Below are 72,089 nucleotides of genomic sequence, written 5' to 3'. Positions count from 1 at the left end.
CTGAGGATATAATATGTAACTGTCACTACTGGGGACATGATATGTAACTGGTACTACTGAGGATAAGATATGTAACTGGCACTACTGGGGACATGATATGTAACTGGCACTACTGAGGATATGATATCTAATTGGCACTACTGGGGACATGATATGTAACTGGCACTACTGGGGACATCTGTAACTGGCACTACTTGGGACATCTCTAACTGGCACTACTGGGGACATCTGTAGCTGAAACTACTGGGACATGATATACAACTGACACTACTGGGAACACGATATGTAACTGGCACTACTGGGGACATCTGTAGCTTGCACTACTGAGGACATCTGTAGCTGGCAATACTGGGGACATCTGTAACTGGCACTACTGGGAACACAATATGTAACTGGCACTACTTGGGACACGATATGTAACTGACACTACTGGGGACATGATATGTTACTGGCACTACTGGAGACATCTGTAACTGCCCACTACTGGGGACATGATACAGTATGTATCTGACACTACTGGGGATATCTGTAGCTGGCACTACTGGGGACAACTGCAACTGGCACTACTGGGGGCATGATATGTATCTGACACTACTGTGGACATCTGTATCTGGCACTACTGGGGAAATCTGCAACTGGCACTACTGGGGGCATAATATGTAACTGGCTCTACTGGGGACATCTGCAACTGGCACTACTGGGGACATGATATGTAACTGGCACTACTGGGGACATCTGCAACTGGCACTACCGGGGACATCTGCAACTGGCACTACCGGGGACATCTGTAACTGGCGCTACTGGGGACATGATATGTAACTTGCACTACTGGGGACATCGGTAACTGGCACTACTGGGGACATGATATGTAACTGGCACTACTGGGGACATGATATGTAACTGGCTCTACTGGGGACATCTGCAACTGGCACTACTGGGGACATGATATGTAACTGGCTCTACTGGGGACATCTGCAACTGGCACTACTGGGGACATGATATGTAACTTGCACTACTGGGGACATCGGTAACTGGCACTACTGGGGACATGATATGTAACTGGCACTACTGGGGACATGATATGTAACTGGCTCTACTGGGGACATGATATGTAACTGGCACTACTGGGGACATGATATGTAACTGGCTCTACTGGGGACATCTGCAACTGGCACTACTGGGGACATGATATGTAACTGGCTCTACTGGGGACATCTGCAACTGGCACTACTGGGGACATGATATGTAACTGGCTCTACTGGGGACATCTGCAACTGGCAATACTGGGGACATGATATGTAACTGGCATTACTGGGGACATCTGCAACTGGCAATACTGGGGACATGATATGTAACTGGCACTACTGGGGACATCTGTATCTGGCACTACTGGGGACATGATATGTAACTTGCACTACTGGGGACATCGGTAACTGGCACTACTGGGGACATGATATGTAACTTGCACTACTGGGGACATCGGTAACTGGCACGACTGGTGACATTATATGTAACTGGAACTACTGGGGCGATGCCGTTGTCTACCCCGGGAATGTGCCGCACCATGAAATGTATGTTGTTCTGCAAACAAAGTAAGACTAGGTGCCTATGCAAATGCAAAGCCTGAGTGGATGAGGTGCGCTGGTTGTTAATGGCGTGCACCACGCCCAGGTTATCGCACCAGAACACTATTGTCTGATTTGCTAGCCTATGGGACCATAATTCCACTGCCAAAATAATGTGAAAAAGCTCCAACAACAGCAGGTTAGCCATGAAACCCCAGTCAACCCAAGACTGAGGCCATGGGGCCGCACACCATTCGCCCTGAAAGAATGCCCCAAAACCGTGGATCCCGCGGCATCCGTAAACAGCTGAAGCCTAGCATTAGAAGATGGCTCTGAGGGCCACAGCAGCTCATGGTTAAAGTGCACCAAAAAGGTGGACCAGACGACCAGGTCGTCACAGATCTCATGGGATAGTCTAACGGTGTGATGGGGGTCCCTGACGCCAGCGGTAGCTCGCTCTAATTTGCGACAAAAGACCCTGCCCATGGGGATGACTCCTGAATGAGGCCCAACAGCTTATCGACCTTGTCCGCCGGCAGGCGACAGCAGCCGACGGCCGTGTTGATTTCTATGCCAAGGTAGGAGATGACGCACGTGGAGCCCTCGGTCTTGTCAGCGGCAACTGGTACCCCCAGGGCTTAAAATATCCTGATGGCAGAGGACAATATTAGGGAGCAGGTGCCGTTGTCTCCTAATCCCTACAAAGAGGAAGTCGTCCAGGTAGCGCCCTACACCGCGGCACCCCGTATCATCCTGGACGCACCAATGCAAGAAGGTGCTAAACTTCTCAAAGTAGGAACAAGAGACAGAGCAGCCCATAGGCAGACATTTATCTAAGAAAACGCCCCCGTCTAAATGAAAACCCATAAAACGGAATGAGTTGGGGTGTAACGGGAGGAGGCGGAAAGCGGACTCAATGTCCAGCTTAGCCATGAGCGCGCCTTGCCCAAAACTGTGGACTAAACAGAGTACCTCATCAAACAGCTGATAACGCACGCTGCAAACTTTGTACCCGGAGCTTTCTTGGGAACTACTCCCAAAGGTGAAAAACACATATTGGGCAAAGACTCGGACAAAAAGGGGCCGACCATTCTGCCCAGTGCCACTTCGGCCTGCACCTTCTGTCTTACCACTTCGGGGAAATCCACTGCTGACTTCAAATTCCTGCGGGAAACCAGCCTGACCGCCTGGGGAATGGGCAAACTAAAACCTTGTAACAAAAAACTGGCAGCCTCCCTGTTCAGGTAAAAGTGCAAACGGCGCTCTAACTCGGAAACCACTAAGGGAGAGGAGGGCCTTACTTAGAGCTAGTGCTGGTGTCGCCGGGGGCAACAGACTTGCAGGTTTTGGCAGGGTAGGTTGGACCTACACAGTATCACTCTGACAGGCCCCTGGCTAGGGTATGTGGTTATCTTTTCTTTTGGACCCCTTTTTACCATAGGACCCTCACCAGGGACCTATGTCCCTGCCAAATGACTTAGGTGGTCTCAGGGGCGTAGATAGGGTGGAGCCGGTGGAGCACTAGCTCCAGGCACCGACATATCACCTGGCGCCGGAGCTGTGCTCTCTGCCGCCGGCTCCCCCGCTCTCCGCTTTGCCCGGCGTCAGAGACAGAGCCTCCTGCTTTTCTGAAATGCTCCCCCTATGGCTGACACTTGCCGCGGATCGGATCTCTATAACTGATCCGATCCGCAGCGCTGCCCTCCCTACTGTGCAGTGCACACCGACAGCTCACGCCAGGTGCCTGCTGCAGAGCTGCCCAGGACAGCTGAGCGATGGCTCAGCTGTCCACTTATAATTGAATCTGCAGCCTGCCGGACCCTAATTGGTTGGGGGCAGGCTGCCCGGAGGAAGGAGGCGGGATCCCTGGAGCACAGGACCCAGGCTGGGACCAGCAGCACAAGTAAGACTCGCTGACAAGATTTTATTAGATCATGCATAAATATATATATAAATATATATGTGTGTGTCTGTGTGTATATATATATATGTATGTATGTATGTATGTATATGTGTGTGTGTGTGTATATATATATATACACAGTATATATACACACTGTATATACATATATACTGCTGCAAGAGCCCCCCCTTATACAAATCGGGAAGGGGGGGGGGCGCAAAACATGCCCTTGCTCCGGGCACCGTGGCACCTAGCTACACCACTGGGTGGTCGTCCAGAGATGTGGGGATTGCAAATGGTATAAAGTTCAGGGTAGTCTCTGCTAAACCAGCATAAATGCTGCCGGAGTGTCTAAACTGAAAGTCAATTCGTAGTAAAGTAGGGAAGAAATCAGGAAAGTGTCAGAAGGGAGCAGCGCCCCGCTAGCCTGCTGCTTACCATTTCCATTGTAGAGTGAGTCTTGTGGCGTCTGGTGTGCCATATAGTGTCACTGAGGTGCGCCGAAGTGTGCCTGGATCCACTGGCACTGATGCCGGGACGTGACTTCCGGGTTGCCGGTCTCGCGAGATCGCGGCTTTCCCAGAGTGACATCACCGGGTGCCGTGAGTGAGTCCTGGAGCTTGCACAAAGCACAAAATCGGCCCACATGGCCATCGGCCCTTCTGGCATTTGCTCGATTAAACGAGCAGCAGAAGGAACTGTGGCCAATCTCTCACTTCTATTTTTCATTTGCGGAGGCTCTCCCCAATTTCCTTAACCACCATCCTCTAAATGTATGATGGTGAAATATAGAAATCTGGGTGAGATATAGACACCAGCAAACTAATTCTTCGTTCACTTTATCTCTCTCCAAGAGCAACAGCACACACTAAGTCTTATTAGCTGACACAATAAAGGTTAAGTAACACAACCTATCCAGGCTTCAAGCTTGTAAAATTGTTATTATCTGAATGGTCTACACTAGGTAATATGTGATTATACGCAGTAGATTGTACCTGCTACATTTTCTTCAAATTTCTAAACTCAGTCCAGCGGTTGATATGTCTACGAGCTCTCAGTCTTAAAATTTCACAAATATTTTGTGTTAAATGAAGAGCTCTAGACAAGACTACGGAGTTGCAGTGCATCTTTTAAACTTTATTTTGTGTGCATTACCACTTATATTAAACATACTGTAGTAAGAATATTAAAAGTTAAGTTTTAAAAATAAATAATACTACATACATTAACACTAGGTGATTCATCGCGCCCTACGGGCGCTCTTCACACCGTCGTAAGGGGCTGCGCCCCCTTAATTTGTGAACATTTGTATATGAGAAAGATGGTTAGAATTGTATGAAAGATGCCTGTATTGCAACTTGAGTTATAGGTGAAATGTGTTAAATAGAGAGCATATGATGTGGAAGGGGGTGTGTATTGTTTTGTTTAATTAAAAAGCGGTTACAGAGTAAGATGTACATTGATAGTGTGGATGGTACAGTGACAATTGTGGGTGTTGGGTGGGGGGCTGTGTGTGCATGTTGTTTAGGTGTGTGTGTGTGCAATAGTATAGTAGGGTGTTTTTGAGTCAGCGGCTCCCCACTGGCGGAGGTCACGACACAGGAAAACAGGAGGCTGGGTAGTGATAGGGGTGTGTGGGCATAAGGGGGACTAAAGAGGAGGGTGGGAGATACTGTGCAGCTTCTGCCAGTGGGTGAGGGTCCAGTGTGGCAGTACAGGAGTACAGGACGGTGGCCCTGAGTCAGTGTCTCCTCCTACTGGGTGGGAGTTAGGGTAGATGAGAGCAGGAGGCTGGCTATGAGGCATGATAGGGGCATGTGGGCAAAACAAAGTCAGCGACTCCCCAGTGGTGGAAGTTACGGTTCAGGAGAGCAGGAAGCTGGGTAGTGATAGGGGTGTGTGAGTATACGGGGGACTAAAGAGGGGCTTAGGGGTGCCGTGAATTGTGGGAGGGGCGTGGTGGGTGCCGCGGATCGCAGGAGAGGGCGGGGGTCCGCAAAGCGTGGGAGGGGGCGTGAATTGCGGGAGGGGGGGTTGCGAATTGCGGGAGGGGGGGTTGCGAATGGCGGGAGGGGGGTGTGTGCGGGGGGTGACGTGAATTGTGGGAGGGGGCGTGAATCGTGGGGGGGGGTGCGCGGGGGGTCCGTGAATTGCGGGAGGGGGGGGCACGGGGCGCGATAAATCACCTAGTTGGTTATATATTCTTGTAGAAGGATGGTAGGATGTTGCTGTCATTCAGAATGCATTTACATAAACAGTAATATTAGCAGTAAAAGATCTGACTTAAAACATCTACAGTAAAACAGAACAGGTGTTATATATTATACAAAGAATTGGTTGATGATGTGTAGGTTGACGTGCACATAATTGTCACTGTGAAAAAATTGCTACAAGAAAAAATCAACACAGAAAGGTCAACACATGTAAATGTTGACATAAGTGTGGCACTTCATTGGTGTCCATGTCGACACATGAGAATGAATATGAAAACATTAAAAAAAGAAAAATAAATCTTCAAAAACTCATGTCAACCTTTTTCATTGTCGACCATAGCCGTGTCAGTGTTTTGCATGTGCCATTTAATCCTGGGGTTGCCGTGAATCGCGAGCGGGGGTGGGGGGGGGAGGAGGTGAGGTGTGTCCGCGAATCGTGGGAGGGGGGGACGCGGGGGTTGCAGTGAATCGTGGGAGGGTGGGTCGCAGGGGCGGGGGGTTGCCGCAATGACAGGGGGGGAATCGCGGTAGGGGGGGTCGCGGGGGTGGGGGGTACCGCGAGGAAGGGGGGGCCTAGGGGGTTGGCACAAATCGTGGGAGGGGGGGTCGCGGGGTGCCACGAATCGCAGGAGGGGGTGTGTCACGGGGTGGGGCCGCAAATCGCGGGAGTCGCCGCGAATTGGGGGTGTGTGCTGTGAATCGCAGGAGGGGGGTCGCCGGGGGGTGCCGCGAATCGCCACAAGAAAAAATCAACACAGAAAGGTCAACACATGTAAATGTTGACATAAGTGTGGCACTTCATTGGTGTCCATGTCGACACATGAGAATGAATATGAAAACATTGAAAAAGTGAAAAATAAATCTTCAAAAACTCATGTCAACCTTTTTCATTGTCGACCATAGCCATGTCAGTGTTTTGCATGTGCCATTTAATCGTGGGGTTGCCGTGAATGGGGTGGGGGGGGGAGGGACACATTGCTCTGTTTCTGTACTTTCTTCTTAATTTATGAAATACCATCACCTGTGCTTAAACACCTTTCTTATCAATTACCCTGTTTAAAACAGGTGATGACAATCATAAATTAAGATGGAAGTCCACAAACAGAGCATTCTGTCCCTCCTGGAGAGGGTCATGTTGGGAGGTATGGAGGTGTGGGGCGCTCACCTGGTGTGTCTGGTGAGTAGCTGTGTATTTGCTGTGTAACATGATGGAGAGGCAGACCCTGGCAGTCTGGCACTGTGGGCTCTCTGGGCTGGTTCTCTGTCGTGTGAGTCAGTCATGTGAGTCAGAGGCTCCACCCAGCGTTACAGCTTCAGGCACACTTTGAGTGACAGATGTAGCCAAATATATAAGAGATTCAAAAAAGAAAAATAAATCTTCAAAAACTCATGTCAACCTTTTTAATTGTCGACCATAGCCGTGTCAGTGTTTTGCATGTGCCATTTAATCCTGGGGTTGCCGTGAATCGCGAGCGGGGGTGGGGGGGGGAGGTGAGGTGTGTCCGCGAATCACGGGAGGAGGGGTCGTGGGTGGATGCCGTGAATTGTGGGAGGGGGGGTCGCGGGGGGGTGTGGGTGCCGCGAATCGTGGGAGGGGGGACGCGGGGGGTTGCAGTGAATCGTGGGAGGGTGGGTCGCAGGGGCGGGAGGTTGCCGCAATGACAGGGGGGGAATCGCGGTAGGGGGGGTCGCGGGGGGTGGGGGGTACCGCGAGGAAGGGGGGCCTAGGGGGTTGGCACAAATCATGGGGGGGGGGTCGCGGGGTGCCACGAATCGCAGGAGGGGGTGTGTCACGGGGTGGGGCCGCAAATCGCGGGAGTCGCCGCGAATTGGGGGGGTGTGCTGTGCATCGTGGGAGGGGGGTCGCCGGGGGGTGCCGCGAATCGCCACAAGAAAAAATCAACACAGAAAGGTCAACACATGTAAATGTTGACATAAGTGTGGCACTTCATTGGTGTCCATGTCGACACATGAGAATGAATATGAAAACATTGAAAAAGTTAAAAATAAATCTTCAAAAACTCATGTCAACCTTTTTCATTGTCGACCATAGCCGTGTCAGTGTTTTGCATGTGCCATTGAATCGTGGGGATGCCGTGAATGGGGGGGGGGGGGGGGGGGGGAGGGAGGTGCATACCCAACATGACCCTCTCCAGGAGGGACACATTGCTCTGTTTCTGGACTTTCTTCTTAATTTATGGATTACCATCACCTGTGCTTAAACACCTTTCTTATCAATTACCCTGTTTAAAACAGATGATGACAATCATAAATTAGGATGGAAGTCCACAAACAGAGCATTCTGTCCCTCCTGGAGAGGGTCATGTTGGGAGGTATGGAGGTGTGGGGCGCTCACCTGGTGTGTCTGGTGAGTAGCTGTGTCTTTGCTGTGTAACATGGAGAGGCAGACCCTGGCAGTCTGGCACTGTGGGCTCACTGGGCTGGTTCTCTGTCATGTGAGTCAGTCATGTGAGTCAGAGGCTCCACCCAGCGTTACAGCTTCAGGCACACTTTGAGTGACAGATGTAGCCAAATATATAAGAGATTTTCTTTCCACATACTTTGGTAGTTTACAGGTATTTGTATTTGCCTATATGTATATGCAAATAACTATTTAAGAGTGCCCCCAAAAAAGAGTCTTCTTTTTCTCCATGTTACTAAACATTTGCCAGAAGTGCCAGATGGCCAGTCCGGCCCTGCTGACTGGGATTAGAAAGTCATCAGCCTGATGGTCAGCAACATGGAGTCGCAACCCCATGCTGAGAAGGTTGGGACCCCATGCTGAGAAGGTTGGGACCCCATGCTGAGAAGGTTGGGACCCACAGTTTGAGAACCGCTGCACTAGCTGAATGAACCAGAACAAGCACATATTGTACTGACTCTGGGCATTGAGACAATAATTATGTTGGAGTTCTCTGTATGAATACAATGTATCATCCCGATAACTAAAGAGATACAATATATGGGTTGGGATCGTTTGGTCTACAGCAAGTTAGTCGATAAGCATTATGTCAACACCGTTAGGTCGACATGGGTAGAGGTCGACATGGGTCAAGCGCCCACACTTAATCAGTGCCTCCCCGCGACTGCAAGGTCTGTGGGGCTGTCTGTGGCTGCACCCCCTCCCCAAAAGCATTATCTGTCGCTCATTATACTGACAGAGGGGCCTTCTCCTATAGAATATTATGAAGAACATTAGTCCTAGTTAGTTCCCCTTCCCAGTCTCCCATAGCAACCAATCAGAAGATTATATTAGCTTCCAAAGGGACTGAACAAATCAGAAGTAGAATCTGCTTGGTTGCTATGGGAAACATCTCATCTGCAATAGAACTCACATGTTAGTAATTTTCACCCCCTGTTTCCTCTACAACAAGCATTATATGTAGTCATGTTATTTCATATTCATAGTTGTGTCCAAATAAAACCCTGAAACAGCCTAACCCAGGGATACTTACTATTGTGCTGCCCTCTCCGGCACAGGGCAGACACCTCTATGACAGAGATGGGTAACCCAGGGATACTTACTATTGTGCTGCCCTCTCCGGCACAGGGCAGACACCTCTATGACAGAGATGGGTAACCCAGGGATACTTACTATTGTGCTGCCCTCTCCGGCACAGGGCAGACACCTCTATGACAGAGATGGGTAACCCAGGGTTACTTACTATTGTGCTGCCCTCTCCGGCAGAGGGCAGACACCTCTATGACAGAGATGGGTAACCCAGGGTTACTTACTATTGTGCTGCCCTCTCCGGTAGAGGGCAGACACCTCTATGACAGAGATGGGTAACCCAGGGTTACTTACTATTGTGCTGCCCTCTCCGGCACAGGGCAGTCACCTCTATGACAGAGATGGGTAACCCAGGGATACTTACTATTGTGCTGCCCTCTCCGGCACAGGGCAGACACCTCTATGACAGAGATGGGTAACCCAGGGATACTTACTATTGTGCTGCCCTCTCCGGCACAGGGCAGACACCTCTATGACACAGATGGGTAACCCAGGGATACTTACTATTGTGCTGCCCTCTCCGGCACAGGGCAGCACCTCTATGACAGAGATGGGTAACCCAGGGATACTTACTATTGTGCTGCCCTCTCCGGCACAGGGCAGACACCTCTATGACACAGATGGGTAACCCAGGGATACTTACTATTGTGCTGCCCTCTCCGGCAGAGGGCAGACACCTCTATGACAGAGATGGGTAACCCAGGGATACTTACTATTGTGCTGCCCTCTCCGGCACAGGGCAGCACCTCTATGACAGAGATGGGTAACCCAGGGATACTTACTATTGTGCTGCCCTCTCCGGCACAGGGTAGACACCTCTATGACAGAGATGGGTAACCCAGGGATACTTACTATTGTGCTGCCCTCTCCGGCACAGGGCAGACACCTCTATGACAGAGATGGGTAACCCAGGGTTACTTACTATTGTGCTGCCCTCTCCGGGAGAGAGCAGCCACCTCTATGACAGAGATGGGTAACCCAGGGATACTTACTATTGTGCTGCCCTCTCCGGCACAGGGCAGACACCTCTATGACACAGATGGGTAACCCAGGGATACTTACTATTGTGCTGCCCTCTCCGGCACAGGGCAGACACCTCTATGACACAGATGGGTAACCCAGGGATACTTACTATTGTGCTGCCCTCTCCGGAAGAGGGCAGCCACCTCTATGACAGAGATGGGTAACCCAGGGATACTTACTATTGTGCTGCCCTCTCCGGCACAGGGTAGACACCTCTATGACAGAGATGGGTAACCCAGGGATACTTACTATTGTGCTGCCCTCTCCGGCACAGGGCAGACACCTCTATGACACAGATGGGTAACCCAGGGATACTTACTATTGTGCTGCCCTCTCCGGGAGAGGGCAGACACCTCTATGACAGAGATGGGTAACCCAGGGATACTTACTATTGTGCTGCCCTCTCCGGCACAGGGCAGACACCTCTATGACACAGATGGGTAACCCAGGGATACTTACTATTGTGCTGCCCTCTCCGGCACAGGGAAGACACCTCTATGACAGAGATGGGTAACCCAGGGTTACTTACTATTGTGCTGCCCTCTCCGGGAGAGAGCAGACACCTCTATGACAGAGATGGGTAACCCAGGGATACTTACTATTGTGCTGCCCTCTCCGGCACAGGGCAGACACCTCTATGACAGAGATGGGTAACCCAGGGATACTTACTATTGTGCTGCCCTCTCCGGCACAGGGCAGACACCTCTATGACAGAGATGGGTAACCCAGGGATACTTACTATTGCGCTGCCCTCTCCGGCAGAGGGCAGACACCTCTATGACAGAGATGGGTAACCCAGGGATACTTACTATTGTGCTGCCCTCTCCGGCACAGGGCAGACACCTCTATGACAGAGATGGGTAACCCAGGGATACTTACTATTGTGCTGCCCTCTCCGTCACAGGGCAGACACCTCTATGACAGAGATGGGTAACCCAGGGTCACTTACTATTGTGCTGCCCTCTCCGGCACAGGGAAGACACCTCTATGACAGAGATGGGTAACCCAGGGATACTTACTATTGTGCTGCCCTCTCCGGCACAGGGCAGACACCTCTATGACAGAGATGGGTAACCCAGGGATACTTACTATTGTGCTGCCCTCTCCGGCACAGGGCAGACACCTCTATGACAGAGATGGGTAACCCAGGGATACTTACTATTGTGCTGCCCTCTCCGGGAGAGAGCAGCCACCTCTTTGACAGAGATGGATGGGGCGACGGACGGGGAGGGGAAGGGGCAAAGCCACAGTGTTATGTCATCTTTTGGGGGCATGGCCAGTGTAAATGCATCCTCGTGGCCACGCCCCCCACTATGCAATGCTAGTATTGCGGGACTCCAATGACGCGACCATGTAATTTGATCCCACAGACCCCTGCTGATGGGAGGGGTGCGGGACACAGCCAGAAACCTGGAAGGCTTGCCCCCCTGTCTGGGGGGCCGGGATGGGGTCCCGATTTCCAGGACCCTCCCGGCCGTACCGGGCAACCCTGGTCTAACCTGCTGTTCTGTATATATAACACTGATGTGTGTGTCACATTACTAACACACCAGCTCACATGGGGGAGAGAGAATTACACAAGGGGCCTGATTCAGAACTGGTTGTTAGGCTGCGTATACTCACATCCTAGCAAACAGCTCAGATCTGCCCGACCAAACACCCCCCCCCCCCCACCCCAGGCCACAGAATCCCCTCTCTAACATGCGGGGGAAAGTGTACGGGAACACATCCCCTCTGTTAGGGACACGGGAGACCTCGCCGACCCTAACTCCGTTGTCACCTAGTGGAGTTGGCGGATGCGTGCAGAGCTAACCTTCACCACTAATAGCCGCGTTCGTGGGAGCCCGTTAGTCAGGCTCCCACCCTGATGGGAAAGTCTTAAAAAACTCTGCTTTGAGCCTGGGTGCATGTAAAAATCGCTCGGGTACCCAGGACCTCTCCTCCTCTCCGAACCCCTTCCAATGGACCAAAAATTTGAGTTGACCCCGGACGATCTTGGAATCTAATATCTGCTCCACTATGAATTCTTTGTGCCCCTGAATGAGGACAGGTTTACGATTCCGAGCAGGCCCAGATTGAGAAGCCATCGAGACTGGTTTGAGAAGAGAACAGTGGAAGACATTATTGATTCGCAGCGCTCTGGGAAGCTGCAACCTAAATGCCACTGGGTTGATCTGATCAGTGATCAGAAATGGACCGATGAACATGGGTCTCAGTTTTGGGCATCTCTGGCGAAGCTTGATGTGGCGAGTTGACAGCCACACCTTTTGACCCACTCTGAATAAACATGGCATCCTATGTTTGTCAAAAAAGATTTTGGAACGTGCAGAAGACTGTCTCAGAGCTAAATGCACCTTCTGCCACGACCTCCTAAGGAGGGACACCGTAGAAAAGGGCGACCGAGAGGAATCCCTAGGAACAAAAAAGGAATTGCACTTGGGATGGAACCCGAAATTACACAGAAAAGGCGAGCTCTTGGAAGCCACATGATAGGAGTTATTATAAGCAAACTCAGCCAAAGGTACCAGCTCAGCCCAATTGCTCTGACATTTGGAGACAAAACAGCGTAAGTATTGTTCCAAGGCCTAATTGACCCTTTCGGTCTGTCCGTTGGATTGTGGGTGATATCCAGATGAAAGACTGACCTGTATTCCTAAACCAGAACAAAAACTTCTCCAGAACCTGTCCACAAACTGAGACCCCCTGTCCGAAACTATATCCAAGGGAAGACCATGGAGCCTGAAAACATGAGTGATAAACAGCTGTGCTAATTCTTTGGCTGTGGGAAGTTTACGCAAGGGTGTAAAATGTGCCATCTTGCTAAAGCGATCGACCGTGACCCAAATGGTGGTGAAGTGAGCAGATGGAGGAAGGTCGACAATGAAATCCATAGAGATATGGGACCACGGCCTTTCTGGAATGGACAATGGGAGGAGTGTACCCACAGGTGATAATCTGGAAGACTTATGTCGAGCACAAACAGGACAAGAAGAGACAAAACGAACAACATCTTGCTTTATGGTGGGCCACCATACCGCTCTGGACAAGTGCTCAAGGGTCTTAGTAACGCCAGGATGTCCCGTGACCCTACTGGAATGAAAGTCCTTGAGGACCAACTCTCTCAGATCTTTAGGGACAAACAGGCGATTATGTGGAGTCCCCTGAGGAGCTGAAGGCTGAGAAGCCAGAACACGAGAGGCCAAATCCTGAGTCAAACCAGCAAAAATGACGGAAGACGGGACAATGGGAGCATCTTCCAGCCCAGCATTCTGACAAGTCTGGAAACTACGAGATAGTGCATCAGCTTTGATGTTTTTGTGACCAGGTCTGAATGTAATAATAAACTGAAACCTGGTAAAGAACAATGCCCACCGAGCTTGTCGTGGGTTTAGCCGTTTGGCCGACTCAATGTAGGCTAAGTTCTTGTGGTCGGTGATCACGGTGATGACGTGCTTGGCCCCCTCAAGCCAATGACGCCACTCCTCAAAAGCCCACTTAATGGCCAACAATTCACGATTCCCAACATCATAGTTCTTTTCGGCTGTGGAGAACTTGCGGGAGAAGAAGGCACAAGGATGAATCTTCTGATCACAGACATCCTTCTGGGAAAGAACAGCTCCAGCCCCTACATCCGAGGCGTCAACCTCAACAAGAAAAGGAATCCTGGGATCCGGGTGATGTAAAATGGGAGCCGAACAGAAGGCTTTTTTTAACCTGTGAAAGGATTCGATGGCCTGTGGGGACCAAACTTCCGGATCGGCTCCTTTGCGAGTCAACTCAATAATAGGGGCGACAATGTCAGAAAAAGAACGGATGAATTTCCGATAATAATTAGAAAATCCTAAAAACCTTTGGATCGCCTTGAGGTTGGTAGGGCGAGCCCAGGACAGGATGGCCTGGACCTTGCTTGGGTCCATTGAAAACCCCTTGGGAGAGATGACATAGCCCAGAAATGAGACTTGAGACACTTCGAATTCACACTTTTCGAGTTTGGCATATAATTGATTCTCACGCAACTTCTGGAGGACCATGCGGACGTGTTGCCGATGTTCAGGAAGGGACTTGGAAAAAATCAAAATGTCATCTAGGTAAACCACAGCAAATAACCCCAGGTAAGGCCGGAGAACTTTGTTGATCAGGTCCTGGAAGACTGCAGGGGCATTGGCCAAGCCAAACGGCATTACAAGATACTCGTAGTGACCCGAGTGGGTATTAAAGGCAGTCTTCCACTCATCTCCTTTTCTAATCCTAATGAGATTATATGCTCCTCTAAGGTCGATTTTAGAAAAGACTCTCACCTCCCGAATTTGATCAAACAAAACCGATATGAGCGGTAACGGGTAGGAGTTCTTGATGGTGATTTTGTTCAGGGCCCGATAATCTATACAAGGACGTAATGAACCATCTTTTTTTTCTACAAAAAAGAAACCTGCGCCCACGGGAGACTTTGAGGGACGAATGAATCCCTTTTCAAGACTCTCTCTTATGTATGAATCCATGGCCTGGGATTCGGGTGCTGAGAGGGCATATAGGTGTCCTTTGGGCAATCTGGCATTGGGGACCAGGTCAATGGCACAATCAAAGGAGCGGTGAGGGGGCAACGTATCTGGTTCCTTTTTGGAAAACACATTGGCAAAGTCTCTGTAGGGTAAAGGTATGGAAGAAAGAACAGGCAGAACGAGTCGGAGAGGAAGAGAGAGACAATGGTCAGAACAGAAGGAGCCCCAACGCGTGATTTCTCCCGTGGTCCAATCGATATTGGGGTTGTGCTTCCTCAGCCACGGTAACCCCAGGACGAGTGGCGTGAGTGGACAGTGAAACAAAAAGAAGGAAATCTCTTCTGAATGAAGAGCCCCCACCGAAAGCTGGAGAGAAGGGGTACATGCGGTTATACTGCCGTTGGAGAGCGACTGACCATCTAGGCCACAGACCGACAAGGTATTGACCAAGGGAATGGACTCGAGCCCCAGCGAACGAACCAGACCCTCGTCAATAAAATTGCCGGCTGTGCCGCAATCAACACAGGCAGTAGTTTTGATGGTGCGATTTTCACTGGTGACAGACACCTGAATAAGGATAGAGTCTAGGGGAGAAAAACAGGATAGGCCCAAGTGAGTTCCCCTAAATCACTTAGGCCCTGTCTTTTCCCGCCTTCAACGGGCAGACAACAGCACGGTGACCCTGGCCCCCACAATAAAGACACAGGCCCTTGAGCCTCCTGCGATTTTTCTCTGAGGCTGACAAACGAGTGGCCCCAATCTGCATGGGTTCGTCACTGGCAACCTCCGAAGTTTCACCCAGTGGAGACGAGGGAAATATCCCGGACTCCCTCTCCCTCTGGCGCTCCCGAAACCTCCGGTCTACCTTGATGGCCAATTCCATAATTTCATCAAGGGAGGTCGGGGTAGGGTAGTGAACCAGGGCATCTTTTAGGGTTTCAGACAGACCAATTCTAAACTGGCTGCGAAGTGCAGGATCATTCCAACCTGAATCAATGGCCCACCTCCTAAACTGAGTACAATAAGCCTCTGCATTTCCCTGACCTTGCCGTATTGCCCTCAGGTTGGCTTCGGCCGAAGCAGCACGCTCCGGGTCATCGTACAGCAACCCCATGGCAGAAAAGAAAGCATTTACAGAGGAGAGGGCCTCGGAACCTGCGGGAAGGCCGAAAGCCCAGGTCTGTGGGTCCCCTTGCAGAAGGGAGATAACCATTCCCACCCGCTGGGATTCCGAGCCGGAGGACACAGGGCGGAGCTTGAAGTATAACTTACACGACTCCCTAAAGTTAAAAAACTGGGAACGCTCCCCGGAAAAACGGTCCGGGAGACTCAACTTGGGCTCAGGGTTTCTAGATGAGGATAAGGCCCCCTGTACCCGTTCCTCTTGTGAATTAACCCGGAGGGTCAATTCCTGGAGCTTATGTGTCAGGGTATGCATCTGTGCCGCCAGAGCGTGACTAGCAGGTTGCTGGGCCGGATCCATAACAGCTAAACAAGAGCCTGGGGGGTGGAGTGTGAAGTATTGGCCGGCTATAATGTTAGGGACACGGGAGACCTCGCCGACCCTAACTCCGTTGTCACCTAGTGGAGTTGGCGGATGCGTGCAGAGCTAACCTTCACCACTAATAGCCACGTTCGTGGGAGCCCGTTAGTCAGGCTCCCACCCCGATGCCACCTGGTCTTACGAGTGACAACGCAGCCGCCAAGGCCAGAGGTGAACAAGGGGAAAACTAACTGAACAACAAATGGCGAGGACCACCCAGCCCTACAAAGGAGGGTGCAAGCGGATAACACCCCAGGCAGGAACCTCCTGGGCAAATGCTGTTACCAGCGGGTGTAACAATACACAATAGCTGACACAATAAACAATACTGACAGGTGTAACAATACACAAGGGTTGACCAAATAAGCAATACTGACAGGTGTAACAATACACAAGGGTTGACCCAATAAGCAATACTGACAGGTGTAACAATACACAAGGGTTGACCCAATAAGAAATACTGACAGGTGTAACAATACACAAAACGCTGACACAATAATCAAAATGCAGAAGCAAAGGAATGAGAGTGGGGAACTCCCAACTTATCTGAACCACAAGGGCAGGCAGCCAAGAGGAGTACCTCCGGAATCTGCAACCAGGAGATGACAGGGATACAGGAGGCAGCTAGGACAAGGTTACTGTCGACAGGAGAATCACAGTGCAGGAACCTGGAACCGGAAACACTCAAGACGCAAAGTCAGGAACTATAGCCGGCGTCTGAGTGAGCCGGCCAGGAAGTTTAAATAGGGCGCCAATCAGCTGTCCTGCCGCTGCGTGCGGCGTCTTGTGCACCCCTTCCTCCCTGCTGCCGCCAGGCGTCCCCCGTCGCCTAGGCAACCGCTGCGGCAGGGGAGGAAGGGGTTGTGTCAGAGCTGCCGGGCGCCCGTCTCCGTCCGCCGGAAGTACCCGGCTGGTGACGCGACGGCGTCCCGGTAACCGGGCGGCTGCCGGGCAGCTCCTAACACCCTCGCATGTGGGCGAAGGGGAGAGAAATCATATAACACTGACTCTGACCATGGAATGATGTCTCTCCCCTTCGGTAATAAATGTCAGTCTGAGCCGACTTTTATTACTGTCAGAGATCGCCAAAAAGGGGGCGGGCACTGTTGTCACGGACACAAAGTGCTGGCGTTTCAAAAATGAATGTCAAATTTTTTGACAATTAAAGTATAACTATAAATGGTGGCGGCACTAAAGAACGGTCATTAGAGAGAGCGAGGGCTGCCTAGGCATGAGGGAATATAAGAGTCGGTGCAGTTTGGGATGGTATGACAAAGATAGAAATCAGAGTGTCACTTACCCATAGAAGTGCAGTGTAGATGGGGTAGCCAATCAGGTGTGGAAGGGGTGGTAGCTTAGGTGGAGGTATATAAGGGGTAGTCAGGTGATCCATCTTCCTCTTGAGGGATGGCCATTGGTGCAGATGCCATCGATGGTTGCCATCGATGGTGATGCTGCACCCAGCCATCTATCAGTGTTTTTACTCGGTCATGTATATCCCCCTTTGTTTTTAAAGCGAGCTGAGGATCCGTCTAAAAGATCTGTATCTTTTCACTGGGAAATCCGTCTGATCCCGGCTCAGCTTAATATCCGTTTTGCCCAGCTCTAATACAGCCCCGGCAAACACATCCCCATGGCGCCCCCCCCCCCCCCCCACGGTATCCATAAGCCCTCAGTGGGGCGCCACAATCGGTGCCTTGGCTGCACAGCAGGGGGATCTGGGACGCCCCGCTACCAGGGTTTCCTGGATCCCAGGCGGCGGCTGTTTCATACCAGCAGAGGGGCGCTGCGCCCCCTGCTGGTGCTTGCATCATTGCACATACAGTAGGGGCAGCTGTATTCCCCTGTTGGGGTTTTTTGTACCCGGCCAAGGCACTCCAGTGCCAATATTTCCATGGCAGGGGTACCCACCATCAAATTCCACATTGCCCCCATCAGGGCTGGGGGGGGCATCGGAGGCACCGCCAGAAGGCGGCGCGCCCTCACATGTAACCTCATCCGGGTTATTACACGGTTTCGGGCCCGGTTCCCACGAGTGTTCCCCCTAGCTTACGGCACCACATGCCTCCGGCATGGCCTTACCCCGTCCGAATGGCCCCGGACTGTCAGACCCATGGCAGGTGGCTTTGCCCCCACTTTTTTCAGGGTGGGGTTGGTTGTGCGTGAGTTACGAGTGAGTCGCTAACCACTTTGCATGCTTCTTCCAAGGGCTCATCGGTTGCCAGGAGGGCAGCAGCGGAAGTGGATCATCATTCTGGAGAGAACATTACGGCAGGTGCCGCAGGCGCTGAAGTGTGGTCGACAGGCGAGCAGGCAACAACGGCGATCGCTTCTCCAGGCAGCTGCAGCAGGGGCGTCGCATGAGGCCAGGCCTCGGGAGGCTGTCGACTTTCCAGGTGATGGTGAGCATGATGGTTATGATACCTCTGAGTCTTTTCCGGGCCATTCCTATGCCGGCTGCGAGGAGTCAGGAACCATTAGACGCCCCCGCAGGTTTGCCAAGCTTAGCGCGCGCAGTTGCACAGCAAGCAGGGGAAGGGGTTAGCGGGATAGCAAGACTAAATCCTTTGCTGAGTCCCAGCTTTCCTCTGACATGGTCCATCGCAGCGACACTGCAGGGTCCAGGGGTCTCATATGGGCACAAAGGGTAAAATAGCCAAGGGGGAGTTCGTGGATGTTTCAAGTTGCTAGCAACATGTAACTGATTTCGACAAGGCCAAGAAATTGGCCGATGTCGGTGAAAACTCATATCGGAGTTTTCTCCCTAGCTTAAGCAGTTCCTTATATTCCATCTGGCTATTTTAACCCTAGACTCAAGGAGCGCAACAGCGTTAGGCGATGCATTTTCCTTGGGCACAGGTTTTTCTCGCTTACAAGGGTACGGCTCGGAGAGATTAGGACGAGAAATTTCGTCTGACCCACGCCGACACACGGGTTACGCCCGTGGGCCTTAAGCGCATCAGGATATGATTGCAGGTCATGGGTAAAGGCCACGCTATTTCTGAGCACCATCCCAAGAAGCCATTTTTCCCCTGGCAAGTAGGGTACGAAGCCAGCCGCTAAAGGCCAGTGCTTTGCCTTCAATGATTCAAAGGGCGATAGAGGCGTCAATGCCGTCTTCGCCGCTTATCCTGGAATTGGGGGGCCAGTCACCACTGCCGTACCATTGCCCAACATGTGTTTTTCGCCCTTGGGAGTAGTACCCAAGAAGGCTCTGGGTAAATACCGGTTAATCCAGCACCCGCTTGCCCTCGCTGGGCAGCCATTAAAGATGCTATTACTGAGTAGGCATGCAAGTGCGTTATCAGCTGTTTGATAAAATACCCTGGCTAGTCCATAAGTTGGGCACTGTGCACTCAGGGCCAAGTTGGGCATGGAGTCCGCTTTCTGCCTCCTTCCGTGACACCCTAACTTAGGGGATCGGTGGCCCACACCAGGACCGAGGGCCCAACATGCGTCATATCTGGCCATGCTTAGAGATTGGCACTGCGGCCGGCGGCTGTAGCCTGCCGGCTGACCGAGCCTGCAAGTTTCAGGTCCTTATGCAGGGCTGCCGGGCCAAGAAGAAGGCCAATCTAAGGCAGGTCCAGTCATTACTGGGGGTCCCTTAACTTTGAGTGCTGGGCCGCCCCCAGGGGCGTTGTTTTGCCACAAGCGGGTAGGGGCTACAGCGGGGACTAAGGCTCCCCTTACATGGTTAGGCTGTCCCGGGTGCTGCGCTACGGTCTGGTCTCCATTTCTGGTGGACTTTAATGGGGAGCTTCTTTGGACCGCAGAGCCTTCGCCTATGGCCAGGCTTCAGTTATTTACGCAGGCCCCGGGGTCCTCGGGTTTTGGGGCATTTTTTCAGGGCGAATGGCGCGCACCCCCATGGCCTCAATCATGGATTGGGAGGGGTTTCTCAGCCAATTTTCTGCTATTAGAGTTCTTTCCCATCGCTGTAGCGGTGGGATGGTGGGCTCATATGTTGGCAAACCAAACGGGAGGTTATGGTGATATAACCTAGGAGGGGTACACCCCACTGAAAACCAGGGCACTTTTTTTCACCCCTGACACTGCTCAGACATCTGGTATCACGCTGCTTGCAGGGCAACATACATTTCATGGTGCAGCACGTTACAGCCGATGCCCTGTCGCGGTTCTACTTTGCGAAGTTTTGCAAGTTGGTACCGATCGCTGCGCCCCTTGGGCTCACTTATCCAGGTCCTGTAGGGCAGATCATAGAGCAGACATGGGTGGATTACCTTGCCATCCCTGGCCCCCTCCACCAGTAGGGCATATGCAGCCACGCTGCAGGACTGGTCGGCCTTTTTAGGAGTCCTCGGGGAACAGCGGAAGTCGGTCGATGACCGTTGCTGTTTTCGGGCGTGGGCATTATTGGCGCGGGCATCTGCCATGGCTGCGGCATTAGCCGAGATATATTCCGTGCTAAGTTACGCGGAGAACGGGACACCACCAAAGCCTTTGCGCTAGCAGGGGCTTTGATTGGTGGGCGAGAGTGCAGACCATGACAGCGGATTCCCGCAAGTCCATCGAGCTGTAGACGCGGTGGAAATTGTAGCCTGTGTTCAGAGTGTAGCGGAGAGCACGGAAGAGACGTCACTCTTTCGGGTGGCGTTCTCTTTTGCGTTCTTTAGGGACTTTAGGGTCAGCGAGCTGGTTGCGGCCAGCAAGAATGCCACTGATTTAGGTGCGGTTCGAAGACATGGTCTTCCAGGACGGGTCGTCCTTTGTGTGCTCCGCCGGTCTGAGACGATCAGTTGGGTAGAGGTCGCTGGGTATCCCTTAAGTCCCAGCTGGAAAGGGGATCTGCACCGTGCGGCTGGCCACGGCATATCTGCCTTTGAGGCCTGCCGCTCCCGCCCAGTTCCTCGCACATGCTGATACATGGCCATGACGCGCTTACCGTGCACTGCTGTGTTTAAGCGTTGTGTGGCTGCGTTGGGTTTGGAGGTCGCCGATTGCTGGACGCATTCGTCCTGTATTGGTGCGGCCACCAACGCAGCAGCGGAGGGTCTTCCAGTGAATGCCATACAAGAACTCGGCCGCTGGAAGTCCTCCGCTTATAAATCTTATATTCGTTTAGATAAGGTTTAGAACGCGCCATTGGCGCTGGATCCAAAAACGATGTTTACACTCGGTTCTGTAACGACAGCGTTACGGAATCGAGGGTGTGAAGGGAATTTTTTACTTTTTCCTCCGATAGTGGGCTGATTACAATTGGCTTCCCCCCCTCAAGTCCACCGGAGGTTTTTAAGGTTTTCCCCTTCACTTGGATTCTAGTGTACCAATTTATGTTGTGCATTATATGTCTAACCCTACGTTGTGCATTGTACAGTTTAAGTTTGAATGCTAACTGGTTAGGGTTTTCTTTTTCAGCCCTCCCCCCCCCCCCCCCCCTTCAACGACTAATGCCACTGTCTGGTTCGTCGGGCATTCATTCATTTTCTGGGCATCCAATCATCATTTAGCTGTCAGGGCCCGGGCAGAGCTAGGGGCGAAGGCAGTACATTGGTTCGATGTCAGGGGTCTCCGGTGGAATGGTCTTTTACCATTGTTGTCAGACAAAGAGCATCGTTGGGGTCGCCCGTATGTTTTGGTTGTACACCTAGGAGGTAACGACTTAGGCCGGGGAACCAGCATAGGCCTTATTTTGAGGATCGAGGCTGATCTTAAGACTCTGGTGGGCCTTTGGCCTGGATTGCGGATAGTTTGGTCCGACATAGTGCCTCGGTTTTAACTGGAGAGGCTGCTGGAACCCCAAGTCCTTAGAAAAGATCAGACGCAAGGTTAACTTTGTGGTCTCCAAAGCGGTCACGTCCATGGGAGGCACAGTGGTTAGACACCCCTCTTTAGCACTGGAGACCCCATTCTTCTACAGAAGTGATGGTGTCCATTTGTCAGAATCAGGCATGGCCGTTCTACTTCAGGACTTGTTCAGTTGTTGCAGATAGGGGATTAGGTTTGTGTTACTCTGGTTGACTTCGTTATTGATAGGTTTGGCGGGCTTGGGTTCTACAGTAATTGTCTTTAAGTGGCAATTTTTGAACCCAGCTGTGGCGGGAGGGCGCTCTCGATCAGCAGTCCAGTTTGAAGTACAGGAGGTCACTGTGAGGTATTGCCACCCTCTGCCAGGAAGGCTGGTGAGTTCTGCCCCCGAGGGGGGGACGCAGGACACTTTTAGAACTGTCCTCATCATGCCCTAGGAGGGGCGGCAAGACAGTCACAGCGCAGGCTGGCTTTGAATTCAATGGGGGCGGTTCATCGCCCTGGTTACAAGTTGGGGCGTTGTAGTCGCCGCCATTGCTAACGTTTTATGACTGGCTGGTCTCCAAGCGCTCTCTAGGCCATCCCTTTTCAATAGGGTCATGCCACAATAAATACCCTTGACCTTTTAAACTTATGCAGTGGTTGTCCGTGTCGTTATTTCATATCACGTGTCCGTGTGAGTTATTTCAGGTCATGTGTCCGTGTAATTTACTTCTAAGGGTAATCAAGGTTTAAGTTGAAAGAAAAGGTTCATCTCAATAATGCAGTAGACGCCGTATAGGAAAGTGGGGTTAAAGATGAATACACATACACACCATCGCTGGTAAACACTCTCCCTGGTCATCCACCCAGGCAGGTGGTGTGGCCATCCCCCGGACAGAAGCATGGCCCATGACAATCAATGTCAAGGGAGAGTGCACCCCACTATCTACACACACACAGAGTTCTTAAAAGGATGACCGTTCTTTACCGCCACAGCTAGGCCCTAAGCCGCAGCACCGCCACCACCTAACGAAACGCTCAGCACTGTGTACCCAACCAGTCAGAAACATTGCCCAAAAACAGAGCCACGCCCTCCAGGCTCAAATGAACACAATCTCTTCTATATAGCTCAGGTCGCTGAAAGCTGATGGCGTCATGGCGAATGACGCCCCCACCATTGGTCAGCAGGTATCTCTCAACTGCAGCGTTCACTTTCTTCCGCAAACGCTCCAGGCGGGGGGCAAGATCTAGCGTTCCTCCATACTCTCCTAGAGATCATGGAGGACCAGACCAACCTACATGTCGGCAAACACTGGGCAATGATGTGTAGGTCCTGGACGATCACGGGGCGCAGCTCCAAGGCGGATCCCCGCCCTAAGTCATTTCCACCCAGGTGGAATATAATGACTCCCGGGACCCCAAACATCCTCAAGGCTCGAATCAGCCCAGCCTGCAGTCCACTCCACATCATCCCCCTTACACCCAGCCACCTAACCTCCCCAGCCTATGGGAACACACATACATCAGAGGCGATGTTCGCCTGCGAGGCCCAATACACAAAGCAGTGGCCCATCATCCACACGGACTTTACGTCCTGTCGACCTGAAATATGCATACGAGAGGTTAGTGAGCTGGCGACATCCTTTCATACTACACTCAAGCACCAACATGTCAGAAAGAGAGATGATGGAAAAAACGTGACCGACCAGCTCTTGAGGCACAAAACACACCGTCTGGAGTAAACTAACAGGTACGCCATGCTAGATTGTAATGGAAGCCAAATTGTGCCCCCAGGCGAATGCGATAACACACCTCAAGGCCCCCATGGGAAGTTAGCGAGCGCTTATGCGTCCAGTCGGCCATGGCGAAAAATGACAGATAAAGACGGCCGAATGTACCTACGGAATGCTGCCGACTGAATCTCTGCATCGGAGCGGCCCCCTGCAGCCGCCAAGGTAGCAGCCCCAATCTGGAAGGAATGCGACCCAAATTCCTTTGGATCGAGACCCATGGCCTCCAGCGCCCATCCCAATACATGGCAAAACTGATACTTGGTGAGCGGTGACCCATCATCATGCATCAGCCATGCACCAGGTATATCTGGGCGCACCTGCACGAAGGCCATAACCAACGCCACGGGGCACACCCCATCCATCGTGCATTGGAGCAATGACAGCCACGGCCCCCTACCAGCCTGGTCCGTCTTGGAACGTCGCAGGTGACATAGCACCGAATCCGCATGGACCACAAGGTCATCCACGGCCAGTGGCGACGGCGTCCGTTTTGATGGCGCCACCAGCTCCCCTGAAGGCCCCGTGATAGGCCATCGCAAACACCGTAGGAACAAAAGGACCATATAGGAAGGCCAGCAAATGTCCACCAGGTCGCCCAGCAATGCTGAAAGCAACAACATATCAATTGTACACCTGCAGTCCGGGAGAGACGGCGAGGCCCGCCGCCATCCACGCAATGCCCTGGACACCAAGAATGACCAGGACGGGTCTGCCCTACCCTGCAATGAGGAGAAAAAAGACACCACTGCAAGCGTCCTGCGCACGGAGGCGACAGAATGACCAACGGAGTACAAACTCCAAACAAAGGCCACCATGGCCGCCTCAGGTGTCTTACCTGATGGGGGGCAGACAGCCAAGACTGCTCCCATTCGTGCCATCCTGCTTCATAGCAATGGAGCGTCCTGGGCGCGATCGCCCGCATGGCTAGCCCCGCCATTCCGGCCTAATCATCTGCCAAATATAAGAGGGACAGGGTTCACCAACCAGGGATGCCTCAGGTGCCAAGGCTTGGAACTTAGTCCAGTCGGCCCTGGACAATGCGTCTGCCACGGAGTTCTCCACTCCGGGAACATGTTTTGCCACGAACTGCACATTGAGCAGCAGGCATTTCAGGACAAGACGCGCAAGCAGGCGAACCACCGGCAGGGAGGCTGAACCCGCCGGTTGACCGCGTGCACCCCCCCCCCCCAGGTTGTCGCACCAGAATATAAAACTAGAATCGCGTAACCTGTCCCCCACAGCTCCAATGCCACTACAATGGGGAACAATTCAAGGAGCATCAAATTTTTGGTGAGGCCCTCCGACACCCACTCCGCAGGCCACGGTGCAGCGCACTATTACCCATGCAAGAAGGCTCAGAAGCCCACCCCTCCGGCAGCGTCAGTGAATAATAGCAACTGTATGTTGGTGCAGGGGGGGGGGGGGGGGCATACAAGGACCCCGTTAAATTGTTCCAAAACAGCGAGCCATATGCACAGGTCTCTCTTCAGCTCAGCGGACAGCCACACATAGTGAAGGGGGTGTCTGATGGCCGCCATGGACCTCTCTAGCTTTCTGCAAAACACTCGGCCCATGGGTATGACCCTGCAGGCAAAATGCAAATGACCTAGCAGTGACTTCAGCTGGCGCAATTGGAGTTTCCCCGTGGCGAGCGCTAGCGAGACAGCCTCTCGTAGCCGGGACAGCTTGTCGAGGGGGAGCCGGCAGCATCCCACCGTATCAATTTCGATGCCCAATAAGGACAGGCATGACACCGGCCCCTCCGTCTTGTCCACCGCTATGGGAACCCCAAAATGCTGAAACAGATCCTGCATGTAAGACTGTAGGAATCCGCACCGCTGGGAGTCCGCGGGGCCCACGCACAGGAAATCATCCAAATAGTGGGCCACCCCTTCCTCCCCAGAGCCCGACACCACGCACAAATGTAAAAAGCTGCTAAAGCACTCAAAATAGGCGCGCACTATCACCAGAGCCTGTTCAAAAGATTGGTACTGCACGCGGCACAATTCCTCTGGAATTGCATCGTTAACCGAGTTACCCTGAGGGTGGGACAAGCCTAAACTTGCCCATGGCCTTCTTGGGAACCACAACCACTGGTGAAAGCACCAAATCCTTGATAGGGGGGATGGGAAAGGACCAACCATCCTACCCATGCTCACCTCCTTGGCCACCTTTTCTAAAACAACCCCTGGCATCTGAAGGGCAGATTTTAAATTATGGGGGGCCGCAGATGAGACCTCCCCACTAGGGCGGAGTGAAAAAACTGAAATTGAGAAATTCAAAATCGGCTAGTGTGGGAAAGTTGTGACTTGACCTGAATAAGAAACATGCAAAAGCTTTTTGATCTGAGTCAACATCTTCTGTTCTGGCAAGAGGCCTAAAGTTTCACTTTTTAGGTGAAAATGACGAAACCTATGAAGATGCTCCGATCTAGTTATAATTATGTCAGGATGTCTTAGAGTGGTTCATTAATATACTTTAGCATAGTAAAAAACAGTACGAGCTTGTCCTAGTGCAAAGTGACTGACTGGCAGGAGAAAAAATCCCAAATAATTGACCCATTTTCATGGTCACAATTGTGAATATTGTGTGTTTTCTCCTGAACGTGTTTATAATAGAAGAAGCACAAATACTCTAAATGTAATTTCAGTGACACTGGGTGAAATATAACACTGCATAATGGCCCTTAATCAGACCTGATCGCAGTACAAATTTGGGTACTTGTTTCCTAGAACGGCCACAATCGTGAGTGATCGTGGCTCTTAATTAAGGGACACGATCCTCACGATGTGGCCGATTTTTTACAATTTTTTCCCTTTGATTGACAGAAATCGGGTCAATCGGTCGGTCGCGACCAATTAAAATCGGCCGCGATGCGACCGACCGATTGACCCGATTTTTCCATAGACTTCAATGTTAAAAAATCTTTTAACATTGAAATCGGGAGGATCTTGTCGGTCTTGTGCCATTATAATGGCACAAGATGAGATGGACTTGATTAAGTCCATCTCACATAGGGAAAAATGTTAAAAAAGGTGAAATGGGCCAATATGACCAATTTCACATTTTTTATGTGCCCGCCATGACCCCACGATAGACGTCAACCCGAAGCGTGGCGAGCGCAGCGAGCCCGCGAGGGGCGGCGGTGCGCGTCCTCCGACCTTTTCATTCCCCTACTATCCACTAGGGCGTGGAGTGAGAATATAATAGTGTGGCGAGCGCAGCGAGCCACCGAGCCCGAAGCGTGGCGAGCGCAGCGAGCCCCGCGAGGGGACGCGTATACCTGTGAAGTTAGACGCGTCCCCTCGCGGGGCTCGCGGGGCTCGCTGCGCTCGCCACGCTTCGGGCTCGGTGGCTCGCTGCGCTCGCCACACTATTCTATTCTCACTGCACGCCCTAGTGGATAGTAGGGGAATGAAAAGGTCGGAGGACGCGCACCGCCGCCCCTCGCGGGCTCGCTGCGCTCGCCACGCTTCGGGTTGACGTCTATCGTGGGGTCTAGCCCACTTAGTAACATTTGTGGGGGCAATTGAAAATAATCAGGTGAAAAAAAAAATAAATCGGGTGAAAAATCGGTCGATCGGATCGGTCGCATCGTATGCGACCAAATCGCATGCGATGCGATCGATCCGATTTTTTATCTTACGACCACAACGATCTAAATCGTTGTGGCCGTTCTAGGAAACAAGTACCCAAATTTGTTCTCAAAATGGGCAAAACAAATGCTGCATTGCAGGTGGGGCAGATGTAACGTGCTGAGAGAGTTAAATTTGGGTGGGGTGTGATGAAACTGAAATCTAAATTGCAGTGTAAAAATAATGCAGCAGGTATTTACCCTGCACAGAAACAAAATAACTCAACACAAATCTAAAGGTGGCCATACATCTACAGATCGATTGTCAGATCTGGCTGGTTGGAACAAATACCTGGTAATATCTGAATGACAGTTTTTGGCAGTTTTCCAGCATTTCAAAGCAAAGTGCTCTTATCCATTACCAGTATTTTGTTCCAAACAGACAGATCGGACAATAAATCTGTAGATGTATGGCCACATTAACTCCCTCTGCACATGTTACATCTGCCCCACCTGCAGCTGCATTACAGCATATAATTATGCCAAAGATAAGCCAATATATTAACAGTTAAATACATGAAGGTGCATTATGCTGTAATAAGTATTGCTGATCAATCCTGCCTAGCAGGGCTGCCTTTTTGTATGGGCTTAATGGGCACTTGCCCAGGGGCCCCAGGCGTATAAGGGCTCTAGGTTGATAGCTGAGGATCCCCTTTTTCCAGGGATACCAGCAGGGCCGTTTCTAGACAATTTAGCTCCCAGGGCGAAGAAATAAAAATGCGCCCCCCCCCCCCCCCCCCCCAATACATAGCATGGTATTATAGTAATTTCGCGCGCCGAAATAGGGGGTGTGGCTTGATATTAAAAGGGGTGTGGCTTAATGTAAGGCGTGGTCTAGCAGGAAAACAATTACCTTATATCACACTTTTGCAACCTGCAAGACCAGACATTGGTTGCTGCAGGAATTGTTATTGTCCTCCCGCACTTAAGTTGGCTGGCTGAAGGCCACACAATGACCTAGTACGCCTCACAATGACAGGCTACTTAAATCATTATACACTATTTATCTGTGATGCCAATTACACATTACGCCGTACACTGTGATGACGATTACATATTACGCCGCACACCGTGATGACAATTACACATTACACCGCACACCAAGATGCCCATTAGACCACACACTGTGATGGCAATTACACAATACTCCCCACATCGTAATGCCCATTACACATTATGCCCCATGTGCCGCTGCCGCACAACCGATGCTGTTTACTAATATGCCCCCACAGTGCCAGATATGCCCCACAGCGCCACAAATATATACCCCACAGTGCCACATATATGCCCCCACAGTGCCACACATATGCCCCCACAGTGACACAAATATATGCCCCCACAGTGACACAAATATATGCCCCCACAGTCCCACAAATATATGCCCCCACAGTGCCACACATATGCCCCCAGTGCCACAAATATATGCCCCCACAGTGCCACAATTATGCCCCACAGTGCCACACATATGCCCCACAGTGCCACAGATATATGCCCCCAGTGCCACAGATATATGCCCCCAGTGCCACAGATATATGCCCCCAGTGCCACAGATATATGCCCCCCAGTGCCACAGATATATGCCCCCCAGTGTCACAAACATATGCCCCCAGTGCCACAGATATATGCCCCCAGTGCCACAGATATATGCCCCCAGTGCCACAGATATATGCCCCCAGTGCCACAGATATATGCCCCCCAGTGCCACAGATATATGCCCCCCAGTGTCACAAACATATGCCCCCAGTGCCACAGATATATGCCCCCAGTGCCACAGATATATGCCCACAGTGCCACAGATATATGCCCCCCAGTGCCACAGATATATGCCCCCCAGTGTCACAAACATATGCCCCCAGTGCCACAGATATATGCCCCCAGTGCCACAGATATATGCCCCCAGTGCCACAGATATATGCCCCCCAGTGCCACAGATATATGCCCCCCAGTGTCACAAACATATGCCCCCAGTAACAAACTTACTTGGAGAGGGGAGGGGAGCGCATCGTGCTTCTCTCCTATCCCGCGCCCGAGCTCCTATTGGCTGACAGCGGCAGCCCAGTGACGTGGGCGAGGGGACGGAGAAACGCACGATGCGTTCCCCTCCCCTCTCCAGCGTGGAGTCGGGCGGCCGGGGAGACAGCGGCAGCGGCTGCGGGCGGGGGGGTTAGACTGCCGGGCGCCCTGGCTGTTTCAGAGGCGGACAAGCCGTGCGGCGCCCCGGGCTGCTGCACGGCTTGTCCGCCTCTAGAAACGGCCCTGGATACCAGAATTTTTAAATTCGGCCCTGGGTAACTGCAGATATCCAACTTCAAAGCAGCAGTCCACATCCGACCTGTTAATTACAATTTCCAGTCATATTTCTCAGGTTCTCTCTGACACTAGCGGCTTGTCTCTATCATGCCCAGAACCAGAGATATCAGCCTTCAAGCAGCCGGTCCCTGCTCCAGCTCCAAACGTCTGGTGTAGTTTTATATCTTTGTCAATGGATTGCTCTGGCTCCTGATCTCTGATACCCAAGTTCCCAGCACCTCCTGAAAGTTGGGACTCTAGGTTTTTATACTAGGCTAAGAAATCTATTTCCAGATAATGGCGATATTTGCAGTCAAACAAGCTGCCCTTCCACCAGAAAATGACGAATATTAAGCCCACTCCATTATCCAACCGTCCCCTGTGTATAAAACACCCCCTACCTCCCTGGAAGTCATTTACAAGGGACCCTTCATACAGCTCAGTGCCCCCTTCCACACGTTAGTGTTCACCCTCCCACCACCTGTGCAGTAAAGGAGTAATTAGCAGAAGTTACTGCTCCAGGTCCTACATGTTGAATGGAAGATAGAGCACCCCCTGCCACCCATGGGACATCACAGCTGCTGCTGATAGCACCCCCCACCCCTAGGAGGGGAGAATGGGTAAGGGCCCCAGTGCATTGCTTTGCCCAGGTGCCCACACTGCTGTTAAGACGGCCCTGCTGCCTAGAAATGAACACAGTGATTGGCATATATATACTGCTGGACACCACTCATAGAATGATTAACCTGTTATTTTTTGAATCAATGTTCTTGTTTTTTTCCCCCTAAACATTAGATGTATTTGTTTATTTATTTATTTACAGTTTCTTATATAGCTCAGCAGATTCCTTTACGCTTTACATAGTAGACAGTGATAAAACAAACTGGGTAACAACAGACAGACTTGGGGGTTAGAGGGCCCTGCTGTAAGCTTACAATTTATTACATCATAATACACTTCAACGTATTTAACAGTTAATATATTGGCTTATCTTTGGCATAATTATATGCTGTAATGCAGCCCAATCATGTTCCCAGTATAGGGGATGCAACACTGTTTTTCTGTCAATAAACAGAAGTGATATGTAAAATGATACATTAGACAGTTTACACTTGTAATACTTATTGTAACAGTTACTGTTTTTCAATAACAGACTGCAACAGTTATTTCTTATTTATATACACAGGATTGTCTATCTTTGTATATGCACTGCAAAGAGAGCAGCATAAATCCAATTTCATGTATTTCAGTGACACTGTGTGAAATATAACACTGCATAATGGCCCTTAATCAGACCTGATCGCAGTACAAATTTGTTCTCAAAATGGGCAAAAAAATGCTGTACTGCATGTGGGGCAGATGTAACATGTGCAGAGAGATTTAAGGTGGCCATACATCTACAGATTTATTGTCCGATCGGTCTGGTTGGAACAAAATCCTGGTAAAAGATGAGAGCAAATGACAGTTGACCATTTGCTTTGAAATGCTGAAAAACTGTCATTCAGATATTACTGTACCAGGTGTTTGTTCCAACCGGTCCAATCGGACAATCGATCTGTAGATGTATGGCCACCTTTAGATTTGTGTGAGTTATTTTGTTTCTGTGCAAGGTAAATACCGGCTGCATTATTTTTACACTGTAATTTAGATTTCAGTTTCAACACACCCCACCCAAATTTAACTCTCTCAGCACGTAACATCTGCCCCACCTGCAATGCAGCATTTGTTTTGCCCATTTTGAGAACAAATTTGTACTGGGATCAGGTCTGATTAAGGGCTATTATGCAGCGTTATATATCACACAGTGTCACTGAAATTCCATTTAGAGTATTTGTGCTTCTTCTATTATAAACACGTTCAGGAGAAAACACACAATATTCACAATTGTGACCATGAAAATGGGTCAATTATTAGGGATTTTTTCTCCCACCAAAGTCATTCACTTTGCACTAGGACAAGCTTGTACTCTCTTTTACTATCCTAATGTATATTAATGAACCACTCTAAGACATCCTGACATAATTTTAACTAGATCGGAGCATCTTCATAGTTTTCGTCATTTTCACCAAAAAAGTGAAACTTCAGGCCTCTTGCCAGAACAGAAGATGTTGACTCAGATCAAAATGCTTTTGCACGTTTCTTATTCAAGTCAAGTCACAACTTTTCCACACTAGCCGATTTTGAATTTCTCAATTTCAGTTTTTTCACTCCGCCCTACTCCCCACGTATGGGGAGGCGGAAACCCACGCGGATTCCTGACTCTAAAAACTCTGCCTCCCCCCTATTCGGGTACCTACTCAACCAGTCAGCCAAGCGATCGACCCGAACAGGAGAAGGGGCCTTAGTGAGGGTCTCCCCGGGCCGCTACAGCCTGAGGAGTGCCTCCCTGTTTTCCCTTTCTGCATTCCTTAAAGGAATGGTTGCCCCAGCATTTGGAGCATGCGTGTTTAAATTTACAACTAGCCCTAAAGCAGCAGCCGGCTCCGTTGAAGGCGAAACAACGCCCGGCGGGGATACCCCGCCCTCCCGCGAAAGGGGCCCGGGGGCTTTCACGGGGCAGGGGAAATGGCTGGTGTAACGACTGAAGCAGTGGAGGGCTTTTGTCCCATCCATATCTCCACATCCTTACACCCAAAATCCATGATGGCCGAACCCGACTGCTTACGCCGGAAGTTCTCATCATAGGATCGCCAGGAGGAGTCAGCCTCGGAAAGGAACATCCCATGATTCATGTGCATGTATCGCACCATATTCATGTGTTCCTGCGGTCTTGTTTTTATATAACAGGCCACAAACATGAACATGCCCGTCTGCTACCGATGATATGTGCAGTAGGCCTCCTGCCCAATACCCTCCTTAATCCTGTCCTGTATGCTGCTCCTCAAACCACTTAGCGCAGACGTATTTTCACAGTGGACCACCTGCCCCCTGGGGAACAGTGGTGACCCCGAACTACCGCTAGAGCTGGAGTGCCGACGGCGTCGGTGCCGACGCCGCCATGGGATCTTCGCCCACCTTCCTCTCCAGACGTCCCAGAGTCGGACCCGCCGGAAGAGGAGGAATAATGTGCAGCCCTACGTCTGCCCCGCTTACGCTTTGCCGCTGACCCACCTGAAGTGCCCTCCGCTGCACAAGGCTCATCTGTGCAGGAGTGTCCACGATCCCCACCGGAGGAGTTCCAGATGCTACAACAGCCATCGAGGTGAGAGGAGCAGGTCCACCTGACAAGGCGGAAGTACCTGCCACCACTGGCTGTGATGGGGCGGGCATCCCGGGCAGAGCAGCGGGGGCCTAACTGGAGGTGCTAGCAAGAGTCGCCCCAGCTGGTGTGGGAACCTGGTTCATGAGGGGAGACAGCAGGGACGTAAACTGTTTCACTCCCCCTTCTGCAATAGCTGGCAGAGGGGCAGTGGCTGCCGGGGCCGCTGGCGGGGGGCCTGATGAAGGAGCACCCATGTCCCCACCACTATCGCTGCAGGACCAGCCTGGACCTCCTGAGCCATTGGTGCCTGGACAGGCACAAAGGAGACATTGCAACTGCGGCCCTGGGGCGATAGGAGGTGCTTAGGGGCCCAGCAGAGCCTGTATTCCTCCTTGTGGCCTGAACACCCCTGTGACCTGCTCCCCTGCCTGCTGTTCGGTCTAGAAATGGTGGGTAGGGCAACTCCGGAGGGGAGACCCCCTTGAGGCAATATACTTGCCAGGATGGGTATGCCAGATGGGCGCCCAGGGCCCTGGGGGAGAAAAGCCCCCCCCCCTGCCCCTAACTACGGTACTATATAACATTGGGGTGCCCAGTGCTGCTGTAGCCATGCGCTGCCCCACATCCCCCTGCGCCCCAGACTGGCAGTCCTCAATCCTGGCCTACCGGACTCGGGTCTGGCGCTCTCCGGGCGTGTCACGGGGTAGCGGGGGCCCAGCCCACTCCAAGGAGTAGATGTGCCGCGGGCTCTACCCCCGCTCGACCCCCCCCCCCCCGCTGAGAAGGTCATCCGGGTCGACCGCCGCGGCCTACGTACGCGAGGTCCGGTGATGGGCCGCGCCATCAGCTGACGCCGCGACCGTCACGCCAGGCGCCTCCCTCGGCTAAGGAGCCTCCGGTCCCCACTGGAACCACCAGGGATGGCAGCGCTAGGCCCTGCGTCCCCCCCCCCCCCCCCCCCCCAGCAAGGTATGGGGCGTCAGCCAGGCGGGCGGGCGGGCGCGATACCCTGCACGGACGGGACATCACAGCAGGGCACAGGGCTGTGCTAAAGGAGAGAGATGAGAGGACAGTAAGAGCTAAGAGCTAGAAGAGAGAGAGAGAGGAGAAAAACAGAGAGAAAGAGTCAGAGATATATGTATTGACAAAATATGTATAATTCACTATTGTGCTGCACAGCAGCTCTTGCCTGGTCAGATGCTTTTGCAGGACAGAGGAAGTTCACATCTAGCATGTGATTTTTCTTACCCTGTCTACATCCCTACCCCTGCTCTGATTGGCCTTGTGCCCCTCCTCATTACCATATTACATGACAAACTACAAGTGTAACCTGAGGAACCCATCAGCGGTTTATGCTCCCTCACTGCTTAATCAACGTTCGTGATTCTATATACATAAATGTAACACTAAGACCAGATGAGTAAATCAGCCATATAGAGACACTTTATTCTGTATCTGACATGTTATACTAGTGATTCACATGTGATATTATTACAGATGACTCATCTATAAATCTAAGTGTATCCTAACTGCCGGCAAAGACCCCACACCAGAATACAGGCGCAGGCCTGGTGGGACATGGGGCTGTGTTATACAGATGGCGCCGGCCTTATTAGTGCTGGCGGAGCGCCAGGACCGTGTCCCTGGCGATCCGCCAGCAATCTGGCGCTCTGGCTGAATGAGACGCTCGTGCGTTTCCCACGCACGAGCGTCTCAATAGCCGGGCGGCGAGGCGGCGCGGCGGGTGCAGTCCTGCCCGTATCCAGCTTCAGGGAGAGGGGCAGGGCTGCGGGGGGCTGCGGGGGGGGCGGTGTGGACCGGCAGGGACCCGGGGAAGCCGGCGGGGACCCGGGGAAAAGCACCGTCGGAACGGGACGCGCGTGCACCTCGTGCACGCGCGTCCCCTTCCGCCATACAGATGGCGCGGGGCGGGGGATGGCGGGTGGCGAGTCCTCCGCCATCCCCAGCAAAGACAAGCCCGGCGCCATCTGTATACAGGGAGCGCTATATAATCACCACTGTTAATATAACATATAATACAGTATACATCTAAGTGTATCCTAACTGCCGGCAAAGACCCCACACCAGAATACAGGCGCAGGCCTGGCGGGACATGGGGCTGCGTTATATACAGGGAGCGCTATATAATCACCACTAATAATATAACATATAATACAGTATAAATCTAAGTGTATCCTAACTGCCGGCAAAGACCCCACACCAGAATACAGGCGCAGGCCTGGTGGGACATGGGGCTGCGTTATATACAGGGAGCGCTATATAATCACCACTATTAATATAACATATAATACAGTATAAATCTAAGTGTATCCTAACTGCCGGCAAAGACCCCACACCAGAATACAGGGGCAGGCCTGGCGGGACATGGGGCTGTGTTATATACAGGGAGCGCTATATAATCACCACTATTAATATAACATATAATACAGTATAAATCTAAGTGTATCCTAACTGCCGGCAAAGACCCCACACCAGAATACAGGCGCAGGCCTGGCGGGACATGGGGCTGCGGTATATACAGGGAGCGTTATATAATCACCACTATTAATATAACATATAATACAGTATAAATCTAAGTGTATCCTAACTGCCGGCAAAGACCCCACACCAGAATACAGGCGCAGGCCTGGCGGGACATGGGGCTGCGGTATATACAGGGAGTGCTATATAATCACCACTATTAATATAACATATAATACAGTATAAATCTAAGTGTATCCTAACTGCCGGCAAAGACCCCCCACCAGAATACAGGCGCAGGCCTGGCGGGACAAGGGGCTGCGTTATATACAGGGAGCGCTATATAATCACCACTATTAATATAACATATAATACAGTATAAATCTAAGTGTATCCTAACTGCCAGCAAAGACCCCACACCAGAATACAGGCGCAGGCCTGGCGGGACATGGGGCTGCGGTATATACAGGGAGCGCTATATAATCACCACTATTAATATAACATATAATACAGTATAAATCTAAGTGTATCCTAACTGCCAGCAAAGACCCCACACCAGAATACAGGCGCACACCTGGTGGGACATGGGGCTGCGGTATATACAGGGAGCGCTATATAATCACCACTATTAATATAACATATAATACAGTATAAATCTAAGTGTATCCTAACTGCCAGCAAAGACCCCACACCAGAATACAGGCGCAGGCCTGGCAGGACATGGGGCTGCGGTATATACAGGGAGTGCTATATAATCACCACTATTAAGATAACATATAATACAGTATAAATCTAAGTGTATCCTAACTGCCGGCAAAGACCCCACACCAGAATACAGGCGCAGGCCTGGCGGGACATGGAGCTGCGTTATATACAGGGAGCGCTATATGATCACCACTATTAATATAACATATAATAATACAGTATAAATCTAAGTGTATCCTAACTTCCAGCAAAGATCCCACACCAGAATACAGGCGCAGGCCTGGCAGGACATGGGGCTGTGTTATATACAGGGAGCGCTATATAATCACCACTATTAATATAACATATAATACAGTATAAATCTAAGTGTATCCTAACTGCCGGCAAAGACCCCACACCAGAATACAGGCGCAGGCCTGGCGGGACATGGGGCTGTGTTATATACAGGGAGTGCTATATAATCACCACTATTAATATAACATATAATACAGTATAAATCTAAGTGTATCCTAACTGCCAGCAAAGACCCCACACCAGAATACAGGCACAGGCCTGGTGGGACATGGGGCTGCGGTATATACAGAGAGCGCTATATAATCACCACTTTTAATATAACATATAATACAGTATAAATCTAAGTGTATCCTAACTGCCGGCAAAGACCCCACACCAGAATACAGGCGCATGCCTGGTGGGACATGGGGCTGCGTTATATACAGGGAGCGCTATATAATCACCACTATTAATATAACATATAATACAGTATAAATCTAAGTGTATCCTAACTGCCGGCAAAGACCCCACACCAGAATACAGGCGCAGGCCTGGTGGGACATGGGGCTGCGGTATATACAGGGAGCGCTATATAATCACCACTATTAATATAACATATAATACAGTATAAATCTAAGTGTATCCTAACTGCCGACAAAGACCCCACACCAGAATACAGGCGCAGGCCTGGTGGGACATGGGGCTGCGTTATATACAGGGAGCGCTATATAATCACCACTATTAATATAACACTAGGTGATTCATCGCGCCCTACGGGCGCTCTTCACACCGTCGTAAGGGGCTGCGCCCCCTTAATTTGTGAACGTTTGTATATGAGAAATATGGTTAGAATTGTATGAAAGATGCCCTGTATTGCAACTTAGGTGTCCGGGAATCGCGGGAGGGGGGGTCGCGGAGGGTGCCGCGAATTGCAGGAGGGGGGGGTCGCGGGGGGTGCCGCGAATTACAGGAGGGGGGGTTGTGGGGGGGTGGATGCTGCGAATCGCGGGAGGGGAGGGATTGCAGAGAATCGCGGGAGGGGGGTCGCGGGGTGGGTTGCCGCAAATCGCTGGAGGGGGGTTACGGGGGCGGGGGTTGCGGCGAATCATGGTAGGGGAGGTCGCGGGGGGTGTGCCGTGAATCACGGGAGGGGGGGTCACGGGGTGGGGTGCCGAGAATCGCAGGGGGGTGTGTGTGTGCCGTGAATCGCGGGAGTGGGGGTTGCGGGGGGGGGTGGGGGGGTGTGACGCGAATCGCCACAAGAAAAAATCAACACAGAAAGGTCAACACATGTAAATGTTGACATAAGTGTGGCACTTCATTGGTGTCCATGTCGACACATGAGAATGAATATGAAAACATTCAAAAAATGAAAAAAAAACTTCAAAAACTCATGTCAACCTTTTTCATTGTCGACCATAGCCATGTCAGTGTTTTCCATGTGCAATTTAATTCTGGAGCTGACGCGAATCGCGGGGGGGTGCCGCGAATTGCGGGAGGGGGGGTCGCGTGGGTGCCGCGAATCGCTGGAGGGGGGTTACGGGGGCGGGGGTTGCGGCGAATCATGGTAGGGGAGGTCGCGGGGGGTGTGCCGTGAATCACGGGAGGGGGGGTCACGGGGTGGGGTGCCGAGAATCGCGGGGGAGGTGTGTGTGTGTGTGCCGTGAATCGCGGGAGTGGGGGTTGTGGGGGGGGTGTGACGCAAATCGCCACAAGAAAAAATCAACACAGAAAGGTCAACACATGTAAATGTTGACATAAGTGTGGCATTTCATTGGTGTCCATGTCGACACATGAGAATGAATATGAAAATATTCAAAAAATGAAAAAAAAAACTTCAAAAACTCATGTCAACCTTTTTCATTGTCGACCATAGCCATGTCAGTGTTTTCCATGTGCAATTTAATTCTGGAGCTGCCGCGAATCACGGGGGGTGCCGCGAATTGCGGGAGGGGGGGTCGCGGGGTTGGGTGCCGCGAATCGCGGGAGGGCGGGGTTCACAGGGGTTCCGGTGGGGGGTTGCCGCGAATTGCGGGAGGTGGGGGGTCACGGGGGGTGCCGCGAATCGCGGGGGGGGGGTTGTGGGGGGGGGGTGTTGCGAATCGCCACAAGAAAAAATCAACACAGAAAGGCAAACACATGTAAATGTTGACATAAGTGTGCCATTTCATTGGTGTCCATGTTGACACATGACAATGAATATGAAAACATTCAAAAAATGAAATAAATCTTCAAAAACTCATGTCAACCTTTTTCATTGTCGACCATAGCCGTGCCAGTGTTTTGCATGTGCCATTTAATCCTGGGGCTGCCGTGAATCGCGGGGGTGCCGCGATTTGCGGGAGGGGGGGTTGCGGGGGTGGGTGCCGCGAATCCCGGGAGAGCGGGGTTCATGGGGGTTCCGGTGGGGGGTTGCCGCGAATTGCGGGAGGGGGGGGGTCGCAGGGGGGTGCCGGGGTGCCGCGAATCGCCGGAGGGGGGGTTGCGGGGGGTGTGACGCAAATCGCCACAAGAAAAAAATCAACACAGAAAGGTCAACACATGTAAATGTTGACATAAGTGTGGCACTTCATTGGTGTCCATGTCGACACATGAGAATGAATATGAAAATATTCAAAAAATGTCAAAAAAACTTCAAAAACTCATGTCAACCTTTTTCATTGTCGACCATAGCCATGTCAGTGTTTTCCATGTGCAATTTAATTCTGGAGCTGCCGCGAATCACGGGGGGGTGCCGCGAATTGCGGGAGGGGGGGTCGCGGGGGTGGGTGCCGCGAATCGCGGGAGGGCGGGGTTCACAGGGGTTCCGGTGGGGGGTTGCCGTGAATTGCGGGAGGTGGGGGGTCACGGGGGGTGCCGCGAATCGCGGGAGGGGGGGTTGCGGGGGGGTGTGACGCGAATCGCCACAAGAAAAAATCAACACAGAAAGGTCAACACATGTAAATGTTGACATAAGTGTGCCACTTCATTGGTGTCCATGTCGACACATGACAATGAATATGAAAAAATTAAAAAAATTAAAAATAAATCTTCAAAAACTCATGTCAACCTTTTTCATTGTCGACCATAGCCATGTCAGTGTTTTGCATGTGCCATTTAATCCTGGGGCTGCTGCGAATTGCGGGGGGGGGTGCCACGAATCGCGGGAGGGGGGTCACAGGGGGGTGCCGCCAATCGTGCAAGGGGGGGTCGCGGGGGGGGGTCTTTTTGCCACGAATCGCGGGAGGGAGGTCGCGGGGGGGGGTGTTTTTTCCGCGAATCGGGGGGGGGGTCACGGGGGAGGGTTTGCCGCGATTCGCGGGAGGGGGGGGTCGCGGGGTGGTGGTTATGCCGTGAATTGCGGGAGGGGTCGTGGGGGGGTTCTTTTTGCAGCGAATCGCGGGAGGGGGGGTCGCGGGGATGTTTTTGCTGCGAATCGCGGTAGGGGGGGTCGCGGGGGAGCGGGTGTTTTTGCCGCGAATCGCGGGAGGGGGGGGGCGCGCGGGGGGGGGGGTTTGCCGCAAATCGCGGGAGGGGGGCGCTCACCTGGTGGCTGTGGAGTAGCAGTGCTGGGCAACATGGGAAGGCAGTGGGTGTCTGGCACTGTCTGTGGGCTCACTGGGCTGGTTCTCTGTCACATACCTCCCAACATGACCCTCTCCAGGAGGGACACAATGCTCTGTTTCTAGACTTGCCCTTAATGTATGATTGCCATCACCTGTTTTAAACAGGTTAATTTCTCAGAAAGGTGTTCAGCACAGATGAAGGCAATCACACATTAAGAGGAAAGTCCAGGAACAGAGCGTTATAGACACAGACACCCACTTTGAGTGACAGATGTAGCCAAATATATAGGAGATATAATATAATACAGTATAAATCTAAGTGTATCCTAACTGCCGGCAAAGACCCCATACCAGAATACAGGCGCAGGCCTGGTGGGACATGGGGCTGCGGTATATACAGGGAGCGCTATATAATCACCACTATTAATATAACATATAATACAGTATAAATCTAAGTGTATCCTAACTGCCGGCAAAGACCCCACACCAGAATACAGGCGCAGGCCTGGCGGGACATGGGGCTGCGCCTGTACAGGGAGCACTATATAATCACCACTATTAATATAACATATAATACAGTATAAATCTAAGTGTACCCTAACTGCCAGCAAAGACCCCACACCAGAATACAGGCGCAGGCCTGGTGGGACATGGGGCTGCGGTATATACAGGGAGCGCTATATAATCACCACTATTAATATAACATATAATACAGTATAAATCTAAGTGTATCCTAACTGCCGGCAAAGACCCCACACCAGAATACAGGCGCAGGCCTGGTGGGGCATGGGACTGCGGTATATACAGGGAGCGCTATATAATCACCACTATTAATATAACATATAATACAGTATAAATCTAAGTGTATCCTAACTGCCGGCAAAGACCCCACACCAGAATACAGGCGCAGGCCTGGTGGGACATGGGGCTGCAGTATATACAGGGAGCACTATATAATCACCACTATTAATATAACATATAATACAGTATAAATCTAAGTGTATCCTAACTGCCAGCAAAGACCCCACACCAGAATACAGGCGCAGGCCTGGCGGGACATGGGGCTGTGGTATATACAGGGAGCACTATATAATCACCACTATTAATATAACATATAATACAGTATAAATCTAAGTGTATCCTAACTGCCAGCAAAGACCCCACACCAGAATACAGGCGCAGGCCTGGCGGGACATGGGGCTGTGTTATATACAGGGAGCGCTATATAATCACCACTATTAATATAACATATAATACAGTATAAATCTAAGTGTATCCTAACTGCCGGCAAAGACCCCACACCAGAATACAGGCGCAGGCCTGGCGGGACATGGGGCTGCGGTATATACAGGGAGCGCTATATAATCACCACTATTAATATAACATATAATACAGTATAAATCTAAGTGTATCCTAACTGCCGGCAAAGACCCCACACCAGAATACAGACGCAGGCCTGGTGGGACATGGGGCTGCGTTATATACAGGGAGTGCTATATAATCACCACTATTAATATAACATATAATACAGTATAAATCTAAGTGTATCCTAACTGCCGGCAAAGACCCCACACCAGAATACAGGTGCAGGCCTGGCGGGACATGGGGCTGCGGTATATACAGGGAGCGCTATATAATCACCACTATTAATATAACATATAATACAGTATAAATCTAAGTGTATCCTAACTGCCAGCAATGACCCCACACCAGAATACAGGCGCACGCCTGGCGGGACATGGGGCTGTGTTATATACAGGGAGCATTATATAATCACCACTATTAATATAACATATAATACAGTATACATCTAAGTGTATCCTAACTGCCGGCAAAGACCCCACACCAGAATACAGGCGCAGGCCTGGCGGGACATGGGGCTGCAGTATATACAGGGAGCGCTATATAATCACCACTATTAATATAACATATAATACAGTATAAATCTAAGTGTATCCTAACTGCCGGCAAAGACCCCACACCAGAATACAGGCGCAGGCCTGGTGGGACATGGGGCTGTGTTATATACAGGGAGCGCTATATAATCACCACTATTAATACAACATATAATACAGTATAAATCTAAGTGTATCCTAACTGCCGGCAAAGACCCCACACCAGAATACAGGCGCAGGCCTGGTGGGACATGGGGCTGTGTTATATACAGGGAGCGCTATATAATCACCACTATTAATATAACATATAATACAGTATAAATCTAAGTGTATCCTAACTGCCGGCAAAGACCCCACACCAGAATACAGGCGCAGGCCTGGTGGGACATGGGGCTGCGTTATATACAGGGAGCGCTATATAATCACCACTATTAATATAACATATAATACAGTATAAATCTAAGTGTATCCTAACTGCCAGCAAATACCCCACACCAGAATACAGGTGCAGGCCTGGTGGGACATGGGGCTGTGTTATATACAGGGAGCGCTATATAATCACCACTATTAATATAACATATAATACAGTATAAATCTAAGTGTATCCTAACTGCCAGCAAATACCCCACACCAGAATACAGGCACAGGCCTGGCGGGACATGGGGCTGCGGTATATACAGGGAGCGCTATATAATCACCACTATTAATATAACATATAATACAGTATAAATCTAAGTGTATCCTAACTGCCGGCAAATACCCCACACCAGAATACAGGCGCAGGCCTGGCGGGACATGGGGCTGTGTTATATACAGGGAGCGCTATATAATCACCACTATTAATATAACATATAATACAGTATAAATCTAAGTGTATCCTAACTGCCGGCAAAGACCCCACACCAGAATACAGGTGCAGGCCTGGCGGGACATGGGGCTGCGGCAGTGACGTGCGGTGAGGTCAATGACTGGTGAGGCACTGGCTAGTATCAGAGTAAGATTTACACACTTACAGTATAGACCCAATAGGTTAACCATTTAATTGAAATTGAACAGTAACATACAGTACATTTCCCTGCTTCTTTACAGAAAATAAATACTTATGCCCGACATATTTCTTCCCTGCTGCGGCTGCCCCCACGGCGCAGAAATCATTCTAATTGCCTTATAATAATTAATTATTTTGTGCTCCCCCCATGTTGGTACTTTAACTTTAATTCAGATAGGAGTATGATTTTTATTTCTCCATGTCCCCGGCGGCTCCTGCATCTCGGCGCGGCTATCACACACAGTCAGTCTGTACTGTGTGGTAGCGCGTAGCCGGCTCATAGCTCCAGCCGCACCGCCGTTCTGCAGCTCTGATCATCGGCGGCCTGCGGGGTGATAGCGGGCATTTAGCCTCCGCTATCAGCTATCACCCCGACTGTGTGTGATAGCCGCGCCGCCGCGCCGAGATGCAGGAGCCGCCGGGGACATGGAGAAATAAAAATCATACTCCTATCTGAATTAAAGTTAAAGTACCAACATGGGGGGAGCACAAAATAATTAATTATTATAAGGCAATTATTTATTATCTAATGCCCGCAGCCCGCTACCGCAGCCGCGCTGGGCTGCAAGGGGGGAGCGGGGGGATAATGAAATAAAATGTGTGCTAGGCTAGCTAGGCTAGGGGGTTACTAAATAAAAATCAATGTGTTTGTAGTGGGGGGGGGGGGGATTTGGCTTTTTTTTAAATATAAAAGTGTGTGTGTGTGTGACTTTAGGTGCATTAACTAAACACTTACATGTCGGTGTTGCTGTTCCTCCCTGCGTGCAGACACTCACTGACACACTGAAGCTCCTGGACAGCGGATACAGGCTATCAGTGAGTGACAGCCTGCTCCGCTGTCCTATCACATCTGTCTCAGTGACTGGGGCATCCGTCCCTGTCATTGAGGCAGAGGAGTAGATGCCGCTTCCCCATATAATTCCAATGGGCTTCCCAGCCTCATTTCTCTCCCTGCGCATTATGCCCGCCCCCAGCTGCCTGACAGTTTTCTATTGTCTGCCTGAGGCACAGCTCCCGCTGCCGCCCAGCCTCCCCGCACTGTCCCCACGGACTCCCATCACAGAATTAATAAAGAAAAAAGTCAAATAAGATATTTATCAGCATATGTTATTGTGTGTTATAAATATCATGTTTGATTCATTTTTTTATTAGTTATAACAGGTGAGGCTCTGCCTCCCCTGCCTCCCCTGACTGCACGTCACTGGGCTGCGGTATATACAGGGAGCGCTATATAATCACCACTATTAATATAAAATATAATAGTAGTTAAGCTTATTGTTTCTAAAACATATGTCAAGATAATATGGTTAAGTAATGAGGCATTCTGGGAGCTGTAGTACATCCTGTCCCGTGTTATGTAAGGAATACTCACTCATATTACAATTCCCAGTAAGTGGAGATTTATACACAACACCCCATTCACTATCCGTGTAAATTACAGCCATAGGAACAGGTCTAGCACTGACTACTGTAATAGGGTGCATTTATTTATTTATTTATTTATTTATTTGCAGTTTCTTATATAGCGCAGCAGATTCCGTTACAGTGTCTTCTATAGCGCAGCAGATTCCGTTACAGTGTCTTATATAGCGCAGCAGATTCCGTTGCGCTTTACAATAGTAGACAGTGATAAAACAAACTGGGTAACAGACAGACTTGGAGGTAGGAGGGCCCTGCTGCAAGCTTACAATCTATTAGGCATATAGGAGGGAAACACAAGGACAGGCATCAGTAATAGCATAGCAGTCCCAACAAGTTACAAGTCCAGAAGGGAAGCTATATAATACATAAGTGCCTCAGAGGGTTATGCGTGTAGAACTTAAATATGATAGGCTTGCCTGAAGAGGCGAGTTTTCAGGGAACGCTTGAAAGTTTGGAGGCTAGCAGAGAGTCTAATTGTGCATGGAAGGGCATTCCATAGGATGGGAGCAGCCCGATGAAAGTCCTGTAATAGTGGGCCTTATTTTGGTTCATTCTTTCTGACAAAATCCTTCTTAGATGGGCAAAACCATGTGCACTGCAGGTGGGGCAGGTGTTACTTGTGCAGAGAGAATTAGATTTGGGTGGGGTTTTACTTCAAAGTGAGATCTATATTGCAGTGTAAAAATAAAGCAGTCAGTATTTTCCCTGCACAGAAACAAAATTACTCACCCAAATCTAATTCTCTCTGCACATGTTACATCTGCCCCCCCTGCAGTGCACATGGTTTTGTCCATCTAAGAAGGATTTTGTCAGAAAGAATGAACCAAAATAAGGCCCTGTGAAAGGGAGCTAGTGATCCGCTCAGATGAGAGACGCAAATCTTGTGCAGAGCGGAGTGGTTGAGATGGGAGATATTGTGTGATAAGTGCAGAGATATATGCTGGTGCAGTATGGTTAATAGCTTTATATGCAAGTAGAAGTGTTTTATATTGAATACGGTAATATACAGGCAACCAATGGAGGGACTGGCAGAGCGGATCAGCAGACGATGAGCGTCTTGCAAGGAAGATCAGCCTAGCAGCAGCATTTAAAATGGATTGCAGTGGTGAGAGTCTGTTCTTGGGAAGTCCAGTTAGGAGACTATTGCAATAATCAATGCGAGATATAATGAGTGCATGGATAAGAGATTTAGTAGTGTCTTGTGTGAGATACGGTCGTATTTTGGATATGTTTTTTAGATGCATGTAACATGATTTGGAGACAGATTGAATGTGGGGAACAAAGGACAGGTCAGAGTCGAGGGTGACCCCTAAGCAACGAGCTTGTGGGGAAGGGTAGATTATCGAGTTGTCAACAGCGATGGAGATACCAGGATGGTAACTGTTCTTAGTTGGCGGGAATATAAGTAATTCAGTTTTGGAAATATTGAGTTTGAGTTGGCGAGAAGACATCCAAAGTGAGATGGCAGAGAGACATTCAGAGACTCGGCCCAAAACCACTGGTGACAACTCTGGGGTTGATAGATAGATTTGAGTATCATCCGCATATAAGTGATACTGAAATCCGAAAGAGCTGATTAGTTTTCCAAGCGAGGAGGTATAGATTGAGAAAAGCAGAGGACCTAAGACTGAGCCTTGCGGAACTCCGACTGACAGAGGTAGTGAAGAGGAAGTAGAGTCAGAGAAGCGAACGCTGAAAGAGCGATCAGATAGGTAAGATGTGAACCAGGAAAGGGCTGTATCATTAAGACCTAGGGAGTGTAGTGTTTGTAAAAGGAGAGTGTGATCCACAGTGTCAAACGCAGCAGAAAGATCTAGAAGAATAAGCAGTGAGTAATGGCCTTTAGACTTAGCTGTTACCAGATCATTCACCACTTTAGTCAGTGCTGTCTCAGTGGAGTGTTGAGAGCGAAAGCCTGACTGAAGCGGGTCTAATAGGGTGTTGGAGTTAAGAAAGTTTGTTAGGCGAGAGTAGACAAGTCTCTCGAGTAGCTTGGAGAGGCATGGGAGCTGAGAGATAGGACGATAGTTAGAGAGAGAGTTAGGGTCAGAATTGTGTTTTTTCAGAATGGGAGTAATCACTGCATGTTTGAGCAGAGACGGAAAAGTACCAGTAGCAAGAGAGAGATTGCAGATTTTAGTTAAGGTTGGAATAAGCACAGGAGATAGATTTTTAATGACTTGTGCAGGTATAGGATCAAGAGGAGAGGTAGTAGAGTAGGAGGATAAGAAGAGTGCGGATACTTCCTTTTCATTTGTGGGCTCAAACGAAGAGAAAGTGCCAGAGGGTTCAGGTGTGGCAGAAAGAGGGTTAGAGATTGTGGAGCATACCATTTCATCTCGGATGTTATCAATCTTGTCCTTAAAGTAGGAGGCAAGTTCTTGTGCACTGATGGTAGCCGGTGGGTGAGGAGGGGGAGGGTACAGAAGAGACTTAAATGTGTTAAAAAGTCGCTTAGGGTTGGTGGCATGAGAAGAGATGAGAGATTGGTAGTATGTTTGTTTGGTCGTGTCCAAAGTATTGCAGTAGGAGTGGTAGCTAGTCTTATATGTGAGGAAATCAGTAATATTACGAGATTTACGCCATTGGCGTTCAACTTTACGTTACTGATTTCGTAGTTGTCTTGTTGTGTTGGAGTGCCACGGTTGGCATCTAAGCCTACGTGGGGTGTAATAGATAGCTGGAGCCACTTCATCAAGGGCTGTTTCAAGAGTCTGGTAGAGGTGGGAAACAGCAGAGTCAGGAGAGGTAAATGTAGAAATTAGTGAGAGCTGTTGTTGCAGGGAAGTGGAAAGTTGTGGAAAATTAATAGCATTAGTATTTCTGCGGGTTAGAGTAGGCTTGCATGATTTCTGTGTCAGTGAGCTTGAGATAATGGAGGAGAGTGAGAGAGTAATGAGATTGTGATCAGAGAGAGGGAAGGGAGTGTTAGTAAAATCAGAGACTGAGCACAGCCTGGTGAAAACGAGGTCAAGGCAGTGGCCTTCCTCATGAGTAGAGGAGTCAGACCACTGGGAGAGGCCGAGAGAGGAGGTTAGAGAGAGGAGTTTGGAGGCATGCAGAGATGGTGGACTGTCAATAGCAATGTTGAAGTCACCCAGGATGACAGTGGAGATGTCAGAGGATAAGAAATGGGGGAGCCAGGCAGAGAAATCTTCTAGAAATTGAGTTTTGGGAAGCCCAGGTGGGCGATAGATAGCAGCAACACGCAGAGAGAAAGGGGAAAAAACCCTAATGGAGTGTACTTCAAATGATGTAAATGTGAGTGAAGGAACTGGTGGGAGAACTGAGTATGTGAAGTCTTGTGACAGTAATATACCAACTCCACCTCCTTTACAGTTACCAGGCCTAGAGGTGTGAGTGAAGTGGAAACCACCATGTGACAGTGCTGCAGGCGAGGCCGTGTCTGATTGTGTGAGCCAGGTTTCTGTAATTGCCATCAGATTGAAGTTGTGGGAGATGAAGAGGTCATGGATGGATGTTAATTTATTGCAAACAGAGCCTGCATTCAATAGGGCACATTTAAGTTGTTTGGTGTGTGGTGGGAGGCATGTGATATTTATGAGGTTAGCTGAATTTCTAGGCTTAGAAGCCATTAAATCTGGGTGGGTAAGGTGGTTGGGGCCTGGGTTTGGTGATATGTCACCAGCTAATAAGATTAGAAAGGAGAGATAGATGTAGGTGGATGTTTGCAGTTTTTTGTATTGGTGATGGGATGTGGATGTGAAAGTACAAGTAGAGAAGTAAATAAAGAGCTCATGAGTGCTGGGTGACAGACAGATATTGCAGCCAATCACAGCTATCAGTGAGCCAGAGGCAGAGAAATCTCACATAAACACACACACACATATATACTGTATATAATGACAGTTTCTAGCACACCAATAATGGAACAACTCCAGGCACATTGGTGTACTGGTCACACAGAAGGAGGGGCTAAGCCATTTTCTGAATGTTCCCCATACTTGCCTACTTTTGAAAACGAGTTTCAGGGAGATTATAGTTGGTAGCAGAATTTTGCACAGGGGGCGTGTTATGCTCCACCCAAAGGGTGTGTCTAATTCCATATATGGAGAGATTGCAAAAAGAGATTGTCAACGAGGCATCTAGAATCGTTGGTGTATACTGCTATATGTAAGTGGAATCTTTTAAAATGACTTCTATCCAAATGTAGATGAGCCCCAAAGCAGTTAGTAAGAGATACTATACTTGGTAAAGTACTGTGAAATGGTGCAGATGATTCAATGTAAATGTATCTATCTCTCATTCCTTTTTTCCCCAAATTTGTAACAGTGTAATGTGGGCTAGGTGAAATGAGGGAGATTGCAAGACTAATGAGGGAGAGAGGGAGATTGCTGCTATTTCAGGGAGTCTCCTGCAGAATGCAGGAGGGTAGGCAACTATGATGTTCCCCCAATCAGATTCCCCTTCCTGTGATGTCACCAGTCTCTGGGTAGATTTATTATGGTAATTTCTCCCAGCTCCTGACTCCCCCACATATAGGGGCAGATTTATTAAGCTTGGTAAAGTGATAAAATGCCTGGTTTTTATCACCGGCCAATCAGCTCCTTACAGTGAAGTTACAGGCTTGGTTTGAAAAATGACAGGTAGGAGCTGATTGGCCGGTGATAAAATCAAGACACTTTATCACTTCACCAAGCTTAATAAATCTACCCCTAAATAGTTACACACCCATCCCATACACATAATGCAGCATGGAGGGGCTCAGTGAGGGTGGTGGCGTAGGTGTATAAGTGTCTGATGGGGTCACACAGAGAATAAAAGGACATCAGTCCTGCCTCATAATCCAGGTATATCCTCACTCTGTCATAGGGGATATTATCAGGTAACCCGATCCCTGTACTGTCATGTATCACTGAGTACTGACTGTTATACCTATACAGACCCCAGGACTTGTTATTACATCCAATGTGTGACTGCTCTCCTCTCCTGTCTATACTGGGATAACACATCCCCACCCTCCACCCCACTGACTTACTGACATCCACCTCCCAGTAATGTCGCCCTGAGGAGAATCTCCTGGTGCTGATTACCTGACAATACTCAAATCTCTCTGGTGTTACTGGGCGTCTCTGGTCTATATCTGACCATAATGCAGTTTTCCTGTCACCTGATATCTGTATATTATCACCAGCTGTGGTTACATCCAGTAATAGGTCTGTAGGTTCCGGCACATAGATCCCTGTATTTATCCCTGTTATTACATCAGATAATGTGTGTAATGTCCGGGAGATGAGTCCCACATCCAGACCTCCTGCACCACGGACCTGGTTATCATGTCTCTCTGTGTCCTCAGTGTCACACAAGTCCCCTGTGTCCGGTTCCTGTAAGACAGTCACTGGGTCAGACATGTTACACAGCTCCTCAATGTGACGCATCTTCCCGGACAGCTCGTCCTTCTTTATATCCAGCTGCTGGATCAGATCAGAGCCTGGAAGTGAAACGTGTTGTTCCTGCCTGGTGATCTCGATCAGGACTCTCTTCTCCAGGTCTTCCAGCTGTCTCCTGATGTCTCTAAACAGGGCAGTGACTGTCTCTGTTACACCCGCTGCTTTTCTCTGATCTTCTCTCCTGCGCTTCTGCAGTCTCTGCACTCTATTCTCAGTCTCCGCTCTCTTCCTGGTCAGTTTCTGCAGAACATCCCTCAGCTTCTCCTTCTTCTTCTCTGCAGCCTCATCCAATGACTCCACCTGATGTCCTCTGTGCTCCCCAATCAGACAGCAGGACACACAGATACAGGCAGCATCCTCAGTGCAGTAATATCTGTAGAGTTCCTTATGGACGGAGCATTTCCTGTTCCCCAGGGCAGTGGTGGGGTCACATAAGACGTGTTCTGCTGCCTTGCTGTGTACTCTCAGGTGATTATCACACAGATGAGCCTCACAATATAGACAAGATTTAGCAGCAGGTACAGGAGAGTGAATACAGTGAGTGCAGCAGATCCCAGTCTCCTCCTGATCTGGCCGAGCAGACAGGAACCTCCCCATTATGTTACACAGAGGAATGTTCCGTATCAGTGCAGGACGCTCCTGACACTCTGCTCTGCACTCAGGACAGCTATAAACTCCAGCCCCCTCCTGTGTATCCAGCACACGATCAATACAGCCCCGGCAGAAGTTGTGGCCACATCTCAGGGTTACAGGATCTGTATAAATGCTCAGGCAGATGGAACAGTCCAGCTCCTGTCTCAGATCAGCAGACGCCATCGCTGGCAGCAGGAGAGGGAAATAAAAGTGAAAGTCTCTGATACCAGTTAGGTCACATTCTGCACACAGGGCGAGGCTGAGCTGTCACTCATATTATAGCTACAGCAGAGGCAGAACTCTGGGAGGCAATGGAGTCATCTGCCGCCGGGCTCCTGCTATCAAGGGTGCACCTCTCCACCACTGCCAGTTTAAAACCATTAATTGAAAGCCATCAAAATTGCTTCTGTAGCTACAGTAAGTTCTGAAATATATATATATAACACCTGAAGTTGGCACCCGGGGCAGTTGCTATCTGGAAACCTGAGTGCCGGTTCGTCTGTTCTTTGTATGTATATATATATATATATATATATATATAATGTACAATATCTCCAGAATTTGCGCTATGCTGTGTCGGTCGCTTGATAACACTTGATCCCCTACTAGAGAGATCGAAAAGCCAATATCCAAACCAAAAGTGTTATATAGCGCCCTGTATATTAGTCAGGATATTTCCTGTCTTTCCTTTACAATATCAAATGGACCATAAACAATTTTAAAGTAGAAAACATTTATTTAAAACATTTAAAACAGAAACCTCATAATGTCTTATGGAAGGTTTTTCTAATACAGGTGTATTCCTTGGTTTATGGATCACAATAGTAGTCAATGGTTACCCAATGCGTTTCGTCTCTTTATGAGACTTCATCAGGGGTGAAAATAGTATTGTAGTAGATCTACAAAGAGTAGAACATAATTTTAAAATTTTAAAATAACATAGCATAACATAACATAGGAAAGACAAGTACAAGTATATACAATTGTACGTAATATTTGGAATCAAATTCAGAGGGAATAGAAAGAGGAGAACAGAGGGAGACAAAAGGATGTAAATAATTTTGACATGAATATATTCTGACAACATCTGATTATTTTGTCATATCATAGAAAAATAAGTAGGGGACGAGAAAAAACTCTGCACCCAAAGTTGATAATAGGTGTAAAAAGACACCACTCTTAAGCATATAATTTAATAGAATATGATGGTACTGTACCTTCTTAGGTCTCTAATCAATAGTTTTGTACAGTTGTAGTGGTGGATGGTCCGGTTATAGACTCAAATAGTTTACTAGAAGTGGATATAAATACAAATGTAAATCCAAGGGTTTACCTATGGTCCCCAATTGATAAATAAATGATATTTGTTTAAGGTACTATACCTTATTAAGTCCTTTAACCCCTTCCTGACGCAGCCAGTTTTTGCCTTCCTGACAGAGCCCTTTTTTTCAAATCTGACATGTATCACTTAAGTGGGGATAACTTTTTTTTGCTTTTACTTATCCCAGTGATTTTGAGATTGTTTTCTCGTGACACATTGTACTTCAAATTAGTGGTAAATTTGGGTCGATACAGTCTGTGTTTTTTTTGTGAAAAATACCAAAATGTCGTAAAAAAATGGAAAATTTAGCAATTTTCAAAATGTTAAATTTTCTGCTTGTGAGACAAATAATCATACCACTCAAAATAGTTAATAACTAACATAGACCATATGTCTACTTTATGTTTCCATCATTATTTCAACTTCCTTTTAAATTTTTTGGACACTAGGAGGCTTAAAATATGAATAGCAAATTCTCAAATTTTCAAGAAAATTTCAAACACTGATTTTTTTAGGGACCAGTTCAGTTCTGATGTGACTTTGAGGGACTTGTATGTGAGACACCCCCATAAATGATGCCATTTCAAAAACTGCACCCCTCACAGTATTCAAAACAGCATTTTGGAAGTTTGTTAACCCTTTAGGTGTTTCACAGGAATTAAAACAATGTGTAGGTGAAATTTCAAAATTTCATTTTTTTTGCAGATTTGCAATTTTAATACATTTTTCTAAGGAACACAGTAGATTTTACTAGAGAAATGTGACTAAAAATTGATTCCCCCAATTCTTTTGTTTTCATAAATATCCTATATGTGGCCCTAGTGTGCACGTTGACCTAACCAGAGGCTTCATAATAGAAGGAGCACCTACTTGATTTTGGAGCCTCCTTTTTATGAGATTATTTTTTAGGCACCATGTAGGTTTCTAGGCACCATAAGATGCTAAAAGTTAGGAACCCCCCCACAAGTGACCCCATTTTGCAAACTACACCCCTCAGGGAATTCATCTAGGGGTATAGTGTACATTTCAAACCCCCAGGGGTTTCACCAATTGTGGTACAACTGGGCAGTGAAAATGAAAAATTACATTTTTTACACAAAAATGCAGTTCTGGCTCAAAATTTTTCATTTTCACAAGGAATGAAGGAGACAAAGCACCCCAAAATCTGTTCCCCAATTTCTCCCGAGTACGGCAATGCCTCACATGTGACCAAAAAATACCATTTGGGTGCATGGCAGGACTCAGAAGGGAAGGAGTGATTTTTGGATTTTGCAGCTCAGATTCTGGTGGAATGTTGGTGGGTGCTATGTCGCATTAGCAAGACCCCCGAAGCACCAATACAGTGGAACCCCCCCACAAGTGATCCCATTTTGCAAACTACACCCCTCAGGGAATTCATCTAGGGGTATAGTGTACATTTCAAACCCCCAGGGGTTTCACCAATTTTGATACAACTGGGCTGTGCAAATGAAAAATTAAATTTTTTACACAAAAATGCAGTTCTGGCTCAAAATTTTTCATTTTCACAAGGAATGAAGGAGACAAAGCACCCCAAAATCTGTGCCCCAATTTCTCCCGAGTACGGCAATGCCTCACATGTGACCAAAAAATACCATTTGGGTGCATGGCAGGACTCAGAAGGGAAGGAGTGATTTTTGGATTTTGCAGCTCAGATTCTGGTGGAATGTTGGTGGGTGCTATGTCGCATTAGCAAGACCCCCGAAGCACCAATACAGTGGAACCCCCCCACAAGTGACCCCATTTTGCAAACTACACCCCTCAGGGAATTCATCTAGGGGTATAGTGTACATTTCAAACCCCCAGGGGTTTCACCAATTGTGGTACAACTGGGCAGTGAAAATGAAAAATTAAATTTTTTACACAAAAATGCAGTTCTGGCTCAAAATTTTTCATTTTCACAAGGAATGAAGGAGACAAAGCACCCCAAAATCTGTTCCCCAATTTCTCCCGAGTACGGCAATGCCTCACATGTGACCAAAAAATACCATTTGGGTGCATGGCAGGACTCAGAAGGGAAGGAGTGATTTTTGGATTTTGCAGCTCAGATTCTGGTGGAATGTTGGTGGGTGCTATGTCGCATTAGCAAGACCCCCGAAGCACCAATACAGTGGAACCCCCCCACAAGTGACCCCATTTTGCAAACTACACCCTTCAGGGAATTCATCTAGGGGTATAGTGTACATTTCAAACCCCCAGGGGTTTCACCAATTGTGGTACAACTGGGCAGTGACAATGAAAAATTAAATTTTTTACACAAAAATGCAGTTCTGGCTCAAAAGTTTTCATTTTCACAAGGAATGAAGGAGACAAAGCACCCCAAAATCTGTGCCCCAATTTCTCCCGAGTACGGCAATGCCTCACATGTGACCAAAAAATACCATTTGGGTGCATGGCAGGACTCAGAAGGGAAGGAGTGATTTTTGGATTTTGCAGCTCAGATTCTGGTGGAATGTTGGTGGGTGCTATGTCGCATTAGCAAGACCCCCGAAGCACCAATACAGTGGAACCCCCCCACAAGTGACCCCATTTTGCAAACTACACCCCTCAGGGAATTCATCTAGGGGTATAGTGTACATTTCAAACCCCCAGGGGTTTCACCAATTGTGGTACAACTGGGCAGTGAAAATGAAAAATTACATTTTTTACACAAAAATGCAGTTCTGGCTCAAAATTTTTCATTTTCACAAGGAATGAAGGAGACAAAGCACCCCAAAATCTGTGCCCCAATTTCTCCCGAGTACAGCAATGCCTCACATGTGACCAAAAAATACCATTTGGGTGCATGGCAGGACTCAGAAGGGAAGGAGTGATTTTTGGATTTTGCAGCTCAGATTCTGGTGGAATGTTGGTGGGTGCTATGTCGCATTAGCAAGACCCCCGAAGCACCAATACAGTGGAACCCCCCCACAAGTGACCCCATTTTGCAAACTACACCCCTCAGGGAATTCATCTAGGGGTATAGTGTACATTTCAAACCCCCAGGGGTTTCACCAAATGTGGTACAACTGGGCAGTGACAATGAAAAATTACATTTTTTACACAAAAATGCAGTTCTGGCTCAAAATTTTTCATTTTCACAAGGAATGAAGGAGACAAAGCACCCCAAAATCTATGCCCCAATTTCTCCCGAGTACGGCAATGCCTCACATGTGACCAAAAAATACCATTTGGGTGCATGGCAGGACTCAGAAGGGAAGGAGTGATTTTTGGATTTTGCAGCTCAGATTCTGGTGGAATGTTGGTGGGTGCTATGTCGCATTAGCAAGACCCCCGAAGCACCAATACAGTGGAACCCCCCCACAAGTGACCCCATTTTGCAAACTACACCCCTCAGGGAATTCATCTAGGGGTATAGTGTACATTTCAAACCCCCAGGGGTTTCACCAATTGTGGTACAACTGGGCAGTGAAAATGAAAAATTAAATTTTTTACACAAAAATGCAGTTCTGGCTCAAAATTTTTCATTTTCACAAGGAATGAAGGAGACAAAGCACACCAAAATCTGTGCCCCAATTTCTCCCGAGTACGGCAATGCCTCACATGTGACCAAAAAATACCATTTGGGTGCATGGCAGGACTCAGAAGGGAAGGGGTGTTTTTTGGATTTTGCAGCTCAGATTCTGGTGGAATGTTGGTGGGTGCTATGTCGCATTAGCAAGACCCCCGAAGCACCAATACAGTGGAACCCCCCCACAAGTGACCCCATTTTGCAAACTACACCCCTCAGGGAATTCATCTAGGGGTATAGTGTACATTTCAAACCCCCAGGGGTTTCACCAATTGTGGTACAACTGGGCAGTGAAAATGAAAAATTACATTTTTTACACAAAAATGCAGTTCTGGCTCAAAATTTTTCATTTTCACAAGGAATGAAGGAGACAAAGCACCCCAAAATCTGTGCCCCAATTTCTCCCGAGTACGGCAATGCCTCATGTGTGACCAAAAAATACCAGTTGGGTGCATGGCAGGACTCAGAAGGGAAGGAGTGATTTTTGGATTTTGCAGCACAGATTCAGGTGGAATGAATGGTGGGTGCTATGTGGCATTAGCAAGACCCCCGAAGCACGGTGAAATGATGAACCTAATAATCCATAGATGTGTGGTATATTTTAAAACACTCCTTTATACATAGGCCGGGTTTGTCGGGGCAAGTTTCACAGTGGAAAATAGTATCCTTTCTTATTCCCTTTTTATAGCAAACTTTGCACCTTTTTTGTGTCCTGCCCTTTCTTGCAGTGGAGGGGATTTCGTTAGGAAAATGCTGCCCTGGTAGAATACGGGGGCCAGTACTAGAAGTACTGGGGCCCTCTGCCTGCTGGTTCCCAAATATTAGGCCCTTTATAACTTCCTCTTGAAAGTGCATAAATGTCCCCCTCTGGCCGGTAGAACGGAATAGCACGTAAGCGTTATACAGTGCCATCTGGATGATATACACGGCCAGCTTCTTGTACCAGATTTTTGTTTTCCGCAGGGGACTGTACGGCTTCATTACCTGATCTGAAAGATCCACTCCGCCCATGTACCTATTGTAATCTAGGATACAATTAGGTTTTGAGGTGTGGGTACTGGTACCTCGTACAGGGACGGAGGTGGTACTGTCTCCATGAATTGTTGTCAGTATAAGGACATCCCTCTTGTCCTTATATTTGACCAACAACATATTTTCGGTGCATATTCCCCTGCTTTCACCCCTTCTCAGTACTTGGGCAATGTGCGTTTTTGGGAGGCCTCTTTGGTTCTTGCGCACAGTACCGCAAGCTGCTGTACCTCTTGAACCAAGGGCCTTAAACAGGGGGATGCTAGTGTAAAAGTTATCCACATAGAGGTGATAACCTTTATCCAGGAAGGGGTGCACTAAATCCCAGACAATTTTTCCACTAACACCTACGAGGGAGGGGGGGCATTCTGGCGGTTCAATTCTTGAATCCTTCCCTTCATATACCCTAAACCTGTGGGTGTACCCTGAGGTGCTTTCACACAGTTTATACATTTTTATGCCATACCTTGCCCTCTTACTGGGAAGGTACTGGCGGAATTTAACCCTTCCTTTAAAATGTATAAGGGACTCGTCGATACAAATAAATTTTTCAGGGATGTACATCTCTGCAAATTTGGCACTGAAATGATCAATGACCGGCCTGACTTTGAATAGCCGGTCAAAGGTGGGATCATCTCTGGGTGGGCACTGTGCATTATCGGTGTAATGTAAAAATTTAAGGATTGTCTCAAAACGAGCCCGAGTCATGGCCATACGGTAAAATGGGGTGCTGTACAGAACATCTGTACTCCAATATTGCCTAATTTCTGGCTTTTTTACTATGCCCATATGTAACACCAGACCCCAAAACGTCATCATCTCTACTGCATCTACAGGGGTCCACCTAGCAAATGATGACGTGGGGTTTTGAGCAATAAACTGCTGGGCATATAAATTACTTTGGTCCACCATTACATTTATAAAATCATCAGAGAAAAATAATTTGAAAAAGTCAATTTCTCTGAGACCTGTTGAATCAAATTGGATTCCTGGGATGGCCAAAAACTCAGGAACCTGGGGCTCAAAATTGTCTGGTGGTGGGGTCCATACGGGATCAATCATTTGGGGGGGGGGTCTCAGCTGCTCTACGGGGGCGTCTTTGAGGGGGTCCCTCATCACCAGAGGAGGAAGAGGAGCTTAAGACGAATCCTTCAAATTCCCCGCTTGCATCACTGGCTGTGTCAGAGTCAGAGGCAAGCATGGCATATGCCTCCTCCGCTGAATACATTCTTCTGGATGACTGGGATGACATTTGGGATGACATTTGGGATGCCATTTTTATTTTTGTGTTTCTGTAAGTGTAATGTTTCAACACGTGTATAGTGTAGGGGGGTACAAACTTTATTTCAACACGGGGGGTATGTAGTGTGTAGTGTGTATGTAGTGCAGAAAAAAAATACTTTATACAGGAATTTGATCCCAATAAAAAAAAAAAAAATTGAAGGGGTTAAAAAAAAAAAAAAAAGGTCCTGCGCCAAAAATTGAGCACAGATGTTGGTCAGTAACGTCCGTCACTGAACAGTGCTCAAAGGCAACAGGACACCCACAAAAGCAACGTGGGTGTAAAAACAAAAAAAACAATTTAAAAAAACTGCAGAAAAAAAAATTATATCAACCCTGTGCCAAAAATGCTGTTCAGTGATGTACGTCACTGATCAGCGGCCACAGGACACCCACAAAAGCAACGTGGGTGTAAAAACAATTTAAAAAAATATACCACAGCACTCTCCAAAAAAAAAAAACAATTTAAAAAAACTGCAGAAAAAAAATTATATCAACCCTGTGCCAAAAATGCTGTTCAGTGATTGTACGTCACAGATCAGCGCTCAGCGGCCACAGGACACCCACAAAAGCAACGTGGGTGTAAAAACAATACCCCACTGCACTCTCCAAAAAAAAAAAACTGCAGATCAGTGATGCAGTGATGCAACACTGATTAGCAGTGAGGGGCAGCAGGCATACAACTGTGGGTGCAACCTGACAGGGTATATATAAAAAAAAACCCTGGACCCCCAAAAAGTTGCTGATTAATTAATTTTAACTGATCAGCACAAAAGGGGGGGCAGCAGTCAGTTGCACACGCAGCACAACCTTTGGTGCAACTGACAGGTGTATATATATAAAAAAAAAAAACCCTGGACCCCCAAAAAGTTGCTGATCTTAATTAATTTAAACTGATCAGCACAAAAGGGGGGCAGCAGGGGGGGCAGCAGTCAGTTGCACAGGCAGCACAACCTTTGGTGCAACTGACAGGTATATATATATATATATATATATATATATATATATATAAAAAAAACCTCTGCACCCCCAAAAAGTTGCTGATCAGCTCAGATATAGTGATCAGCACAAAAGGGGGTGCAGCAGACACAAAATATAGCACTCTCTATCACTCTCTATCACTCTCTGTCACTATCTCTCACTATCTCTGACTATCTCTGACTATCTATCACTATCTGTGACTCTATGACACTGCTGCAGCAGCACACAGGAAGTCACAAGATCCAGGAAGCATCCAGCTGCTGGCAGCACGCTACCAGCGGTGATCAGCGGTGATCAGGTAAGTATCAGGCAAGGTTCAGGTATGTATAGCAGGACAGAGTGGCCGGTGACCGCTCTGCACGCAATTCCAGACCGGAATGGCGTCTGCAGCGCAGTCACCGTTAGTTTAAATGGCGCGCCATGGCTGTGATTGGTCCGTCGGTCCGACGGACCAATCACAGCCTTGGGGGCAGGTGGGGTGAGGTGTCGTCGTCACCGATGACCCCCTCATGCCCCCTCACACCCGGCGGTGATTGACACCTGTGTTACCGAGCGTCTGATTCGCCGGTAACACAGGAAAACGCTGCGAATGGCTGTTCACATTGAACAGCCAATCACAGCGATCGCCGACGGGGGGGGGGTGGCATCGCCGCCCCCCCCTGGGCATGCAGGGACATGTCTGCTGTCAGGGACAGCAGACATCGTCCCTCTGTCACTGCGTCTCTAGACGCAGTGGCACTTTGAAGTCATGACGTATATATACGTCATGTGTCGGGAAGTACATCCCGGCCATGACGTATATATACGTCAAATGTCGGGAAGGGGTTAATACCAATAAATTTGTTGATTAGTAGTGTAAGTTCAAGCTTTTTGGCTGGAATAAATAAAATATATTTATAATCTCATGGGTCCATTAATAATCTTATTGAATTTAATTTATTTAAAGAGTGGTAATTTAATAATTACCTGTAGTGGAATTGAACCCAATAATCTTTAGTTTGAAAAATGATCTTTGGGCAATAAGCGGTGCCCAATATGGGATTTGTAGGACTTCTATTAGAAACTTCGGGTATTATAACACCTAACAATATATCATAAATAAGGATATTGATTAATTTTTAGTTTTGAATTTTAAGTGACCCCCATAATGTAGCAGGTTAGTAAATTAGGTAAGATAATACATACCGTTAATTGAGATGATTAGCTCTAAATCGATGGTCGGTTTTTAAATATTGAAGTATATAATCAGGGATAAACTGTGGGATAGATTAAATAATCCTAATTAGTGTGATAATTACACTGGTGGTCTAAATCAACATAGTGATCAAAGATCATCTATCATACCTCCAATTTCCAATAAGCGATCTCCTTGATGCAAATTAGATTATCTTTAATATGAACAAAAATCTTTGGGCAATGGGCAGTGCCCGATTTGGAATTTGTAGAACTTCTAATAGAATGGTTCGGGTATTTAAATACCTAATAATATACCAAATGAGAAATGGAGATTAATTAATTTTTAATTTTTAATGACTCCCATAATATGGCTGGTCAGTAAATTAGATATGGTTATACATACCGTAAAGTGAAATAATTAGCTTTAAATCGATGGTAGATTTTTTAGTATTGAAGTGTAGTCCCCTTATAATATAATCAGGGATAAACTGTGAAATAAATTAAATCATTCCTAATTAGTGTGATGATAACAGTAGTGGTGTTTATATTAACATAGTGATCAATAGTCATCTATCATACCTCCAATATCCAAAATGCGATCTCCTTGAAGAACACAGGAGTATGGATGTGGTCTATAATAAAGGGATAAAGACCTACCCGATATATATAAATTAATTAAGTGCTTCCATATAAGTGTTAGATTATACTATAGTGAGTGATAATAAATTACCTTTCTGGCTCCTAGAGGTGTGTGCTCTCCTGTGTCCAAACACCAAGTGAACTATCAACTGCCCCAGCTAGGGTATAAATATGGAGTGACTGGTGACATCACTTCCTGTAAGAAAATAGTGTTTTTTTTATTTTTAATGGTGGAACGCACAGCCATTACTATGGACTTTAAATGTAGTGATGTCTATATCATTGCAGGCGCCTTCTCTAAAGTCTGATGCACAAACGGAGTATCACCAAGCGTTACACCTCATAGTAGGTGGCACGCTCTGTCTGTGGATAAGGCGATCGCTTGAATGGAGCGAAAAGCCTTTTGCGTTCCACCTTATTATAGGTGGAACGCACCGCCATTTTGGAGCAGAAGAAGAAGCTGATCGTATCGCTTCTAATATCGCTTGAAGGGAGCGAAAGCCTTTTGCGTTCCACCTTATTATAGGTGGAACGCACCGCCATTTTGGAGCGGAAGAAGAAGCTGATAATGTCGCTTCCAAAAAGGCGGATGAAACGGTCAATACCTTTTGCGTTCCACCTTAAAACGGGTGGAACGCACCGCCATTTTGATGCGGATGAGTGCATCATTTTAATGCATAATCAGGGGGCTAAAAATTGAAATTAATAAAAAATAATTAAGAGTGGAATATAGGTATAGGCTGGGGCTCTATTTTTTTACCAGAACATGGAATGGTGAGGGCTGCCCGCGTATCACAAATGAGGTCGTTAATAGGATCATAAGTTAGATATCTATTATGAATGATCAGAAATAAAAATAGATTAATAGATGACCCTGAAATGTAATTGTACCAGTACCATACTGTCTGTATACACACGCTGCTTTACACGCTGTCGTGTTACTGCTGCTGCCCCACTGTGAAATCACAGGCAGACACGCTTAATGTCAGCACTGTCTTACTTACTGACAGCTTGATTCATAGAATCAATAATATCGGAGGCTTTTTGATGAATATCTGTCTACATGCGGCAGCATAGCAGCATTTCATCAGTAACAAGCCCGATAGTAACATAGTATCTACACTATTGCCAAACTAAGATTGGAGGTTTTGATGAATGTCTGTCTATATGCGGTGGCAGAGCAGCATTTTATTATTAGTAAACCCAATGGCAATATAGTATCTGCACCATTTCTATATTACCTATATACATGCGTTGTCTTACCACTACATGCTGACTGATTGAGACATAATTAGATGATTGAAAGCAATTAAAGCCCATTACCGTGTCATTCTAATATTTACACAAGCCAACTTTGTATTGAGCAGGGCATATCTACACCAAAGTGTCGACACACTTATAATTAGCAAGCAACAGCAAGTGTTACTATTAGACAGGTGTCAATACAGTGAGAAATCCACTAACATATGTGAAGAATATGTGAATTTAATTCAGTGCTAGAAGTATATCCATGTAGAAAACAGCTACAAGTGTAACAAGAGGTTCTCGACCCACATTTGTAGCAGAGATTGTTTTCTAGATACGCTAACACAAAATCATTGGGGGGGGGGTCTCAGCTGCTCTACGGGGGCGTCTTTGAGGGGGTCCCTCATCACCAGAGGAGGAAGAGGAGCTTAAGACGAATCCTTCAAATTCCCTGCTTGCATCACTGGCTGTGTCAGAGTCAGAGGCAAGCATGGCATATGCCTCCTCCGCTGAATACATTCTTCTGGATGACTGGGATGACATTTGGGATGACATTTGGGATGACATTTTTATTTTTGTGTTTCTGTAAGTGTAATGTTTCAACACGTGTATAGTGTAGGGGGGTACAAACTTTATTTCAACATGGGGGGTATGTAGTGTGTAGTGTGTATGTAGTGCAGAAAAAAAATACTTTATACAGGAATTTGATCCCAATAAAAAAATAAAAATTGAAGGGGTTAAAAAAAAAAAAAAAAAGGTCCTGCGCCAAAAATTGAGCACAGATGTTGGTCAGTAACGTCCATCACTGAACAGTGCTCAAAGGCAACAGGACACCCACAAAAGCAACGTGGGTGTAAAAACAAAAAAAAACAATTTAAAAAAACTGCAGAAAAAAAAATTATATCAACCCTGTGCCAAAAATGCTGTTCAGTGATGTACGTCACTGATCAGCGGCCACAGGACACCCACAAAAGCAACGTGGGTGTAAAAACAATTAAAAAAAATATACCACAGCACTATCCCAAAAAAAAAAACAATTTAAAAAAACTGCAGAAAAAAAATTATATCAACCCTGTGCCAAAAATGCTGTTCAGTGATTGTACGTCACTGATCAGCGCTCAGCGGCCACAGGACACCCACAAAAGCAACGTGGGTGTAAAAACAAAACCCCACTGCACTCTCCAAAAAAAAAAAAAACTGCAGATCAGTGATGCAGTGATGCAACACTGATTAGCAGTGAGGGGCAGCAGGCATACAACTGTGGGTGCAACCTGACAGGGTATATATAAAAAAAAACCCTGGACCCCCAAAAAGTTGCTGATTAATTAATTTAAACTGATCAGCACAAAAGGGGGGGCAGCAGTCAGTTGCACACGCAGCACAACCTTTGGTGCAACTGACAGGTGTATATATATATAAAAAAAAAACCCTGGACCCCCAAAAAGTTGCTGATCTTAATTAATTTAAACTGATCAGCACAAAAGGGGGGGCAGCAGGGGGGGCAGCAGTCAGTTGCACAGGCAGCACAACCTTTGGTGCAACTGACAGGTATATATATATTTAAAAAAAAACTCTGCACCCCCAAAAAGTTGCTGATCAGCTCAGATATAGTGATCAGCACAAAAGGGGGTGCAGCAGACACAAAATATAGCACTCTCTATCACTCTCTATCACTCTCTGTCACTATCTCTCACTATCTCTGACTATCTCTGACTATTTATCACTATCTGTGACTCTATGACACTGCAGCAGCAGCACACAGGAAGTCACAAGATCCAGGAAGCATCCAGCTGCTGGCAGCACGCTACCAGCGGTGATCAGCGGTGATCAGGTAAGTATCAGGCAAGGTTCAGGTATGTATAGCAGGACAGAGTGGCCGGTGACCGCTCTGCACGCAATTCCAGACCGGAATGGTGTCTGCAGCGCAGTCACCGTTAGTTTAAATGGCGCGCCATGGCTGTGATTGGTCCGTCGGTCCGACGGACCAATCACAGCCTTGGGGGCAGGTGGGGTGAGGTGTCGTCGTCACCGATGACCCCCTCATGCCCCCTCACACCCGGCGGTGATTGACACCTGTGTTACCGAGCGTCTGATTCGCCGGTAACACAGGAAAACGCTGCGAATGGCTGTTCACATTGAACAGCCAATCACAGCGATCGCCGACGGGGGGGCGGCATCGCCGCCCCCCCTGGGCATGCAGGGACATGTCTGCTGTCAGGGACAGCAGACATCGTCCCTCTGTCACTGCGTCTCTAGACGCAGTGGCACTTTGAAGTCATGACGTATATATACGTCATGTGTCGGGAAGTACATCCCGGCCATGACGTATATATACGTCAAATGTCGGGAAGGGGTTAATACCAATAAATTTGTTGATTAGTAGTGTAAGTTCAAGCTTTTTGGCTGGAATAAATAAAATATATTTATAATCTCATGGGTCCATTAATAATCTTATTGAATTTAATTTATTTAAAGAGTGGTAATTTAATAATTACCTGTAGTGGAATTGAACCCAATTATCTTTAGTTTGAAAAATGATCTTTGGGCAATAAGCGGTGCCCAATATGGGATTTGTAGGACTTCTATTAGAAACTTCGGGTATTATAACACCTAATAATATATCATAAATAAGGATATTGATTAATTTTTAGTTTTGAATTTTAAGTGACCCCCATAATGTAGCAGGTTAGTAAATTAGGTAAGATAATACATACCGTTAATTGAGATGATTAGCTCTAAATCGATGGTCGGTTTTTAAATATTGAAGTATATAATCAGGGATAAACTGTGGGATAGATTAAATAATCCTAATTAGTGTGATAATTACACTGGTGGTCTAAATCAACATAGTGATCAAAGATCATCTATCATACCTCCAATTTCCAATAAGCGATCTCCTTGATGCAAATTAGATTATCACCCCTCCCGCGATTCACTCCGTCCCCCCACACCCGACAGTCCCGCCACCGAGTTCTGATTGTCCCACGGCCTATTCAGTCAGATATAATGGATGACCATCGATAGCTACAACAATCGATGGTTATCCAAGTAATATTTTATTACTATCGATGGCAGGGGAGTCGCTGACGCTGTGTTGCCCACATACCCCTATCATGCCTCATAGCCCAGCCTCCTGCTCTCATGTGTAACGATCAGATCAGGTGATCGATCAAATTAACGTATGCCTCCTGTTATGATTATCTATTCTATCAATGTATGTCTGATATTGTTGTAAAGTTATGTCTCCTGTGATTATTATGTTTGGAATCAGGACAGGTCTTTTATTATGATGATACAAAGATATGCAACAGAGTAGACACACCAGGAGGGGTAAATCAAATGACTGATGATCTAAGTAAACTTGAGAATTGGTCAAGAGAATGGCAACTACAGTTTAATGCTAAAATATGCAAAATTATGCACTTGGGACTCAAAAACCCAAAGGCTCAATATAGTATCAAGGGTACTATAATGGAAACTACTGAGGAGGAAAGAGATCTAGGTGTCACTATTTCAAGTGACTTAAAGGCAGGGAGGCAATGTAACAAAGCAATGAGGAAGGCAAGTCAGATGCTTGGAATCAGTAGCAGAAAAAAAGACGTAATAATGCCACTTTATAGGTCATTGGTATGACCTCATCTGGAATACTGTGTCCAGTTCTGGAGACCATATCTTCAGAAGGATATAAATACATTGGAGAGTGTACAAAGAAGGGCAACTAAAATGGTGCGTGGCCTACATAACAAAACTTACCTGGATAGACTAAAAGATCTTAACATGTATAGTTTGGAGCAGAGAAGGGAAAGGGGGGACATGATAGAAATCTTCAAATATATCAAGGGTTTTAACATAGTAGAGGTGGGAAATTTTCTTCAAAGGAAAACAAGTAATAAAACACGAGGACATGCACTGAAACTGGAGGGAGGTAGGTTCAGGGGAAATGTTAGAAAGAATTACTTCACAGAAAGGGTAGTGGATAAGTGGAATAGCCTCCCATCAAAGGTGGTAGAGGCTAAGACAGTAGAACAATTTAAACATGCTTGGGATAGGCATATGAATATCCTTACAAAGAAATAAGGATTAAAAAGGGTTGAGTTTACCTGAAGGGTAAAAAAAGGGGCAGACTAGATGGGCCAAATGGTTCTTATCTGCCGTCAAATTCTATGTTTCTATGTTTCTATATTATGTGGGTAAACTGTAGGTGACCCTGGTTTGAGTTTGAGGCCTGTTTACCTCAGTTTGACCATCTGTAGAAATCCTCTGAAGTTAGGATGTCAGATAAGATCGGAAACCCCTCATAAAACACATTGGGGGGAAGAGCAATAGTGTCCGGCCAACAGGCCAAAGGTGCTCTGGCCCTCCACTAAATTACCTTTTATCACTTGAAGAATGTATAAAATCTACTTCAAAGCAGGGACGGATTCTTCACGGGAAAGCTCCTATATCTATGGATAGGCTCAGCAAGAGAATGGTTAAAAATCCCAAGGGTGGGAGGGATGAGGGAGGCTGCAGATAAAACCTCTGTACCTTTGAATACCCAGTTGTACTTCTCGGGGTGCAGCATCGAGCTGGAAGTGACCGCTTGTTTCTTGTGGAGGCCCCCCACGCCAGAATTGTATTTACGTATAAGATACAGTTCTGTCATTTCTTTTTATTTCATTTTTATTTCTGAAATTGCATTTATCTTGTGTGTGCTTACCATTTTTATCACTTAAAGCTCTGTAGTATTTCTAGGAATAAATAATACATATTTCCAGTCTCTTATTCTGTGTTCTTAAGACTCATTAGCCTCAGAAGAGTGGTCAACATTACCTTAGTTTATACTGCATTGTGTGATCAGGTGCGAGCCAAGCCACCCCTTGCGCAGTTTCAAGCGCTAAAATCAGGTTTTGGCTTTGCGTACCTCAAAGAAAGAACCCGAGTGTCCAAAGTGAACCACAGTCACAGCCGGAGCTGCTCAGATTGACGTATCGGAGCAGGCGACCGGTGGGTCTGTGACATTTGGTGGCAAGCGGTGGGGTGGAGAATTCATTTTTCTCTTCAAGAACTTAAGTGACTGTGGGTAGAATTTTGTGAGAAATACCCACATCACCAGAATCAGAACTCAGAGCTTTACTATAGTTTTAAAAGTCACACAGTGGATGCAATCTCTGTTCCCCTCCCTTCTCTTGGTTTTTCTTTCCTATCTTTTTTACAAGTGTGAGACTCAGGATGGCTGATTACCAGCAGATGAGTAGAGATGACCTGGCGGTCGTGTGTATGCAGAGGAATATCCCTTGGTCTGGCCAGAGTAGAAAACGTTTGATTTGGGCACTCGTGGATGCCGATCGGACTCTAGCTGCTGGAGGAAACCAGTCCATGGACAATCCTAGGTACTTATTTCCTATCTGGGCGCCCACGATTTTAATCGCAGGCATCGGGGGTAAAATCGGGGCCATCGCGGGCATCGCGGCCGATAAAAAATAGGGTGAGATGGGCCAGACGCGATGCCCACGATTTTCCCATAGAGAACAATGTTAAATGCCTCAATTTACCCGCGATGACCGCGATTTACCATAGGAAACAATGTTAAATGGATCAATTTCCCCAAATTATCATAGGGAACAATGGGAAATGTGGCAAAAACACCCCTGAACATAAAAATGTCCCCCCAAAAGTAGTTGACGCCACCCCGCCATCAACGTGAACCCGAAGCATGGCGAGCGCAGCGAGCCCGCGAGGGGCGGCGGTACGCGTCCTCCGACCTTTTCATGCCCTACTATCCACTAGGGCGTGGAGTGAGAATAGAATAGTGTGGCGAGCGCAGCGAGCCACCGAGCCCGAAGCGTGGCGAGCGCAGCGAGCCCCGCTAGGGGACGCGGATACCTTCACAGGTAAACGCGTCCCTTCGCGGGCTTCCCAGGTGTCCGCGACGCCATGGACACCTGGGAAGCCCGCGAGGGGACGCGTATAACTGTGAAGGTATCCGCGTCCCCTCGCGGGGCTCGCTGCGCTCGCCACACTATTCTATTCTCACTCCACGCCCTAGTGGATAGTAGGGCATGAAAAGGTCGGAGGACGCGTACCGCCGCCCCTCGCGGGCTCGCTGCGCTCGCCACGCTTCGGCCTCGGTGGCACGCTGCGCTCGCCACACTATTCTATTCTCACTCCACGCCCTAGTGGATAGTAGGGCATGAAAAGGTCGGAGGACGCGTACCGCCGCAACTCGCGGGCTCGCTGCGCTCGCCACGCTTCGGGTTCACGTTGATGGCGGGGTGGCGTCAACTACTTTTGGGGGGACATTTTTATGTTCAGGGGTGTTTTTGCCACATTTCCCATTGTTCCCTATGATAATTTGGGGAAATTGATCCATTTAACATTGTTTCCTATGGTAAATCGCGGTCATCGCGGGTAAATTGAGGCATTTAACATTGTTCCCTATGGGAAAATCGCGGGCATCGCGTCTGGCCCATCGCATGTCATTATAATGACATGCGATGTACCCGCGATGGCCGCGATGGGCGCCCAGATAGGAAACAAGTACCCAATCCTACCCCAGGGGCTCAGTCAGCACTGGACATTACAAACGACTCTGCACCAAAGTCAAACACGGTTCGTACTGAACTTTTACTGTCTGCGGAAGTAAATAATGTGTTGGATCAAGATGTGGACTCTGTTATCAATCATGGGGAGCCTAATAAGGGACAGAGGTCCCAAATGACCGCTGACGCGAATTTCACCGGACCGCGTCATGCACAGTTCCCTGTCTTGGAAGCAGACAGAGGAATCCAAGTGAGTGTCAGCTTGGTTGTGAATAATGAGCTGGCCCTGGACACTACCACCGATGCTCAGAGAGGTGACATCTCTGCTAGCACCAGGGAGACTGTAGGATGTGTCGCAGTCAGGGAGACTGCAGAGTACCAATCCCCTACAGCACCAGAAGAGCCCAGTGAGTATTCTGACCCATATGGTGTTGAGCCCAGAAGAACCCGTTTAGCCTTATGAGCCCAGAAGAACTCACTACAGAATGTCAGTGGCAAGGTATCTCCTGCCCCAACAATTCCCGCAGGGAGATGATCAAGCGGCTCATCTATGCACGAGACGATGAGAGCAATGTTGTTGGAATGTATCGTGCCATGTTTCTAGGCTGGGGTCCCGATACGAGTCCTTGGATGCTGCTGAGAGAACTGAGAGACTGTTTTGAAATAGCGCAGTAATATGCCTTTGATTGTAAAAAGCTTGATACCCCATGGTGGAAAGAGCAGAGCCGCTGGGTAGATGCTGAATGGCAGCTCCTGGAACAGCTTCCATCACCAGCTCCGGAACTTGCTCCAGAGTCATCACCTCACAAGGCCCAGTTTAAACTGCTGGAAGGAGCTGTGGATGCAGACAGTTTGTCCCACCAGGAAAAACTGCTGGAAGATGTGAGCAGAGTTCTCCCACCAGTGGCCCCCGATTTGTTGCCAGAAGGGGCTGACTGTGAAGCGGACATACTCATTGAGGAGACTATGTGTGCAGGGAGGGTGTGGGACCATACAGTAGATAATAGGGGCAGGGGAGGGGAGTTGAGGGTCCGCACACACGTTTTTCTGTGATATCCTTTGAATTTTATTTAAGGAAATATTGTTCTGGCGCCGTTATTCTGTTTGTATCGGCGGTGGGTGCTATCCGGGCAACAAAATCGTAATGGTAATTTCGAGAAGGAAAAGAGTTGCACTGAGGATGCACACCGGAGAGAGGAGGATCTTTTGCAAGGGAGAAAAAGGAATCCTTACGTTTTAAAATTTATACTTTTATTAATTTTTGTTAAAAAGAAGAAAGAACAGACCTGTGTGGATTTTTTAGCATATAGAATCACACCAGGTAGTCTTCTTCAGTGCCTTGTGAAAAATTTCTTAAGAGGTTAAGACTTTGACATACATACATATAACATATAATGTGTTTCTGCCAAATGCACAGGAAAAGATAGAAGTGTGTTTAGGGATTAAAATCGATTTCCCTTTGGCTGGCTACTAGAGTGATGCTGTGATTTTAATTTTTTATATTTTAAGTGCTCATAGGAAGGAAAGTTTTTATCATTCAATTACCAACTGATTTGATTATTTTGGGTGATTTGTGGTGGGTTATTTCCCACGTGTAAATATATCAATTTTTATCTGGCAGATATTTATTACAGGGCTACGTGTATTATTATGTTTTTTATTTGGGATACATATTGAACGTATCCACCTCTCAGATTTTCTCGTAATTCGAGTACTCGGGATGATTCTTCCAGATAGTTTTTTTCTCTCAAGATAATTTTCTGGTTCCCTTAGTATTTATTGCCAGTTAGTGGCTAATTTCAAATAATACACATAAATAGACCTGTTTCAGATTTACCCTAGGTCTCCGCTGTATCTCTCTCCCCATTAGTTAGCTCTCTCTCACTGAGCCACTTATATTGGGGGGGGGGGGGCGGAGGAGCTGATAAGTTTATTTCACGACTTTGTGTTGATACATTGGCACATTTATGCTCGTATTGTGGTTTGAATTCCACTTTTTCAATTCAATATGTTAACGCTGTTCAATATATTTGGTTTTTATTAATACAATCAGGAGAGTATTTAGAGCGGTGGGGTATTTTATATCTGGTTTCAGCAGTTTCTAGGTGGGAGCATCAAATATTAGGGATAATTCCTCCAGGTAGTTTATTCACAAACTAATTTTCTGGTTCCCTCTGAATGCTTTCTTTCAGTAACTATTGCCATCTAGTGGCTATTTTTGGATAGTGCATATGGATATATTTGTTTCCAAATCTCCTAGACTTCTGCTGTATCTCTCTCTCAATTATTAGCTCTCTCTCACTGAGCTCTTTTTCTGGGGGAGCAGATAGATTAATTTCACAGCTTTGTATTCTTTATACTGGTTTGCTGGTATTTTGTAAGGACCAGATTGTGGTTTAAATTCCACTTTCTCTTCCCAGTATAATATTGCTTTCCCAGTATCTCTGAGATATTCGTTTTTACTCCTTTGATCTGCTCTTTTTGGTGAGTCGGTCCTCTTTCATTGGGCTGTCATGTGTTTGTAAATATATTTCATAATTATTTCTAATTCTTGAGCAGTATCAGCTTTATATTTTGATTCAGTGTGTTAAAGCTGTTCAGTATATTCAATTTTTATTAATACAAGCAGGAGAGTGTTTAGAGCAGTGAAATATTTTATAGCAGTTTCTAGGTAGAAGTGTAGAAAAATTAAGGGATAATTCCTCCAGGTAGTTTATTCACAAATTAATTTTCTGGTTCCCTCTCAATACTTTCTTTCAGTCACTATTGCCATCTAGTGGCTGTTTTTTAATAGTACATGTGGATGTATTTCATTTCCAGTTCCCATAGACTTCTGCTGTATCTCTCTCTCAGATATTAGCTCTCTCTCACTGAGCTATTTTTCTGGGGGAGCAGATGGATTAATTTCACACCTTTGTGTTCTTTTATACTGGTTTACTGGTATTTTGAAAAAACTCCGATTGTGGTTTTAATTCCACTTTCTCTTCCCAGTATAATATTGCTTTCTCAGCGTCTTTAATATACTCGTTTTCAGTTATTTCTTAGGTCTGCTATTTTAGTGAATCAGCCCTTTCTCACTGAGCTGTTTCAGGTTATACATATATTTCACAGTTATTTCTAATTTTTAAGAAGTCCTAACTTGATATTTATGTTGTGGTTTTAAATTCCACTTATTCTGTCCAGTGTATCAATCTTTTCCAAGATATTCTGCTTATATCTACGCAGTCTTGGAAAGTATTATGGATAGTAATATATTTTATCTCATTTCAGCTATTTCTAGGTACTGAAATTGCTCAGATAAACGTTAACTTTCCTTTCACAGACTTGTATCTGTTACTAATTCTATCACAGCATCATTACATCATTATTTATACATTTTCATTGAAGATTGCAACAAAAGTAGCCAGTTTGGGGAGGCTAACACGTGTTTCACAGGCTTAGCTTCATCAGAGCTCTGATGAAGCTAAGCCTGTGAAACACGTGTTAGCCTCCCCAAACTGGCTACTTTTGTTGCAATCTTCAATGAAAATGTATAAATAATGATGTAATGATGCTGTGATAGAATTAGTAACAGATACAAGTCTGTGAAAGGAAAGTTAACGTTTATCTGAGCAATTTCAGTACCTAGAAATAGCTGAAATGAGATAAAATATATTACTATCCATAATACTTTCCAAGACTGCGTAGATATAAGCAGAATATCTTGGAAAAGATTGATACACTGGACAGAATAAGTGGAATTTAAAACCACAACATAAATATCAAGTTAGGACTGCTTAAAAATTAGAAATAACTGTGAAATATATGTATAACCTGAAACAGCTCAGTGAGAAAGGGCTGATTCACTAAAATAGCAGACCTAAGAAATAACTGAAAACGAGTATATTAAAGACGCTGAGAAAGCAATATTATACTGGGAAGAGAAAGTGGAATTAAAACCACAATCGGGGTTTTTTCAAAATACCAGTAAACCAGTATAAAAGAACACAAAGGTGTGAAATTAATCCATCTGCTCCCCCAGAAAAATA

General features: G+C 47.8%; 1 protein-coding gene across 1 annotated transcript; it reads right to left on the bottom strand.

Moving 5' to 3' along the window:
* Positions 1-48,971: 48,971 nt before the first annotated feature.
* LOC146058287 (E3 ubiquitin/ISG15 ligase TRIM25-like) lies at positions 48,972-50,549 on the bottom strand. The gene has a single exon (XM_083170518.1). The coding sequence runs from the start codon at positions 50,520-50,522 to the stop codon at positions 48,972-48,974; it is 1,551 nt and encodes a 516-aa protein (XP_083026644.1). The 5' UTR covers positions 50,523-50,549.
* Between the last annotated feature and the right edge of the window lie 21,540 nt (positions 50,550-72,089).

The sequence above is a fragment of the Crinia signifera genome, chromosome 2 (genome assembly GCF_055691185.1).
Source record: "Crinia signifera chromosome 2, ASM5569118v1, whole genome shotgun sequence".
Lineage (NCBI taxonomy): Eukaryota > Metazoa > Chordata > Amphibia > Anura > Myobatrachidae > Crinia > Crinia signifera.
The sequence above is the reverse complement of the archived record's forward strand: the minus strand, read 5'-3'. Positions and strand labels throughout refer to the sequence as shown.

Coding starts and splice junctions, on each gene's coding strand:
- LOC146058287 (XM_083170518.1), bottom strand. CDS start 50,522: ATGGCGTCTGCTGATCTGAGACAGGAGCTGGACTGTTCCATCTGCCTG.